This window comes from Miscanthus floridulus, chromosome 9 (assembly GCF_019320115.1).
Source record: "Miscanthus floridulus cultivar M001 chromosome 9, ASM1932011v1, whole genome shotgun sequence".
NCBI classification, from domain to species: domain Eukaryota; kingdom Viridiplantae; phylum Streptophyta; class Magnoliopsida; order Poales; family Poaceae; genus Miscanthus; species Miscanthus floridulus.
Genome location: NC_089588.1, coordinates 11,779,946 through 11,850,523, shown reverse-complemented (window position 1 = coordinate 11,850,523; position 70,578 = coordinate 11,779,946). Strand labels below are relative to the sequence as shown.

Here is a 70,578-nt window from a genome sequence, read left to right as displayed (position 1 = left end):
GAGCTGCTGCTCTCGCTCTGCTTTTCCCTGCCTCTGTTGTCCTATCGAACTACTGATGTTGCCGTGCTGCCCTCATTGGCACTGTCCTACGCACGCCTTGGCCGGCCGCCCACGTGCGTTTGCTTCCTCACTGGCCTTGCCCTTGTCCTTCCGACCATGGCCACACTTGCTGCTGCTGTCCCCGTGCGTCTTAAGCCAAAGGCCGAGCTACCATTGTCGCACCATCCCTGCTGCTCCACGGCGCCGCTCACTCCTCTGCTTGCCTTGCACAGCGCCCCTGCCACCAAGTCGTCGTGCGAGCGCACGCTGCTCGTCCCGCTGCTAACCGAGCATGCGCTGCCCCTTGGTCCCACGTAGGAGCCGCAGTCCCAGCCCCTGCATTTATCCCCACGCAGTCGCTCTTCTCCCTCTCACTTAGGCCCGCCGTGGCTCCTTCTATCTCCCCACGCGTTGGTGCCCCTCCTCTGGGCTACGCCTCCCTTCTGCAGCAGCCCTAGGGCCCCACCATCGGCACGTCTTCTTCACTGGGCCACCGTGGCCGGTCCCTTTTCCCTACTCACGTGCGCAGGTGCACCCATGGCACTGGCGCCCCTCCTCTTCCTCTTCACGCCATGTCCACGCCAGGGCCGTCCATGTCGGTGCCGGTTTTTCCCATGCGCGTGCCCTCGGCCACGCGCCTGGTCCTGTGTTGCCATGCCCTCCTCCCCATGTGCTCGTAGCACCTTGCCACCCCTCCCACGCCGTCTGCGCTAGAGCTGTTTCCACTGCCGCACCAAGGTCGTCCGCCTTTCCGGCATCGCCCAGTCGGGGGCGCGCCAGGTCTGCCTGGTATCGAAGGGGGCCTGCCCTCGCTAGTTGCCACGTAGGTCCACCTCATCGAGCAGTCCCACTGCGTCACCGTAGCCGTAGTCGCCTGCCTGGTTGGTGCCGCCGCAGCTGGCGTGCCCGCCACCATGGCTCATGTGAGCGGGCTACCGAGGGGCCCGCTCAGGTCTTGCCATTACCAGCCCGAGGCCGCGTTGGTGCCCGTGCATCTCACCGGTGGGTTCCCGTGCAACTCCCACCGCCGCCATGCCCTCCCGGCCGGGAGTGGTCGCTGGCCGGAGCTCCTCTGCTCTAGGCTCTATTTTGTGAAGGTGAGAAGGTGAGAACACACAAATAGTATTCTTTACCGGGTTCATTTCGCAAAAGCGCTAGACTCATAAGTTTACAATTAAAGGCTTAGTTGATTTAGAGGAAGTTCAAGGGTTTTCCTGCAAGTTAGCCACATGCCTGGGCCTCTAGCCACACTCGCCCGCACGCTGGGCTGCACCCACTGCACTTGGGCTGCTCGCGCCCGTGTGTGCGCCCCGCCTGGTGGGCTGTCGGCCTTCGCTGGGCCGGCCTGTCGCCGCAGGCCGCGATGGGGTTGCTGGGCTGCGGTCTGCCCGCCTCATGGGCCGTCCACGCCACTGTCAGCGCCTGGGCCGGACTGGCACCGCCGACGCTGGGCCACGTGTTCGTGCTGTGCGGGGCTGCCCGCGCCATTGCCACGGGCCGCTGGACCATTTTGGGCGGCCGCTGGCCCCTCTAGTTTCTAAGCGATTGCCAAATTAGTGTCAAAAATAAACTTGTAAAATTTATAGAAAATCATAGAAAAATCATAAAAATACCAAACTAGTTTTGTTGAGTTTCTAAAATCATGATCTACCTAGTAGTGTATGTTGTTCACATAGACTCGGTATGTTTTAGGGTTGCTCTAATTATTTTAAAAAGCTTAATATTGTTAAAAGGAGAACTTGTAGGAATTTTCGTGATAAATCGATGATAGTATTGACTTTAAAATTTTTATAGTAAATTACTGATAGTACTAGTTGCTCACTGTAATTTTTGTAGCTCTGGAATAATTAGTTTGCTAGATGGATAATGATGCTGTATTTCGAATAATGATTAAATTGATAGAATGAAATAAAGAAACAACTTGGGTTTGTATAACTAAAACATTAGTTGGGAAGTAATGCCTTATTCGACAACATAGATATGTAGACCAGCGTTGGAGCTATCTCGTTAGCTTGTGAGGCGTGATCGTGTTTCTAAGCATTTCAGTTGTCATTGATTATTTACATTCATGCATTTGCATCAATGCATATCATATAGGTACGATGATGGATCAACAGATCAATTGAAGGATGATTGGGAATCCAAAGGTGGTGTAATGGTATTCTCTCCAGGATATGATGCAATGGGCTTTTCTATCCAGTTCATGGTGGATGATCTGAAGATGCATATACTAAATTTTTAATATATATCTTACCTAGGCAAGCCCCAGAGCATAACCCCTACTTTTCTGTAGTTTAAATTATATTTGTGCATTAAGTTTTAAGGAGTTGAATGAAACCCACTTGCGCATATATATATATATATATATATATATATATATATATATATATATATATATATATATATATATATATATATATATATATATATATATACACACACACCCAAACTTATCTTTATCCTATGAGACTTACTAGTATGACAGGATCGGGTAGATTGCTATGCTACAGGAACTAGTAGAAGTCGGGTGATGGCCTGTCACTCGCGAGATAAAGGAAATATATTACTATATCATTATCACATGGAAAATATAAATGGTGGAAAGAAAAAATGGTGACCGGGCAGGGATATGGTTTGGGTATTGATGGGTGTAAGAGGTTGTGTCACCATGGACGCAGGGCATGGCTTGGTTACACTGCTTTCCCTGTCTATGTCAGTTAAGGACCGGTCATTGCATAAGCCATTGAGGCAAGTCACAGATTTATTATCCCGAGCACATACTTGTGTATGGGCGCTTGAAAGACTTGTTGCTCTCTTATCGTGGGTTTTGGTTCTTTCCGGATCGACTGTCAGGGTTTTGTTTTGGTGGAGGAGGTCCTTACACCGCATTGAGTCTAGGACTCAGGGGCGCGGGCTTGGAGTCCTAGTTTGGATGGGGACCTAGGACCCTAGGACAGGAGGATGATGGATTGGTCCTACTTGTGCCTTGGGTACAAGTGGGGCATGTGTTTTCAGGGTACCCAGCTAGGGCATTGATTCACGAATCGCTGCCGAGTCAGTACGACTTGTTTCGTGCCTAGCACCGTAGTAAGAACTGAAAGATAAAAGATGAAATGGAAAAAAGGAAATCCGATTGCTTATCACCTGCTTGAAAGTAGCACATGTGCTTACATAGAATGGTTAGTTAATGAACCAATGCGACTATTAATAAAATTCAAATATAAGGACGCACGCTTAGTAATGCTTCCTACAAATGCAATAAACCCACAAGCCAGATAGCCTTGCATATCCTTAGAGTCTTTTCTTTTCTCCTGTTGGGTAAGTCTTGCTGAGTACAATTGAGTACTCAGGGTTTTATTCCCCCGGTTGCAGGTGACAGGTGGATGCTAGAGCTGACCCTTGTGTGTGGATACCTCCTGGTGGGCTCAGTGAGAATTCCTTTACGCTACGATCATAGTTGTTATTTATAACTCTCACCAAATATTTTTTATAAATGAAAGTTTCATAATCTGTTGTCGTAGTTTATATATCAATACTTCATCATGTCATGATTAGATATTTATTTCTGCTGTAATTCTGATCACATGTTTATATTTCGTTGTTCAATTAAACTGTTTAGAACTCAGATAATATGATTACATTCCACTGTTATAATAATAAATATTATACTCTAATATTGTATTAAAAGTGATGTAAGGAATGGTTAAGAATGATGTAAGCTTTATTCTCTCATTTGTGATCATGATGGAAAAATGTGGATTTTCGGGTTCTCCCTCGGGGTGTGCCCGACGGAACCGAGTAATTTAGTGTTCTCCCCTGAGTGCTTAGTGTCTAATGGAAGACGAGCGCTCCTAGAAGGCATTAGATTAGGCGGTTCTACCACAAGCACCCACCACCACCACCTCTAGCCTCTCTCTTGCCCGTCCTCCCCTCTCTCTAGCACATTCCACTAGCCCATGTCGGCAGGGCTCAAGGTAGTTGGGCCTCGGATCGCCTAGGAGCCCGCTGCCCCCAGCGATCGCCGCCTCACTATTGGCCCACAGGATCACTGACTTAGATGAGTTTACCACTCACCAGTCTTGCCGAGCACCCGCTAGTGTTGCCGAGCACCCACCAGCTATGCCAACCATGAACAAGCATTGTCCGACCACACATGATATGGCTAGAGGTTGAAGAAGAGGGAGAATAGAGCATACACACACATAGTACAAGCACCAGCGTTGGCCGGAGCCCTGTATAGGAGATGCCAAATCTAAACTCTCTTTGTTGAGTTGCAGTGGCAAACTATATATACAACTCTATCCATCTAGTCCTAGTACAGCTGCCCTGCTGCAACAATGACTAGATAACATAGCAGGACTAACTTCTGCGCCTATCCCTGCATGTGGTTACAGTCCGACAGGTGAGCCATTCGGCGCCTGCCTCTACAACGGCTACAGTACCATAGTAGGGCGCCTTTTCGGTGTCGCCTTCCCTTGTTGTGTGTTCACACAAGGAAGCAGTGGATTATCTAACAATTCTTCCCCTAATCCTACTACTATCCCTTGTACCCCCTCCATGCCGATCATCTCCTTTAGCTCTGTGAGTCGAAGACGTCCGAGCGGCTTGGTGATAACGTTTGTGAGTTGCTGACCAGTTTTGATAAACTTGATGATGATCTGTTCTCCATTGACACAATCCCTGAGGAAGTGGAACTTCACGTTGATGTGTTTGCTCCAGTCGTGCAGAACTAGATTCTTTGCAAGGGCGATGGTGGGATGGTTTTCCACCATCAGTGCTGATGGATGAGCTTCCATGCCAGTCAGCTCGCCTAGCAGTCGGCGTAGCCACATAACTTGGCACGCTGCTGTGGCCACCGCTCATACTCTGCCTTACATGTAGATAGCGCCACCACCTTCTATTTCAGCGACAGCCATGAAATTAGAGTCGACTCGAGGAAGACGAGCACTCTAGAGGTGCTCCACCGCCCGTCGATGCCCCCGCCATGTCTACATCACTGAATACAGTGAGCTGCAGCCTACTCCCACCGGTCTTTGAGAAGATGATCCCCTAATCTACCATTCCTTTGACGTAGCGTAGTAGCCGCTTCACCGCAGCAAAGTGGTCCTCTCTAGGATCCTCCATGAAGCGACTGACATAGCCCACGGCGAACGCAATGTCCGGCCTCATTGGACTAGGAAGCGTAGACCATCGATGATGCTTTGGTAGAGTGTTGCATCCACCTTCACCGCGGTACTGGCCTTCGCCAGCTTCAACCGCTCCTCCATCAGAGTCACGCATGGCTTGCACTCATCCATGCTGCTCCGCTCCAACAGCTTTGAGGCATACACGCTCTGACCAAGCGTGAGTTCCTCCTTCCCCTGTCTCACCTTGATGCTGAGGTAGTAGGAGAGTGTGCCGAGATTGCTCATTAAAAAACGAGCCACCATCTCACGCTTGAAGCGGTTGATGTCCTCCGTGTGCGCATCGGTGATGATCAAGTCATCCACATACACGCCGACGATGAGCTCCTCCTTCCTCCATCGCTGCGTGTAGGGCGTGTGCTTGGTTGGGCACTGCTGGAACCCAAGCTCGCCCAGCGTGGCATTAAGCTAGGTGTTCCATGCTCGTGGGGCCTACCACAGCCCATAGAGTGCCTTGCGTAGTCGGAGCACCCTGTGCTCCTCTCCCTTGATGGTGAAACTTGGAGGTTGCTTGATGAAGACTGTCTCTGCTAGCTCACCATTGAGGAAGGCTAATTTAATGTCCAAGTGATGGACATGCCAGTCCTTTGCTGCTGCTAAGGCTAGTAGCAAACAGACAGACTCCATGCACGCTACTGGCACAAAGACTTCCTCGAAGTCTATGCCCTCATGCTAAACAAAGCCTTGGGCGATGAGGTGCGCCTTGTGCTTGACAATGGCGCCGAGCTCATCCCGCTTGACCTTGTACACCCACTTTAGGCTGATCAAACGATATCCTAGAGGTGGATTGACGAGCTTCCATGTCTCATTTTCTTTGATCGCCTTCATCTCCTCCAGCATCGCCCGTCGCCAATTTCCGTCGCGCTCGACCAGTGTGAACGTGGATGGTTCCTCTGCACTGATGAGCAGCAGCTCTTGATCATTGAGCAGCCAACTAGCCAGGCCTAAGGGCCCTATGCCGCCGACGATGTTGTCTAGCCAGCGGAACCACACCTCCCCACCTTCGTGGAAGACATCCACGAACTCAGTGATGTCACTTAGAGGTGAGGCAAACTCGATCAGTGTTGATGGAGTTCCTTGTTCCACCTGAGTGCTCGGCATAGCACCTAGAGTGCTCGGCACAGCACCTGGAGTGCTCGGCACCCTGGTTGCAGTGCTCGGTAGTACTTCTAGATAGCTCGTCACTACTCCTGTAGTGCTCAGCACCACTGTAGGAGTGCTTAGCCTCAGTCTAGGAGTGGTCGGTACCACTGTAAGACCTCTTGGCTCCGCTATGGGAGTGCTCAACACCCGTCCTAGAGTGGTCGCCACCACTATAGAACCTCCCAGCACTACTCCTGGAGTGCTTGGCATCCCTTCAGAAGTGCTCGACACTCCTCCCTGAGTGCTCGACATCCCTCCCAAAGTGCTCGGCACTGCCCTAGGAGTGCTCGGCTCTATTGTTGGAGTGCTTGGCACCCCTCCCAGAGTGCTCAGCACCTCTTTCCTAGCGTCTCCAACACCGTGGATGACCAGGTGCTCGACGACAAAGGTGTTGGTGAAGCCGCCAGCTCCCCCCATGCTTGAACTGGTCCAGTCCCAAGCCGCCTTCTCATCGAACATGACATCACACGAGACAAGCACCTTGTCTCCGCATGGGTCATAGAGCTGGTATGCCTTGGTACCCTCCACGTAGCCCAGGAACACCATCGGTGTGCTCCTATCTTCCAGCTTGGTGAGGATCGGCTTCATCTTCCTGACATGGCCAATGCAGCCGAATGTCCAGAGGAAGGACACGCTCGGCTTGCACCCATACCAAGCTTTGAACGGTGTCTTGCCAGTCAGGGCCTTGGTCAGAGCACAGTTGAGGATAAACACCGCCGTGTTCACCACCTCACCCTAGAACCTTGCTGACATGCCTTTGGCCTTCATCATGGATCAAGCCATGCCGACCACCGTCTGGTTCCGCCTCTCCACCACACCATTTTGTTGTGGCGAGTACGGCATGGTGTGGTGTCGTACCACACCCTGATCCACGTAGTACGCAGTGAACTCCACCGAAGTGATTTCACCGCCATGATCAGTCCTCAGCACGCGGAGCTTCTTGCCGCTCTCGGCCTCCACGCGCATCTTGAACTTCTTGATCGCCGCCACCACTTCGTCCTTGCTCGTCAGGAGTTATAGCCACATGTAGCGACTACAATCATCCATGAGCACGAGGAAGTGATGTCGACCACCGTTTGTAGCTGGCGTGATTGGTCTGCAGAGGTCGCCGTGCATGAGCTCGAGAGCGTCCTTCGCGCGATACTTGGCCTCCTTTGGGAACGGTAGCCTCCTCTACATCCTGGCTAGGCAGCTATCACACAGTTCACCTCCATGCTTGATGTGGGGTAGCCCTCGGACCATCTTCTCCAGTCGACCAAGCGTGTCGAAGCTGAGATGTCCAAACCGGGCATGGCATATCCATGGTTCCTCGGTGTGCCTTGCTGCCAGACACACCGGCTGCTCTACCTTCAGGTCGAGCAGGTACAACTGGTTTAGGGACCTCTTTACCTTGGCAAGAATTCACTGCTCCCGGTCCCTGATCCTAAGGACTCCGTCCTTGATCAGTACCTCGCTACCGCGCTCATCCAGCTGACCAATGCTGATGATGTTGGAACGCAGCTGTGGGATGTAATATACATCCGTTAGCGCGCGGTGCTCCCCGTTTTGGCACCTGAAGATGATGGTGTTGCGCCCTTGAATTGCCACCCATGAGCCATCACCAAACTTCACCGTACCAGTAACATCATCGTTGAGCTCAGAGAAGGATGCCTTGGAGCCCGTCATGTTGTTGCTGGCACCAGAGTCCAGATACCACCACTACTCCTGGTCGGTGCCCACACGTCCGAGGTGGACTTAGGCGCATGGTTCGTCGATGTTGACAGCCTTCAGGGCCTTCCAAGGTCCTTCCACCGTCGTTACCTCTTCCTTCTCCTCAGCCTTGACATCGTGCAATGCATAGAACATCGCCATTAGGATAGTGTCCTCATCATCATCATCAGCTTGCGCCAGATGAGCCTCAGCCTTCTTCTCCTGCTTGTGATTTGGGCACTCTCATGCCCAATGGCCCGTCTTCCCGTAGCGCCGATAGGCGTTGGGGTCGACCTGCTTCTTCTTCTCCGAAGAAGCCTTGCCACGGCGCTTGCCATCGCCACCGCGGCTGGAGGAGGCTATCTTCTCCGAGTTCCTCCGAGCAGCCCACTCTTGTTCTGTCAGCAGCAGTTTGCCGCTGTCCTTCGTTGCTGTCGCCTGCTCCAGGCGCTCATCTACTGTCCACAGACGGCCTATCACATCCTCAATGGTGAGGGTGGACAAGTCCATCATCGTCTCTATAGAAAGAGCAATCTGGATGTACTTTGTCGGCACGGAGTGGAGGTACATAGAGACCGCCTCCTCTTCATCGATGGTGACACCGTGGCTCTTCAGCTTGCTGATGAGCGTCTGCAGGCGGAGGGAGAAGTCCTCCACCGTTTCACCATCCTTGAACTTGAGGTTGGCGTACTCCTGCTTCAGAAGCTGGGCCGTCACCTTCTTTGCGCGGTCGGAACCGACGCGCATCGCCTCAATAGCCTCCCACGCCTCCTTAGCAGAGCTCTTCGCCCCCAACGGCTCCCTGTACTCCACCTTTACAGCAGCGAGGATAGCCTCCAACGTTGACATATCATCTTCCTCATTGTCAGTGCCCTTGTCAACAGCATTCCAGAGCCGTCGGGCTCTGAGCTTGACCTTCATGGTCACCGACCACTCTCCATAGTTGGTGTGAGTCAGCGTCGGTCAACTGGTGCCGCTGACCTCCCGCACCGTGCGAACAATGATCTCCGGTCGTGGCTGGACAGCCACAACAGTGCCACTGTTGTTGTCCATCTCCGAACAGTTGGTCATCACCAGCGGTTAGTAAGGCGACGGCGCTTGTATGGCTCTGATACCACTTGTTAGCCTACATGATCATTGGCTCAGGTGAGTTGACCACTTACCAGTCTTGCCGAGCACCCGCTAGTATTGCCGAGCACCCACTAGCTGTGCCGACCACGAACAAGCGCTGTCCGACCGCACAAACTATGGCTAGAGGTTGAAGAAGAGGGAGAACAGAGCATACACTCACAGTACAAGCACCAGCGTTGGCCAGAGCCCTGTATAGGAGATGGCAAATCTGAACTCTCTTTGTTGAGTTAAGTTGCAAGCTATATATACAACTCTATTCATCTAGTCGTAGTACAACTGTCCTGCTGCAACAGTGACTAGATAACACAGCAGGACTGACTTCTGCGCTTGTCCCTGCATGTGGCTACAATCCGGTAGGTGAGCCGTTCAGCGTCTGTCTCTACAGCGGCTACAGTACCACAACAGAGAGCCTTTTCGGCGCTGTCTTTCCTTACTGTATGTTGACACAAGGAAACAGTTGATTATGTAACACTCACCACCATATAGCTCACGCTGGTGGCTGCTCCATCACTAATGACTGCCACCATATACCTCAAGCCCCTCTTGTCCTTCCTCCCCCCACCCTAGCCCCCTTCCACAGCGGACGCCAGAGAGGACCGGTGTAACTGTCCATCTGGCCTCCTTCCTTGTTCACCCCAGGTCCGCCTCCCCCATCCCCAAATTAAATCCCCTAGACTCGCACCTTCTCTGGCTTGCTCACAACATCCTGGCCCTGACCAGTCTCCCTCTCGGCCTGATCTAGCTGCTTGGCGATGGGTTTAGGTCGTTGATTGGCATGGAGAACCCCATGGCCCGGGACCCCATGAGCTCGCTGCGGTGTGATGACGGCCACCCCAAATTAAATCCTGCCGTCCACCAGGGCCAGTAGTCAATCTAGCATCGGCGGCCACCCCGAGCAGCCCCGCTCCAGCCTTACTGCCTCCCTCTCTCCCTTCCACCCGGTTGGCAGGAGCCCGGCAACCAAATAAAGAAAAGCTAGCAAACCAAACGAGAGAAAGAAAGACTAGGAGTACTACGTGCTCGCTGCACCACTGCCCGCCCGCACTTGCGATCAAACCAAAAACTGCAATGCTATATAAGTCGGCCGCCAACTCGGCGACGCTGCGTAAAACACCTCGCTTTTTGTACTCTTCATTCAGTCTTTGCCCTCGCGCTATCGCCTCGTCTCGCTCGCCTGGCTCTGTCTTTGCCTTGCTCGGCGTACGTGTACACAGAGAGAGGGAAGAGGAGCAAGGAGAGAAAAGAAAAGAAAAGGCAAGTCATTTGCTCATTTCATGGAGAGCACTTCTCACAAGCGGGCGCAGGAGGCGGTCGACCACGCCGCCGCCGCTGCCGGAGAGGCCGCATTGCCCGAGGTGGTCGACCTCGCTGCCGCCGCCGGAGAGGACGCGTTGCTGGAGGCGGTCGACCTCGCCGCCGCCGCTGCCGCTGGAGAGGCCGTGTTGCCGGAGGACTTGCTCGACATGCTCGAGGGCTGTCTGGTATTTCATTAATCTAACTCTATAAGTATAAAACTAATACCTAATTTTCTTAAACATGACATCATCTACGGTTTATGACGCTCTTGGTAAAGAGCCTGTAACATGTACGTTACGTGTGGTACCTACTATCCTATGTGACCACAGCTAGCTAGAAGGATATTAATCTATATATCAAGATCATCCACTCATCGTCCCTCGTCCGCCAGCGTCACAGACTCGATTTGCAATTGCTCTGTGGGCGTGTAATTAAGAAGGTGAGATGGGATGATTACAACACAAGTCCATAATGGCATTTGTGTTTCATGCTGCTGCGTGGTAGCTTTGCTTGTATGGCATTGTTATCCACGATTTTAAAGGCACAAAAAAATATTAGTAGGGTACATGTATTCACTACTGCACTGCAGAAACCACAATCCTTGCCGGTTCATCACTGCCGGACAATTTGAAACGAACAATGATAGGATATCGCTGCTGATTTGTAAACAAAAATCTTAGCACTGCCGAAATTTTAAAACCAACTGGTAGTGAATCCAGATTGATACGACCATTTATACACATAAAAAACTGAGACCATAGTGTCCAATTTGTACCCACCTCTGTTTTTTACCACAATATCCCACATCTGCCACCCGTTCCTGAATCATGTCCCTTCCCCATGTTGGCGTCACATGCATTCATTACTACAAAAACGATTTGTGCCGACGCCTCCCTTTCTTTGTAGGGGCGGCTCTATATTGAGCCGCCCCTATAAATGGTTGTCAAATGAACCGCCCCTACAAATAGATTTGTAGGGGCGGCCGGTGTTATCAGCCGCCCCTATAAACGGACCGATTTGTAGGGGCGGCTCTATATCCAGTCGCTCCTACAAATCGAATTTGTAGGAGCGGCTCAATATTAAACCGCCCCTACAAATAGACGCCGAGTATTAAAAATTAAGCATTAAAATTTAAATTTTATAAACAACCTCAGATGGAGAAACAACCTAAATGAAAGTTGTAGATCTCGAAAAGTTATAAAACTTTGTAGTTGACAACTTTTTAATTTGAAATCATCTTGTCAAGGAAAACTACGTTTGAATTTCCAAAAAATTGAAATTTGAATTTTTTAAACGACCTCGGATGGACAAACAGTAAAAATGAAAGTTGTAGATCTTGAAAAGTTATGAAACTTTGTAGTTGATAACTTTCTCATTTGAAATCATCTTGTCATGGAAAACTACATTTGAATTTCTCAAATTTAAAATTTAAATTTTATAAGTGACCTCGGATGGAGAAACTGCCAAAATAAAAGTTGTAGATCTCGAAAAGTTATAAAACTTTGTAGTTGACAACTTTTTCATTTGAATTAGTTTAGAGCCTCAAACAAACAATTTATGATCAATTTTGTATAATATGTGGGGAACCGAAATGGATTGAAGACACAAGTGAATGTGAGGTGCAGTGGTAGAGGAGTTTGCGCGTGAGGAAGAGGTTGCGGGTTCGAATCCCGCCCGATGCAAAGTGTGTAGAAATCGTGGTTGACGGTGGGGACCTCCTTGGATAAAAAAAAATTTGCTATTTTTTGCCCATTTTTCGTGATTTCTGGAAATTGATTTGTAAGGACGGCTCAATATTCAGCCCGCCTTTGTAGGGACGGTCTGGGAACCGCGCCTACAAATGCATAATTTGTAGAGACCCTTACGTAGAGGCGGCTGAGCAAACCGCTCCTACAGAGCCTCTGGAGCCGCCCTTACAAATCATATTCTACGTAGTGATTGGCATTGAACATCTATTATACTAGAAGGATATCCGGTGCTTGTTATGGGACTTTCTCAGAAATAAATCCATTGGAGTTAAGCCTACATGTTCTTACATCCATTCTTATTTAAATTGGGCAAGGCAATAAAAAAACCCAATAAAAAAACTAATAGAATTGGAATGAATTATAAGATGATAGAATGGCAAAAGAAATGGCAAAATCCGGATGCCTTCTATAATTCCTGTATATTGAAAGTAGTAATTGCTCTTATAGTGGAGATGACCTGGACAACTTGCATTAAAAGGTTGCAAGATGGTGGGATGGCATGGCTATTTGTGGGGGCTGATGTCAATATTAGTGAGAGATGATGTGTATAGCTTACCATGTTGACATAGAACTTGTAGTTGAGATTAGTTTTATAAGAGATATATAGATTAATACAACATTACAGAAATGAGCTCCTACATTTATTGAGGAGTTCTAAAAATTACAAGATTAATAAAAACAAAAGAATATGCACTGTTGGATTCTATGGTGATCTAACGGCTTAGGTTTAAACAAAGAATCTATACCCAAAACGGTTAGCATATATTCAGAATTTAAACTTTAAAAAATACTAACTTGAGTTGTATATGAATTGAGAAATAAAATAAGTAAATAAGAAGTTAATGTCCGCTACAATTAATACGTAGCCAAATTTGAAACCAATTTTTTTGTTAGAAGGAAAAGAACTAGATAAAAACCATGAAAATAGCTTTTAATTAATAATGGTTGTGCCACTGGTTGTGCGGCTAAATTCTAATAGTTTAGATATGGAACCGAGATTGAACAAAACTATACATACTTCATAATCAAACTGTCGATGGTGTCATCCACGTCCCGGTCATCTTCGCATGGGCAGCACGCGACAACCATATTTCAACATTCTTCGAGAGACAGCGTCTTAACGGTTGTCAGGGCAATCGTGACTGTCTGGCAATGGAGGCTATGGCCCCGTTCGCTGGTCTGAAACTTGGCTGAAACTGGTTGAAAAACACGGTTCCGGCTGAATTATTGTGAGAGAAAAATGCTGTTCCGGCTGAAAAAAGAAGCCGAACAAGCCAAATATGGGGTAAGCCGAACATGGCCATATTGATAATTAGCCTTGTGTTCTTTGTATCCTAAAAACACCTTTCACTTAATAAGAAATATTTTATTTATGTACATTCCTTTATGTTCTCCTTAAAAATGTCAATTAGTTATTTTTCTTGGTCATGTTCTTGTTGACCGTGTACACCAGGGGACTTTGGCATTTCACCCATCATCAGAAACGAGTTTCGCAGTTTTACCATCTCTCAAAGTGGTTTTGCTAGTTTGCCATTATGAAACTGGTGTTACCCGTTGAAATACATTTTAGGGAGTTTTAATTCGTGGAAAAAAAAGAAGACGCCTCCTTCCATTCCTACCCCTGCGCTGTTATGTTCATCCAAACGGATCGAACGTCAAAACGGATCGGCCCTCTCTCCCGTTACTCCCTCTCCTCCATCCCCGGCGGCAGCTTCGGCGACCGTCGGTCGCCCTCGCCGCAGCCGTCCGTGTCAGCGCTAGGAGCTTCCTCGACTTGGGCGTCGGGGCCGGGCGAGGCAGACGACGGGAGCGGGCGCTTCTGTGTGGGCATTCCGGCCGCTGGCTCGGCTCGACGCGCGGCGTTCCTGCTAGGAGGGAACGAGGAGGAGGAGGAGGACGTCCCCGTGCGCCAACTCCAGTTCGGCCGGGTGACAGCACAGGCCGCCGGCCGGAGGTGTCCAGTCCACCCGCCAGCCTTGGCGGCGGGAGCCGGAGCGCAGCACTAAGCGCATCAGCACCGTGCATGCTTGCACCGAGCTGTGCTCGCTCCTGGGCTCCTGGCCGTGCGTGGCCTTCTTGGTTCCTATGCGTGCGTTTGTTCAACAGCAGGTTGGAGAGCAGCCCCTCCGTTGCTCTGCGTGTGATTTCCTTGCCTGTCTTTGAGTGATTTGATTTTGTTTGGTCAAAAGCTTGGTTCTTGCATCCGTGAATTAGTATAAATCTTTGGAGTATTAAATTACTTTTTTCACTTGATACGGTATTCACAACCGCCGGAGCCGCCAGCCACAGTTGAATCGGCCCTCTTGTTCATCATGGTTCAGCTGCCTACTGGAACAGTTGGCTATTTTTCTTGCTCCTAAATCGTGTACGTCTACATTCTTGTGTTTTCCGTGAACAGCGCCAGGATTCAAGAGATTTGTGATTTTATTTTCGCAGCTCTGCATTCTTGTGTTTTATGTGTGTTTTTCTCCTCTCCTGTTCGTCCTTCAATTGGTCGATTTAAGGGCGTTTTTGTTCGTTCTTTTTTAGTCGATTCGAGCAAGGATATGTGCTGATCAAATCCCCCAAGTGATTCAACTAATTTGGTACGAGCTCGTAGATCGATCCAATTTTCGGTTTAGGGTGAAAAACCCCGTTCTTGCCCCAAATCTTGCATGTCCTAGAGTTTAAGCTGAAATTGGGCGATGATCTCTTAGAGTATGCTCACCAACTCCCTTGTGATGGTCTGTGCAATGTTTGGGAGCGATTCGTTTTGATTTCGACCGGTTTCGTCGATTTTTGTGCTCGCCCCTTCTCTGTTCGTGCGCTCGTGTTCGTTCTGTTCTTGCGTTCGAGCTCCAGATGGCCGCATCGGTGTGGGCTTCGTTGGTCACCGATGCAGTCAGGCACGGTGTGGGCGGCGCTGATGCCGCTGGGGATGGAGGAGCCGATCCGTTTTGCGTTCGATCTGTTTCGAGGAAGATAACATGAGACGGGCGTAGAAGTGGAAGGAGACATCTTCTTCTTTTTCCACGAATTAAAACTACCTAAAATGTATTTCAGCAGGTGACACCAGTTTTATAATGACAAACTAGCGAAACCACTTTGAGGGATGATAAAACTGTGAAACCCGTTTCTGGTGATGGGTGAAATGCCAAAGTCCCGTACACGAGGAAGGTACACGATCATAGAAACGTGTGGCATTCCCAGTGGAGGCCGGCAAAGATTGTCCTTTTGGCAATCTTCCTTATAATATCTACAATGGCACCAGCCTATGTGATTCAACTCTACGGTAAATTCCACTACCGACCTTCCTTGTAGTAGGTTAGAAATTCATCTTAGGGTACAGTGGTTCTATGGTTGGGACCATACTTATGGGCTTGTGGTACGTGGGCTGCTGGCAAAATATCACATTCATTGTCGCCACACTGCTGCTGGTGTACCTCATGTCACTAATCTCAATGATTTCCAAGGTAATTGCATACTTACTTAGATCATCACATGATAACTAAGAATAAAAAAAAAGCAAGTGAAATACTAATTAAAATTGGGCTATGAATCTGTGACCTGTTGTCTAAATTAGGCCAAGGGGTTCTACATGGAGCCAGGGCTACTAGGGGTGTACATTGTATTCCTGTGCTGGTCAGCAATTAAAAGGAAAAAATATTTATACCAAATTATGCATGATCGATGTGGTTGTCTATTATATTGGAGTCAGTTTATAATAAATGATAAAACTAACTTTTTTATTTTCTTGGGCTCTAAAATTTGACCTCAACAGTGAACCGGGGACAAGGTGCTACAAGAAAGAAAAAGCTAGTTCAGGTGAAAATTGGAAGACTATGATTGTAAGTATTCTTTATTATTTTTTTTAGAAGACTTCACCGGAGGGGGGAGAGCCCCACCTGAATGATTTTCCATAGATTCCGGCAAGCCAGTAAATGGAGGGTGCCAGGCACCTAGAGTTTACATGTTCTTAATCGTACAGGGCATTAATTCATGACAAATAAATTACACCAGTGATCAGCAATGGAACGGTCTTGGGATCGAAGGCGGCTGCTCCATAGGCGACATGTTTCCCTGCAGCTGTACAGGAGGCGGCTCAGACAGGGTTGCTGATGGCGAAAGACGACGTCGTGGCGATGGTTCCAAATCTGCCAGCAACACAGTAGTATCATCATCGGGAAGTGCTTAGCCGGGATATGTGGTGACCGTGGCATCTCCCATAGGTGAGTTGGCTCCGGAAGGTTGACCCCAGTCCAGCCAATATGATTCCAGAAAGCCGAAGGAACCAGGCAGCGAAAGATGAGGTGAGTAAGTATTCTTTATTCTGTTATGGTTCTTATCTATAGTGATATTTCATCAAATATTTCATCGAGATATGATTTCAACATTGGCAGAGTTTTATTGTTGAACTAATCAGCATCGCTGTAGCTGCTTTCTCGACGGGCACCGACTACAAATGTTTATATATAGGTATGTTCATTCCAACTGAAAAAAACATCAAATCAATAAAAATGTGAAATTTGTTGTGCCACTTAAATAGAAAATGCCTCAAATATTGCAGTTCAGAAATGTGGTAGAGTCGGAAAATGACATACCGTATGGGTATGGTTTTTTTCCATTTTGTCTTTGCTATGGGATCCATGTACTTCGGCATGATGTTTGTCGGCTGGGTCACTCATCATACATCAGAAAAGTAAGTTCAGATAGAAACCTGATCGCAATGAAAAAATGAATAATGTGTTCATGTTCGATATTTTGTATTTTGTCTCAGGTGGAGTATGGATGCCGGCTGGACTAGTACATGGGTCCATATAGCTAACGAGGGTCTAGTAGTAATATCCTTCGGTAAGTAAGTTGTGCCTAAAACCCTCAACTTCACTAAGCACTACTGGATTCAGGTTCTTTGTCGAGTGCCTAAAGCACTCGGCAAAGATTAAATTGCACTCGACAAAGCCTTTGCCGAGTGCGGTACTCGACAAAGAACATATGGTAAAAAATTGATCGGCAAAACCCTCTTTGCCGAGTGTCTTTTATCGGACATTCGGTAAAGACTTTGCCGAGAGCCCCGGAGGCACTCGACAAAGAAAAGCGACCGTCACGGTGCCGATCCCATTGACGGTCGCTTTGCCGAGTGCCAACCCTGCAGGCACTCGGCAAAGATTTTTTATTTTTTTAAAAAAAATTCTTTGCCGAGTGCCCTCTATCCGGCCCTTGGCAAAGATGTTTTTTTTTTCTAAAAATTCTTTGCCGAGTACCCCCTGACCGGCGCTCGGCAAAGTTTGATTTTTTTTTTTAAAAAAATTCTTTGCCGAGTGCCCTCTGGCCAGCGCTCGGCAAAGTTTGATTTTTTTAAAAAAAAAATTCTTTGCCGAGTGCCCTCTGGCCAGCACTCGGCAAAGTTTGAATTTTTTTTTAAAAAAATCTTTGCCGAGTACCATGGTCAAGGCACTCGGCAAAGCTGAAAAAATGGTTTTCCGAGCGCCCATTTTTCCAGCTTTGCCGAGTGCTGTGACCATGGCACTCGGCAACGGAGTCCTTTGCGAGTGGAACACTCGGCAAAGTGAACCAAAACGACAATTTTTTTATTTTTTTACATTCCATCATGACAAATAAATTCATACAAACATATATCACATATATATCTCATCCATCACATATATATATCATTCATCACATATATATCTCATCTATCCACACATCCATCCGCACATATCACATCCATCACAATATATATCACATATATAATAATAAGTGCTCAAGTCCATCCAAATAAATTCATAAGTCCATCAAAGTCCACAAGTGCATCACAAGTATATCACAAGTCCATCACCAAGTGAACAACAAATGAAAAAATACAACGTGCACTCATCTCGGGCACTACGACTGTGGTGAAGGCCCAGCTCCATTATTCGGAGGTGCATGAGGTGGATTATTCGAACCACCGTCAGATAGAGACTGCACAAAGGAGAAAAGATTGCATGTGAGACAAGATTATTTGGATAGCTAATCTAGAAAGGTAGAGGCCATACAAGCAAAGCACAAGCAAAAGTAAAAAAACTTTCATACTCACAGGAGTAGCTGTAGCTGCAGGACGCGGAGGCAGAGGTGGAACCAACAACCCAGCTGACAGAGAGAAGCCCACACATTGCCCAAGCCCTTGTAGGAACTCAGTAATGTCCGTCAGCCTCTGTGTCTAGGCCTGCCGCTCGGCCCGCTCGGCCTCCAGCTAGGCCGCCATCCTCTGCTGCCCGGCCTCCAGCTCCTGACGTTGCCTCATTTCTTGTTCCAGCCGGGCCTGCAATATTTCACTCCAATGTTTCAGTAATATAAAGCTAATTAAGGTGTGTAAAGATCAATGTATGACGAGTAAAACAAGAATAACCTCGAGTGCGTCGACCCGGTGCTGTGCAGCGGTCGACCATGTGCGAATGGTCGGGCTCTCGCTCGTGCTCCGTGCTCGGATCTGGGAGAGAGAGGGAGTAGAGGCCGTGTCGATGACGTCGTCGCCAAGCCAGAACCGCCCATGCTTCTTGCCTTGCCCCGCCCTCATGACGGTCTCTCCATCGAAGTTCTAGGTGCTCGGATCGTGGTCTGGCCCATGGAGCGACTTCGCCACCTCAGTGTACTCACTGATGCAGGAGTGGACGCTCGGGTTCGTATATGCCTCGGGTGGGTCCTCCAGGTTGAAGGAGACGTCAGACGTCGCCTTGCCCTTATGGGCCATACACCATGCCTGGAAGTTCGAGCAAGCCTGGCTACTATGTGACGCCGACTGCGAGAAAGACAGCACGATGATTAGAAATCAGGCAGAACTGAGCGTCACAATAGATAAATGAATTCGCGTACCCATGCTTATTTGTATCCGGCGAGGCTGCGGCTGCCTTGATGGTGTGCTAGACCTTGCATCTGCAAACAACGATCCCGGGCATCCATGTGCATCTTGAGGTACTCCTCCGTGAACCACCTCTCCACCATCATCGCCCAGCACTCAGGATACGCTTGGCACCACTAGGGAATCATCTACATGTCATCAAGTATTGGACATATAAGAAGATCAAATTAAACCAATTTAATCTCAAAACGAATCAATATTGTCACGTACGATGCTTACAAACCAAGACATCTTCTGAAATTTTTATCATAGCCTCCACATACGATATCATAGCCTCCACGTTGTCACATGTAGAGATGTATTGGTTTGTAAGCATCGTACGTGACAACGTGCACGAAATCTTCTGAAATTTTTATCGTAGCCTCCACATACGATATCACGACATCTCAACAAGTTTCATGATTTTCGGACTTCGTTTGCTTTTTATAGAATTTAAAAACACTTCGCACGCAAGTTCGCGGTCATGTTTCGTGAACAAGTTGTCCGAAATTTCGGGTCCGTTCCTGGATACGGCCTCACACTACACTCAGTAACATGACTATCATTTTTCAAATCATTAAATTCCATTATTCGTACCATGTGCAGTTCAAATTTATATTTTTCGAACAAATTCAAGTAAACGAAATAAAGTAACTAAATATATAAAAAGCTACAAAAATCCCCAAATTCTAACGAGGAGTTCCTGGTACTTTAAAAGGGCCGCACAAAAAATTTGTAGGCCAAAAATAAAAAAATTTTGCCAAGCGTCGAGGCATGACATTCGGCAAAGGGGGTCTGTGCCGAGTGCCAAGAATAAGGCGCTCGGCAAAGAGGTTTTTTTATTTTTTTTAGAAATTTCCTCTTTGGCGAGTGCCTTCATAGGGGCACTCGACAAAGGTATTTCAAAAAAAATGTAATTTATTTAATTTCTCCATTTGCCGAGTGCCGAAGCTGTTAGACACTCGGCAAAGACATTCAAAAAAAAAATTGAATCTTTGCCGAGCGCCGTGTCAGGGGCACTCGGCAAAGTATTTTCCAAAAAAAAAAAATCTTTGTCGAGTGCCTAACAGCAGGCACTCGGCAAAGAAGGACGTGGCCGAACACCGTTACGCGGGGCAGCCTATGCCGAGTGCCGCGCTTTTGCCGAGAGCCTGGCACTCGGCAAAGAAGTCCTTTGCCGAGTGCCCTTTTTTGCCGAGTGCCCGGCACTCGGCAAAGAATTCTTTGCCGAGTGCAATTCTTTGCCGAGTGCTCGATTTTTGACACTCAGCAAAGCAGTTTGTACTCGGCAAAGGCCCTGTTTCCAGTAGTGAAGCATAACAAAAGTGTCAAAAAAAAATGGCCATGGCATGCACTAAGTTTTGTTTTCAAAATGTTTTTGCTGCAAAAGAAACAAACTCTATTATTAACAGATGAATGTTTGCATTTGCAGTATCAATACTCCTTGCCCGGATATATGGAATAGGTTGGCTTCGTCAGATACTTGAACGGATCATTGGAACAGGTGGTCAGCAGAGTGGTGAATCCCGGACCACAGAGCTCGAGATGAACACCGGACCACCACCTTCGCCGTTATCGCAGGCCACCGATCTCCAAATATCTGAGTCTATCAACATCAGTGACTTGAGCAGTAACGACAACACTGAGCCATCTCCTCTGCCTACGTTATCACAAACCGAGAGCGAAATAGTTGAAGAGTAGTAAAGAAGGCAGTGGCCAGTGGCATATTGTCGGGTGTTTGTATGATACGGAGGACTGATGTAAAAATTATTTTTTTTTTCACTCAAAGTTTATTTTTTATGTGTGCCTTTTTTTTATACCCTCATCCGAAAAAAATAGTGAAGACGATTCTCATGGAGCAACCATGGGTATCCTCCAGCCTACGCAGCCAGCTACGTACATAACGACCTAGCTAATGTAGGTAACATGAGCTAAGTTGTTTGGATGCCTAGCTGGAGGTAGGAGCATATATACTTTCTTGTCACTAACGGCCGTTTAGCCCGTTTGTACACCATTTAAACGCTATATGGTGGTATATTATTTTCGTTTAATCGGTTGTTTTGACTGTTAAAACAGTCGTTTTCCGATTTAAAGATCTGTTTTATACCCGAATAATAGGCTAAACGGAAGATGACCGACTGTTTACCGTTTAGCGTTTAGGATAACATTAATGGCGATGTGTCGTTCACCGGTCGGATTTTATTCGTCCTGAGTGTTGATCCTCGACGTTAGTGTGCTACGTGGCAGGTTGAGTGGCCCCGGCCACATCTGAAGGACATAGTGGACACATCATGTTCATGCCCTCCTCGTGAGCAGCGGCTAGTGAGGTGGCAGATGTGGGCGGCGCCCGGCGCTAGCTGCGGCTGGGCAATGGGTGCATGGGGTGGCCGGTGCGGGGCCACGGTTGCGCGTGCGCAGGCGGCGACAGGCCAGTGCAGAGCAGCGGTGGCCCGCGCAGCTGCACTGCACACATGCATGGACGTCGCAGGCGAGAGCACGGGCGCGGGGGCGGCACGCAGCCGGAGCCGTTTAGGCTCAGCGCGTGGGGGCGGCTGCAGTTGTAACACGGCCTCCGAGAGTAGCGGAGGCCTACGCGGTCAGCAATTCGCAGAGACGTCTCCGACCGATCACCTAAGCGAAGGCCCAGCCACCATGCCTCCAGACCCAGACCCTGGAAATATGAAAGTTTCTCAGACTGTGCTCGTAGGACGCTGCGTGCAACCTCGGCGCAGCCTCCGCCCGTTAGGCGCGCAGGCACCTCCGGGCGAAGAGGGCGGAGGCTGCCCCACTGATAGGCTAATCAAATACCAACGTCTAATATGTGTGTGCAGGTAAGCAAAGGAAGACGCTCATGGACGGCGCTGGCGCTCCGGTTCGGCCTCTGCTCATACGGACGGAGGCCCGAGCAGGAGCACGACTGAACCGGGCGTCGGAGGTCGGTGGTTTTCGGCGTACCTGAGGCGGAGACCGCAGGCGGGGGCCCGAGGGTTCATCGCCGAAAGCCTGGGGCTAGACAAGGCGGAGAACGACGGCGAAGGTCCAAAGGCCCATCAACGAATCCTGAGGTCTGCTGGGCCGGTTGGTCACGCAGGCCCAATATCTGGTGGCGGCGTGGCAAGATTACCCCCGAGACGAAGAGCAAGTAGAGGAATATTCCCAGAATGTATTGTAGCAGTTGAGGGGCACTGCTGTAAACACCGCAAAGGCGGTAGTTGAGCCCTATAAATAGGGGACACTTGTAACAGTACAAAAGGTTGGTGAATGTATTAATGAAACCACAGCATTACGCGTCACTCCCTTACACGCCACTTGCCGTGCCAGCCCTTCCAAAGCTTCCGCCCGATTACTGCACTCATCGGGCGGAGGCCCCTACCACTTCCTCACCGTCTGAGACCGTGAGTCTCAACATTGGCGCCCACCGTGGGGCCCGGCAAGGCAGACCGACGATGACAGGGAAAAGAAAAACCACCACCAGAGCAGCAACGACCATGGGTCAGAGAGGAAGGCCTAGGCGCACCACTCGTAGCACCTACGCAACCTCGCCAGCGGAGGATGACACCAGAGCAGACGCCCAGGGTCAACCACCGGAACCCCAAGATCCAGAGATTCAAGATCCGAAGGCCCAACCAAACTCAGGCACAACACTCGAGCAAGAACTGCAACAGCTGCAAGCACAGTTGCAAAGAGCGCAACAAGAGAGGGACAAAATGGCAGCAGCATTCGCAGCTAATCAGCAAGCTACTCAAGCGTCAGCACAAGCAGCAGAAATAAGGCAGCAGTTGGCAGTCCTACATGCTGAGATGCTAAGTATGCAGCATACAGTACCAGCGTCAACCTCCGCAATGCCAGCCTCCGCAGCAACACCAACTGCAACCATACCACAAGGGCCTCCGCCAGTGATCAGCCCGCCCACGATGCCATCTCAGGTGATGCGGAGGCCTATCAATCACAAGTCCCCACTCTCTGAAGGCATACAACAATCGCCATGGCCAACGGTGTACAAGCCAATCACACTACCAAAGTTCAACGAAAAGACAGACCCCCCATCAGTTCATTATGAGTTACGAGGCAGCAGTAGCCTCCGCCGGCAGAGATGACGCCGTCTTGGCAAAGTCATTTGTTATTGCAGCCGAAGGCGACGCGTTGGCTTGGTATTCTATGCTCAAACCAAGCACAGTCTATTCTTGAGAAAACCTCCGGGACAAGATATTGTCAAATTTCAAGGGGCTAAAAGCACAATCACTGACTTCCATAGATCTGTTCCAGTGCAAGCAAATGCAGGAAGAGACACTACACGACTACTTCCGAAAATTCGTGCAACTAAAGGCGAAGGCACCAGACGTCCCAGACGAGATCGCCATTGAAGCAGCGATCAAAGGCCTCCGAATCGGGCCATTCGCAGCACACCTAGCAAGAAAGAAACCAACTTCTATACAGTAGTTGTATGACAAGTTCGAGAAATACTACAGATCAGACAATGACCTCCGAAAAAGGCTGGAGAAGCAGGGTTAAAATAGACAGCAAAACAGCAGCAAAAACTCCTAGAAAAGCTATATGAACCAGAATGCATCAAATTAGAAACCAGGCCAGGGGCAAGTGCTCAGCATCGAGGGTCAACCTTACCCCAAACAAGGGCAACTGTCAGCGCCAGCAGGGCCGGAGACCCAGACCAGGAACCAAGGTCGGCAAGGTTACCAAGGCAAAAACTGGAACAAAAACCACAAGCAGAAACAACGCAGGCCATATTGCGTTTTTCATGGCGAAAGCGCAGGGCACAACACCAAAGATTGTCCGGATACAAAAGAAACACAGGAAAGGATGAAGAACAAACAGACTGCCCAACCTCCGACACAGCAGAGCGCAAGAGAGGTCAACACCACCTACACAACTGGCCACCAGCAGTACTGCCCAATGTACCCAGCGCTAAACGCAAACCAAATACATCCCTCCACACTGGCCTCTGCCTATTACCCAAACTTCCTACCAGCAAAGTGGTCAGCGCCTTCGCAGCAGCCTCCGGCGGGTAACTACAGGTCGAAGGCAAGCCTGACCTACATAAACCCAAAACCTCCCCACATAACCTACCTCGAAACAAACCCACCGCCACAAAACCAAAGCAGGTTCGAGCCTCTGCCGCAACAACAGCACATGCAGCAACTGCCTCCACCGCCACCTCACAACCAACCACCAACACCAAAAAATGAGCCAAACCCAGAAAACCAAGTCACCCCCATGGACCGCTACCAACAATAGGCATGATACTACCCATCGCCAGAGGATCATCAATGGAGTTTCAAACGAAAAAGCAGAAAAAGGATCACCTCTGCCTAGTAAACAACGTAGCAGTCCAAGGCCCAGCAAAATACACAGATTGGTCCAGAGTCCCAATCACCTTCATAGAAGAAGATCTCCAGCTAGAAAGCTACCCTCACACAGACGCAATGGTAATCAAGACCAACATAGCAGCATGGGAGATAAGCAGAGTACTGATTGACACTAGCAGTTCAGCAGATATCATCTTTGCAAATACCTTTGACCAAATGAAGCTCAGCAGAAATCAACTACAACCCTCTGAATCCCCTTTGATAGGATTCGGAGGCAAGCAGATACAAGCATTAGGAAAAATCTCACTCCCAGTGTCGTTTGGAACCCAAGCAAATGCTAGAACCGAGTACATAACCTTCGACATCGTCGATCTGTATTACCCATATAATGCCATCTTGGGCAGAGGATTCACAACCAAATTCAATGTAGCCCTGCATATGGCCTACCTGTGCATGAAAATACCAGCACTCCATGGTATTATCATAGTCCGAGGCAGCTAGAAAGAAGCAAGAAACATAGAAAAAGCAATCTACAGAGCCCAAAGAAACATCAATGCAGTCGAGTCGGCAGACAAAGAACTAGAGCCTCCGAATATGCCCAGAGGAAAAATAGATATGACAGGTCAAGAAGAGACAAAGGTGACCCCTCTAGAAAAGGAGTTACCAGACAGAAAAGTAACAATCAGCTCAGAATTGAGCAAAGCAGAGGAGGAAGAGCTCATGGAAACTCTAGTAAAAACAAAGACATCTTCGCCTAGTCAGCCTCCGACCTCCAGGGAGTCAGGGACATCATACAGCATGAATTGGATATCAATGAAAACATGAGACCAAGAAAGCAGAAACAGAGAAAAATGTCGGAGGACAGAATCCTGGCAGCAAAGGCGGAGGTGCAAAGATTGCTAGACGCAAAAGTCATCAGGGAAGTCAAGTATTCAGAATGGCTTGCAAACGTAGTACTGGTACCAAAGAAGAATGGCAAAATGAGAATGTGCATAGATTTCACAGATCTGAATAAAGCTTGCAAAAAAGACCCTTTCCCATTGCCAAGAATAGATGCCTCCATCGACAAGGCAGCCAGATGCTAGAGGTTTTCTCTCCTCGACTGTTTCTCTGGGTATCACCAAATCTGGATGAAAAAAGAAGACGAAGACAAGACAAGTTTCACCACTCCATTCGGGACATATTGCTACACCAGAATGCCGGAGGGCCTCAAAAATGCCGGAGCAACCTTTGCCAGAATGACAAAGGAAGTTTTGGGCTCACAACAAGATAGAAACATCATAGCCTACGTCGACGACATAGTGGTCATGAGCAAGAACAAGGATGATCATGTCTCCGACTTATAGGAGACCTTTGCCAACCTCAGGACAGCTGGCCTCCGCCTCAACCCAGAAAAATGTATATTTAGAGTCACAAAAGGGAAGATGCTCGGATACATCATAAGCAGCAAAGGCATCAAAGCGAACCCAGACAAAACTAGAGCAATAATGATAATGGCAGAACCCAAAAACAAGAAAGAAGTGCAAAAGCTGACAGAAAGAATAGCAGCGCTCAACAGATTCATCTCAAAATCAGCAGAACACAGCCTACCCTTCTTCCAAGCCCTGAGGGGCGGAGACAACTTTGAGTGGGGGTCCAAGTAGTCAGAGGCATTTCATAACTTGAAAGAGTATCTAGCAAACTCATTGGTGGTCTCCATCCTAGAACTGGACAGCCACCTATTGCTATATGTGGCGGCCTCCGACAATGCAGTCAGCGCAGTCTTAGTTCACGAGCTGGAAAAAGAATCAGGCAAAACTCAAAAGCCAGTTTATTTTATCTCAGAAGCACTGTCCAGAGCCAAGCTAAACTACACTAAGGTAGAAAAAGTTGCCTACGCAGTGCTGATGGCATCAAGAAAACTAAAGCATTATTTCCAAGCCAATGAAATCTCAGTTCCAACATCGCTGCCACTGCAAGACTTGCTAAAAAACAAAGAAGCCTTCGGCAGAATAGGCAAATGGGCTACAGAGCTATCACAATTTGGTATCTCGTACATCCCCAGAACAGCAATCAAATCACAAGCACTAGCTGATTTTGTAGCAGATTGGACACCTCCGACAGAGCCCAAGGTACAACCAACCACTCAAAGCTGGATAGCATTCACGGATGGAGCCTGGGGCCAAGCCGGAGCAGGAGCCTCCGCCGTCCTAACAGCAACCTCTGGCGTCAGACTAAAATATGCAGCAAGGCTAGAGTTCAAATCAACAAACAACATAGCAGAATATGAAGGCCTGATCCTAGCACTCAGTAAAGCAAAGGCCCTAGGGGCAAAAACATTGACAGTCAAAATAGATTCTCAAGTGGTTACTGGCCAAGTAGAGAAAGAATACACATCAAGAGAGCCAGAACTCATCAAATACTTATCCGTTGTCAGAAACATGGAGCGGAGATTCGAGGGCTTCACCCTGAAGCACATCCCAAGATCAGAAAATGCAGAGGCAGATGAACTAGCAAAAGCTGTGGCAAACAACCTGCCACTACCACCAAACACTTTTTACCAGATCCTGAAGTCTCTGGCAACTACGGAGACATCTAAGGCACCTAAGCCCATACTACAACTGCAAAATGAAGATTGGAGAAAGACGATAACAGAATTCTTGGAAGGCAAAACCACCGAAGAAGATGAAGCAAAAGCAGCAAGAATACAGGCCAGGGCAAGAAATTACACAATCATAGATGGTGTACTGTACAAGAAAGGAGTAGTCCAGCCTCTCCTCAAATGCATATCATAGAGCGAAGGCATAGAGTTGCTTCAAGAAATACACTCAAGAATTTGCGGGTCGCACATTGGCTCTAGAGCATTATCAGCAAAGGCAATAAGGCAAGGCTTTTACTGGCCAACACACATACAAGATGCAGAGCAGACAGTCAGAACATGCAAAGCATGCCAAACATTCTCTCCCGGGAAGTCAAAACCGTCGTCGGAGACCCAGCTTATACCTCCGACATGGCCGCTACAAAGATGGGGTATGGACCTGGTCGGCCCATTACCACCATCCTAAGGAGGAAACAGATTCACAGTAGTGGCAGTAGAATATTTTATAAGATGGATAGAAGCAAAGCCGCTGGCGAAGATAACCTCAGAAACTGTTAGAAAATTCTTCTGGCAAAACATCATTTGTAGATTCGGTGTACCGAGGATTCTGACAGTAGACAATGGAAAGCAATTCAATTCAAAGAACTTCAAAGAATTCTGCAAAAGCATTGGGACAAAACTAGCCTTCGCCTCAGTATACCACCCAAAGTCCAATGGTGCTGTGGAAAGAGCAAACAGAATAGTGTTTTCAGCAATATAAAAAACATTGCTGGGCCTACGCAAAGGAAAATGGGTAGATGAATTACCCATAGTGATTTAGTCACATAATACATCTATCTCAAGAACAACAGGATTCACACCATTCAAACTGCTTTATGGAGAAGAGGCCATGATGCCAGAAGAAATCAAGCACGAAAGCCTCCGCACAACGAGACAGCTAATGTTGCAAGATGAAGAATATGCAAAAGAAACAATAGAAGCCACAAGACTGGAAGCAGTCGAAAACATTGCAAAATATCAATCCCAAACCAAGAAGTGGAGAGACTCTCAGGTGGTAAGAAAAGACATAAAACACGGAGACCTCATACTCAGAAGAAAACCCAACGCACAACTTATTGGCAAACTACAACCGAAATGGGAAGGCCCATACACAGCAACGGCAGCAGGCCGCCTAGGCTCTTTCCACTTGATCGACAATGAAGGTTTCACGACAACCCACACCTGGAATATTGACAGCCTCCGCAGATACTACATCTAGGCAATGTACCAAAGGGCAACCTCCACAAATAATAAGCGGAAGCCCCTCTGTTCATTTACCTTTCAGCTCCTTTTTTCTTCAACCCAAAAAATGTAAAGAGCTTGTACTCTTTTCCTCACAGGGGAACTCCAAGCGGAGGTGAGGTTTTTAACGAGGCAGGCTCAATGTAAAAATCCTCTAAAAAATATAAAGAGGTAATTCCCCAGAAGAACGCTCGAAAAGTACGAAACCGAAAGCGGCCAGCTCTGGCGCCATAATATTCGGTAAGTAAAAATAATCACAGGTCCTTTCAAAGTGCCAGCCACAGGCCTTGGCAATTTGAAACGACCTATATGGCCAAACAGGCCTCCGAGCCTTGACAAAGACCTGACCATATTCAGGCATCAAGGCAAAAAACAACCTTGGCCAAACAGGCCTCCGAACCTTGACGAAGACCTGACCATATTCAAGCATCAAGGCAAAAAACAACCTTGGCCAAATAGGCCTTTGAACCTTGATGAAGACCTGACCATATTCAGGCATCAAGTCCAAAAACAACCTTGGCCAAATAGGCCTCCGAACCTTGATGAAGACCTGACCATATTCAGGCATCAAGGCAAAAACAACTTTGGCCAAACAGGCCTCCAACCCTTGACGAAGACCTGACCAAATTCAGGCATCAAGGTTAAAAACAACCACGGCCAAACAGGCCTCCGACCTTAACAAAAAACCACCCCAAGCATCAGGGGCAACACTGATATGGCGCCAGAACCAGGAAGAAGGTCTCCGTCATCGAAAACAACAAAAGATGGAAAAAGGTTGACCAAATCCTGTCACTCAGCAACTAGGCCTATTTACTCCAAAAGATCTCTAAAAGGACAAACAATTCAAATAAGATACAGGCAATTAAAGCCAAGATACGATCCAACAAACAACGTATCAAAAATTAAACACCAAAAAGCCACTACCCCACTATAAAATAGGCCCCCCAACCTAAAAACCCCAGTCAGCATAGCGCGCAAGGGGGGAAGAAGGCAGAGCACAAACACAAGCCACTTCAATGGCCATGGAGGCAGGGGTCTCTTTAGATATCTAAGTCAGCTGTAGATATTGTGCGAAAACTCGTAAAATCAGAGGCACCAGTAGACGGCGGAGATAGTGGGAAAAGAGAAAGGACCTACAGCACTGTGATGAACAGCGTAGGTCTATGGAAGAAGGGGGATATCGTACGAAATCTCATAACATCACCCTAACGCCGGAGACCTAACCTGCCATCCCCACAATCGAAACATGTCCCACGGGTGTGCAACGTCAGAGGCCTATACCACCAGACAGCTAAAACACCCAGCTAAACAAATACCAAAAGTCTCTGCCTCATGCACAAGCCGCACCAAACCTCCTATCGGATCCCACACCGACTCAGCAACCCTCGCCAGGCGAACTTCAAGTACGCCTCCGCCAGCCAAAAAAATGCCAGCACTCCTACCCCGGCCATCAAGCAAGCACAGAGAAGGAGAGAACATGGGGCGGAGGTCCTGGCCACCACCTCTGTATTGCGCACATTCGCCCAAGCAAAGGCCCACGGTGTGCAAGCTCGGGACTAGATGAGATATGTAAACTAGCACAACAGACATAAGCCCCCGCACAAACAATCAAGAAAGTGAACCTGTTTGGTATTCCATAAAACGTCAAGTAGCATTCTTACAGGACACAAACTTACAATAAAATCCAAACTATTGTGGCGGAGGTCCGTGCCAAGAAAGCACGCGAGTAAACCCAGCACGCTCGTTGTCTATGTCAAACTTAACTGACTCAAACACGTCGTGCGCAACGCTGCGGGGAAAGGTCGAACGCCAATACTCCCAAAGCTCTCCGCTCACATAAATACCATTGTTGTAGAGACTCAAAGGCGCAACATCTTGCACAGGCTCCTGATTCGAACCTACGCAAGGTCAAAATTTTCCATAAAATCATTCAGAACAAAGAAACTTTATTACAAGAGTCCAACTAGACTACAATATACAAGTCAAAATAGCTAAGTCCTAGAAAGAGCCTAGACCTCCAGCATCTCAGCCGCAGCAGAAGTCCCTGGAACGGAGCCCGCATCAACTGTGGGCGGAGACGGCGCCTGCGGCCTCCAACCATCACCACCGCTAATCGTAGCGCCCACCGGAGCACCAGCGGTGGCGGAGGCGTCGCCCGCGGTCGCCGAGCGCGGAACTGGCGGAGGCCTGCCCGCAAGACTTTTCTACGCATCCTGTAGCACAGGCTAAAATATCAGTGGCACAGGCAATGAAAGCCTTCGCAGCTTCACAAAAGCAAGGAGAGAAAAATAGCGGCTACAAAGACTAGAAATACCTTCGCCCTCTTTTCCTCCTCCACCAGTTTCCGGGCAGCAGGTCTCCCAAATGAGCCCAAAGTACCCAATGAAATTTCTCAAGGTTTTTCACAAACCAAGTAGAAGTCTCACCAGCTACTCCAGACCCAGCAGCGCTTCCTTCGGAATACTTTCGGTAATGCGTACAACCCCGCCGTGCACCAAAAAGCTTAGCGTAATTCGCTACTCCCGCCAGCGCCCCATAGTCCGTGCAGCCATTGATCAGACCGGGGAGCTTCGCAAGGTGACGCTTTAGCCAGGAGGTGAGGGCGTAGACGCCGTGTCTTCCTCCGAGGAGCGGAGGTTTCACCTCCGAACTCGGCAACTATGGCCCGGTAATGGCTAACGGTTTGCAGCAAGGACCCCCTTGACCGAGTCCAATGCCTCGTCGTCAAAGACAGCTGCTCCCCACCGCAGCTGCGAATTCCTTCTCAGAGGCCAGCTCTCGCCGGAGACCCTCGGCCCCCCTGTACGGGCCTGCTCGGCGGACAAAGCTCCTGCATCCCGGGCCTTGGCGAGATCGGCCCTCAAAGCCTCCTTTTCTTGTTCCTTCTCCACTAGAGAAAGGCGGAGAGCTGCAAGGGAGTTGGCCAAACCCCCATTTTCACCTTCCAGGCGCTTGTTCTCCACCTTGAGCGCTTCAATCGCAGTATCTCGGTCGGAGATCTCGTGAGTGCAGCGCTCTTCCATAACAACGGCCGTGTGATACCCCTGCGATTAGAAAGAAGAAGACCAAGGCGATCAGCAATAGAAACAAAAGCAAGTCTAAAGGCGAACATACAACAAAAAAGGCAAACCGCCAAAGACGCACCAAGCTCTGGTGTTCTAGATGAATACGGAGAAGTTGGAAGAAATCCATGTCCCTCAGACACTGTTTGAAGCGATCTGTTCAAAGAAGAACAAACAAACACAAAATCATAAGGTGAGAAAAGCAAATCTCACAATAAATACACCAACTGCCAGAGACAACCTCCGACGTCTCCAAGAACCCCAAGATAGCACTCTTTTGAACCTAAGATAGAAGTGTCGGAGGAGCCTGCGTAGCAAAAAAAACAACAACAACAACTCAGGTCAGAGGGCCGATCAGAAATAGGCAATAACAACAGGCCAAAAGACGAGTAAGATAAAGATACTCTATACTCACTCGGAACCGGCGCCATCGGCCCCGGCTGCCCCGGACCAAACCTGACGCTGGCAGCGGCCGCTCGCTCCTCCGGGGTGAGGAGTCCAGCCATGACATCACCTACAAAGCAACAAGTACATAGTATTAGTACTTGGTAGAATACATAAACAAATAAATCGGGCGAAGACAGTAAACACAAAAATGTGCGCCAAACAAACTTACTCATAAAAAGCCCAGGCTGGGCCACCTGCCGAGCCCCCTGGGCAGAAGTCTCCTCCCTATCATGCGGCGAAGGCCCAAAGGGCTGGCTCTCCTTAGCCCGTGGCCTGGCGGGCGGAGGGCTCAAAGAAGACTGAGCCGCCAGGGCCTGCTCAGCAAGCACGACCTCCGGCTGCCCGACGTCGGCCTCTGGCATGGGGGAAGGCGCAACAACGGTGGGAGACGAAGGAGCGTGCTGCAAGACGACCTCCGCGCCCTCTTTAGAACTTGAATACAGCCCGCCAAAAATGTCGGGCATAGGATCGGCGGCGCTAGCCTCCGGCTGTTCGGTGACACTCGCAGCACCGTGCAAGGAGCGCGCCGGAGCAGCGCTGGCCTCCGGACGCTCGGCACCCCCCACAGCGCCACGCGAGGAGCGCGACGGATGAGCACCTGCCTTCGACCGCTCCGCACTGCTCCCAGCATCGTGCAACAGGCGTGCCGGAGTAGCGCTTGCCTCCAGCTGCTCCGCACCGCTCACAGCGCCGCAAACAGGGCGCACCGGAGCTCCAGGAGAGCTGCGATCCCCGCTGCTCATGACCCGCACGTCCACTGATGGGACGGAGGAGCTCTGAATGTCTTCACTGCCGGTGGAGGCAACGCCTGCTCTACCGGCCGAAGACGTGGCTGCCGCCATCACCAGAGCAACGCTCTTCATCTTCTTTTTCACAGGCGCCCGAGCAACAGAGGCGCCCTTCCTCTTCTTGGACTCAGCCTCCGCCGTAACATTCTTCACGGAGGCCTTCTTCTTCTTGTCAATCGAAGCTAGGACCTCCGTGGGAACCTCGCGCTCTCGGTAGACGATCCTGAGTTCCTCAAAAACTCGATTGAGCCGTGGCATGGTGCCTGCCATGGCTCTCCGAGACGTGTACTCACGCTCGGAAATTTTGCCGACCAACCCGATGGCGGCTTCCTCAACCTCGGAGACGAAACTGTCCTCCGTCACCCCTCCCCCAAAGACTGGCCGAAGCGGGGGAACGGGATCCCGGCCTCTGGCCCAAAAACGGGAACCGCCACTGTTTCAAGCCGAAAGGATGAATTGTCTCTTCTCAGGGGCCAATAGTCAGAGGCCATAATCTCCTCCACCAGATCACGGCCCCCGGAGTAGCGGCATGCCAACGCAAAGGCCCGGTCACAAGCCTCCCTCGCCGGTGACACCGCCTTCGGCGGTTCCAAGCGCGTATGCGGCGCCATCACCTCCATTCTTGAGGACAACGGATACTCCGCGACCTCCTCACCATCCTCGGTGGTGCTACGGACCCCGTAGGTCTTCACGTAAAACCACTCCTCAAGCCAGCCATGGTCCCATTTGCCTTTCTGGCAAAAAGAAATCTCCAGGCAGTCTACGCCTTGGTTCCTCTTTGACATGAAGGTGCAACTACCATACTGGTAGATCACCTCCACCTCCTTGCCCTCCCGCATCTCCTTCTTCTTCTTTGGCTACTTCTGCAGCTCGTAGTAAGCGCAGAAGGTGTCCACATCTGGCTCGGCGCCATAAGAAACACACGCCCAGCAGAATTTGCTGAGCATGAGGAAGGCAGTAGGAGTCAGATGATGGAGCTAGACATTGAAGGTCTCCAACACCAGGTGGAGGAAGGGGATGTAAGGAAGGAGGAGGCCACAGGTGAAGAAGTCCCAAAACACCACCACATATCTCTCCTCCGGTTCCGGAACAGTCTGGCCAGGCAGAGGGATTTTTACCCTCGAAGAAGGAAAACAAGATTCCTTCAACATCTCCGCAACCGCCTCATCAGTAATGGACGAGGGGCTGAAATCCCATGACTTAATCGCCATATCTCCGGGATCTGCAGCGATCAGGTCCCCGACAGAGGCAGAGACACTCCCCAAATCCTCCTCCACCAGCTTCTCAAATTCCAGCGCAGAGCGGAGGCAACCATGCACTCTTCAAAATCCGCACTCCAGCTGCCTACCCTAACACCAAGAAGGTGGCGATAGGGTCCGAAGAAGGCGGGTCGACGAGTATGGGCGAAGGCGGAAAAGAAAGCCACCGCGGCAGTAACCTGGGAGGAAGGCGCAAGCGGAAAGAAGGAACGCGCGAAGGCAGCTCAAGCAAAAGCAAAGAAAGCAGAGAACGATTTCTGGCGTTGCAACGAAAACGAATGACTCGTGCGGGGGGGGGGGGGGACCCCGCCACCAACACCGCCCTTATATAGGTCGCGGGTGGGCGGTTCGGCTCTCGCCATACAACGGTCACCCCCGGATAGTGCGCCTGGCGCTGAACGGTCATCTCTGGATAGTTCGCCCACCGCCCAACGGTAACCCCTGTATAAGTTGCAAGCTGCACAACGGCTAGATTTGTAGCCCAACGGCAACCTTAACAAGACCAGCGGCCGCGCCAGAGCGGACCAGGGGGGAACCAGCGGGGATCGGTCGGAGACATGACCACGCGCAGTCTCCGCCCCCACGGACGTCCTCGCTTAAGGCGCTTTGAGCTCACGACACGCTCAGGCGGACCGTGGTCTCAAAAGGGGGGAACTGTTGTAACACAACCTCCGAGAGTAGCGGAGACCTACGTGGTCAGCAGTTCGTAGAGACGTCTCCGACCGATCACCTAAGCGAAGGCCCAGCCACCATGCCTCCAGACCCTAACCCTAGAAAGATGATAGTTTCTCAGACTGTGCTCACAGGACGCTGCGTGCAACCTCGGCGCAGCCTCCGCCCGTTAGGCGCGCAGGCACCTCCGGGCGAAGAGGGTGGAGGCCGCCCCACTGATAGGCTAATCAAATGCCAACGTCTAATATGTGTGTGCAGGTAAGCAAAGGAAGGCGCTCATGGACGGCGCTGGCGCTCCGGTTCGGCCTCTGCTCATACGGGCGGAGGCCCAAGCAGGAGCACGACTGAACCGGGCGTCGGAGGTCGGTGGCTTTCGGCGTACCTGAGGCGGAGACCGCAGGTGGGGGCCCGAGGGTTCATCGCCGAAAGCCTAGGGCTAGATAGGGCGGAGAACGACGACGAAGGTCCAAAGGCCCATCAACGAATCCTGAGGTCCGCTGGGCCGGTTGGTCACGCAGGCCCAATATCTGGTGGCGGCGTGGCAAGATTACCCCCGAGACGAAGAGCAAGTAGAGGAATGATCCTAGAATGTATTGTAGCAGTTGAGGGACACTGCTGTAAATACAGCAAAGGCGGTAGTTGAGCCCTATAAATAGGGGACACTTGTAACAATACAAAAAGGTTGGTGAATGTATTAATGAAACCACAGCATTACGCGTCACTCCCTTACACGCCCACTTGCCGTGCCATCCCTTCCAAAGCTTCCGCACGATTACTGCACTCATCGGGCGGAGGCCCCTACCACTTCCTCGCCGTCTGAGACCGCGAGTCTCAACAGCTGCCGGCTTCGATCCGCACAGGTCGGTGAATTCAGCAAGAGGTTTGTCTTGTACCCTGACTTCAATGTTAGATGGTGGCACTGTTCATCTATTAGAACAGTGGCTACATCAACCAAAATGGAGAGGATGGAAGAACTTTAATAGGATATTGTTTTTAATTTTAGATGAGATTTTTTTCATATATAATTTAGGGATGTACTGTGTAAGTTTAAATATAATTCCCCCTTCTCTGTAGGGAAAATGTCATTTCAGGTTTTAAGGCATAGAACTAGCTGTCAAATTTGTTACTTTTCCAACATTTAGAGAAGGAATCACGTCGGCACATTATTATTGCTCCCGGTCATAAGCAGCATCTAGGTTGGCTTGTGAGGACTAACTAATTCATTTCTGCCACGAGCTAGGGTACAAAGTGATATATCAAACATAAGTCGAAAAGAATGTTGTATATTAATTTGAAGGGCTACAAGATTATTAAACGATGACTTATGAAAAATATGGCATCCGTTGTACTTTCAGTCATGCCACGTACAAGATAGCTGCAGGGTAGGCACGACCGTCTATATGAGTAAGTTACACATTATAGTACAACAATATTACAGAACAATAGGCCGGCACCCGCCGGCAAAATGTCAATCTAGCTAGCACCTAGCAGGAACATAGTGTGTTTGTATCTACTTGCCTAATCATAGTTGATAGATCATGTATATGAGCTAAAACTTCTTTTCTAATTTGGCATTTGAAGTTGTTTGCAACATCATATTTGAATTCCATCTCATGTTCGATTGCACCAAGAACTAATTGCCTTTGCTCCCTTTAGTGTAACTTCATGTGTATCCTGAGCACCTCTCTCTCTGCAAAACAAGGTAATAAAACCGAAACTAATAGAATCTGTTAGTCTAAGATAAATAAAGCATACAACTGTATTTATACCAGATTTATTCTCCAAGACAAGAGGCTGGCGGCCATGGTGATTGAAGGTGTGTTTAACGGCCACAACAGCACCCAACACCTATGACCGTACGTTACATCTCTACATCAATGAGAGGACTGTGTAGATGTAGCATACGGTCATGAGGGATAGGTGCTGGATTACCGAAGAACTGAGTCCTCTCTCCGCTTGCATCGTGCCTGCGTCGTCTACAGTCCAACAACAAAACACATGTGAGGGAGGATGGAGAACATTTCTGTTTTGCTAACGCACAACCAGCAGCTTCAAGTATTGTAGATTTCTTTTTCATAATAAAATGTAATATAAACGAAAAGATGGGAGAGGAAAACATTTTTGCTATTTAACCATTAATTTCACTCCTACACTTCACCATTTTTCCATATAGAAATTTAGGGGTGAGATTTGGCAGTTGCATACAACGGCTGGAATTGGACAACAATGCAAGATTAAAATGATGTAAACTGAATCAACGGCATATATAGAGCTGTGAATGGAGGTCGGGACATGTATGTGGATCATGCTCATCAGAATTCAGAACTGCAAAGTTAAAGAGAGAGAGGGATGCATGATTACCTGTTTCTGAGAGGCCGATAGGCATGCAGCAGGGAGCATGCAAATGAGGATGCATCGTGGTTCTGGTGGCGTGGTTTGGTTACCACTGATTAGCAATGCAATGCATCAATGGAAATGGCTGCCTGATTGCCGATCATCGCGTATATATATACTCCTAGGCGCAGGTGGGACCGTGGGAGTGAGTGGGGGCAGCAAAACGGCTCTCTCCCCCCCCTCCCCCCCCCCCCCCCCCCCCCCCCCCCCGCAACGAAAGCAGCAGATGCGCATGCACGCACAAGACACGTTGCATTGGGACCGCCGGGCGTTTGGCTGACAAAGATGAGACGGAGACACGTCTGGTGCGTGCACTAGCTGCCTGCTCCCTGCCTTGGTGTAAGTGATCGCTGAATGCAGTTATGAACGGCCCCAAACACAAAAGCAGCTACCAGCAGCAGTGCTGCAGCTGTGTCAGGCTGAAACTGAATGGACTCGTGCAGTTTCAGTTAACTGAAGAAGGTGTTTCCTGAATGACAAGGCCGCAAGTTTTTAGAGCGAACGGGCATTCCGTATTCGATGTGTAGAGTTCATGGTAGATCCGACGGCTAGTTTTTGTTGTATCTCATTTACCGTGTCATCAGTTACGGCACAACTCTGTAACCGGGCGGGCCAGTCCCGGCCGGAGTAGCAGAGTATTCATATGTAAATATCTCCATTTATCCTGCATTCCACCGCATTATTCAGTAACTGTAAGTTCTAGTCGTAACTAGCTGGAACCAAAGGAGCAAAGCTGCTTTGCCAAAGCTCAACATACAGAGCCAAATCAAATGGCCATCACAGGGCTACTGGATATTCATCAATGGAGTCACGTTCTACACTAGTTCAGTACCAACTCTGTCATGCATGATGCATAGCATGCTGTGTTGCTGCGTCATCGACAGATTCGACACAGACAACACTAACAACTCAATGTTTTACAGTTCCGATATTGAAACTAAGAGGAGGAAGGCCTCCATGTCTACTGCTGTCAGTTCAGGGCGCTTCAGGCTAAGCGAGAGCCTTCTAAGTTTTACCTAATACATATATCCGTTTCCTGCTCACTTGGCCGTCAGTTCAGGCTAAGCAAGACTTCAAGAGCCGCCTCAGTTTTACCTAATATCAGTTTCCTTCTCACTCGGTTTTCAGAAGTAACACTATCTCGCCATATCAATACTTTTGTAGGCAGTTACATTCAGAGAACAATTGCTGAGCAGTAGCATCTCCTGCCAATTGACTTCAACCCCGTCGTCACCCAGCCACACCCTTCCTTGTAGCGTTCCACCTGACAAATCGCCATGACACCAATGCTTAGATGTTAGCCACGACACGTACTTGACAATTATTATGCAGAAAAAAAATGACAGCGACCAAAACAGGCTACTTGAGGAAACCAAAGAATTCATGTTCACTTGTTCAGATAAAATGCACTAGACACTGACATGATAACAAAATTGTATATGTAGTAGGGACAGGAAAGCAAAATAATAAAAACAAGTGCTTAAGGTTCTAAGAATATGTGCTCAACTTAAATGCAGTACACTTTCATGCCAAGACTCAATATATGCAGTTGATGCAGGCAGACCCTTGACACATAGCAGTTCAGTGACTGCCTCACTATCAAGCCCTGGCAGCTATATACATGATTTTGGATCTATGAATTTTGGTTCCAGCTTAGTTGAGTTATTGACAGCCAGATGGACACCATAAGAAATTTGTCATTTGGCGTTGCTACTTACCACATCCAAGATTGTATCTGCTTCACCTTTCACCCCACCAAAGGTGAATATTGAGCCACCGAGCACAGCTGAAGAATGGTATCCTCTGGTGTAGTTCATGGGTTCAACCATCACCCATGATGGCATCCTTGGCTCATACACCTCAACAGTTGCCACCATTGCTTTAGCCCCTGTGTCGTATCCACCAATCGAGAATCTGGAACAAAATACAAAGGCAAATTATATCAACAAAGGATAGTATACACCCTGATGCACCCCCCCCCCCCCCCCCCCCCCCCCCCCCCCCCCCCCCCTTTCATTTGCTGGGCACACATTATATAGCATATTTTTCAAAAGAAACATCCTACATATATTATAAAAAGAAAGAGTTACGTGACTTACATCTTCTCATTAAGCACTGTAAGTGTATGACAGCCCCTTCCTGCACTCATCTTTGGCAGCATTTTCCAGTTAGGCTCCCGAGGATCAAGTCTTTCAGCAGAGCTGCCAATACACATAAGAAAGTTAGCACAAGAGTTTTCTTGTGTTCCTCTCACTTCAAATATCACCGCCATTATAGCAATAGAGAATAGACTAATGAGCATTTATGAAATAATTCAGATTATTCAGATTTGCACTAAACCATAGGTGTCGGTGTTTCAAATCACCGACTAGTAAATTTGTGATCTGCGCGTTTGGCCCGGATGGTGTGCTCGGAGGACACAAAAATTTATACTGGTTCGGGCGGAATGTCTCTACGTCCAGTCTGCTGTTGCTCGTGTTACCGACACTAGTTTGTAGTAGGGGTTACAAACGGGCGTTGAGTCTCGTTGAGCTCGTTGAGCCCCTTTCGCCCTTCGTGGGGCGTCCTGCTTCCCCTTTTATAGATGAAGGGGAAGACGCAGGTTACACGAGAGAAAGAGAGAGGGAGAGAAAAGCGAGGAGGAAGAAGGCCTCCAGGGTCTCGGCGCCCTTCATCTCCTTTACACTGGTCCCGCCAGTCCTGTAGATGATGACGGGGACGGCTTCATGTCACAACCCTGTTCATCACTGGTGCTATACGCGAGCGTCGTCAGTCGGTCGTGGCGCTCCATTCCGTCCCGGCGGGCGGCATAGTTAGCAGATACCCCCCTCGGAAGTCGTATGGGGATTAGATAGCATAACGCCGGCACGCCCAACACTGTTGGCGACGTGAGTCCTCAGGTATGGCCCATCGTGGCCGCGGCTCACGTCAAGACGCGCCTACTCCCTTTCTGGTGTCAGAGGTTTGACCCTGGATTCGTACTCTTAGACCCGTAGTGGTTAGAGGTGGTACGGACCCCCGTCGGGCGAGGCGGAATTCCCCTGCGAGTGGTCTCACGAGGCGAAGTCCGCGCCCTCGGGGTAGGACGAGGCGGAGCCCGGGCCCTCGGGGTCGGGCGACACGGAGCCCGCACCCTCGGGGTCGGGCGAGACGGAGCCCGTACCTTCAGGGTCGGGCGAGACCAAAATACGCTCTTGACCATCCGGGCGAGTTAGCGTTCATGGCCATCAGTTTCCTTCTTCCAGGTATTCCTAGTACTGATACCCGACAATAGGCCACCACATGAGGTTTAACTAACTGTTTTGAGATGTTTGGAGGTTTTATGAGCTGTTGTATTTCCACCAGATCAAAACTAAACCAATCAGGTACTAAACACAGGCAGGAAAAGTACAGCACCTCAGATATTGAACACCATTGAAGCCACCGACAGCATAAATCACACCATTTAGTGCTACACCAGCTAGAGCAAAGCGCTGAAGAACAGTGTGACAAAGTCAGTCAAGCTGTCAGAAGCAAATATTTTCCCAAAAAGAACAGTACATCAAATTGAAATGGAACCAGGAACTGTTTTTCTTCACTGCAGAATTACACAGTTTTCCATGAGTAAATGGTTATTATTTTCCCAAGCTGTTCATGTCTTAGGCAAATTTATGCATGTTCTACTAAGTGCTTCAGTAATGTATGAGAAGAAAAGCTTTCAGATTCTAGAACAAATGAATGGTAGAAACTGATACCTTTTCAAGCATAGGTTGATTCTTTATCCACTTTCCATGTGTAGGATCAAACATCTCAACATCAGAGAAACACTCAGTTCCATCTCCACCACCGAATGCATAGATTCTCCCATTGACACTAACCCCAGCAAGGCTCCCCTTGTCACGAGTCAACGATGGGCATGTGGACCAATCATCACGGCTTCGGTCATAATAGTCAACTTCATCCAAAAGATAAATGCAGAATCAGGACAGCGATTGAAATATGAGAGCTCAAGAGGGAACTAAACTTAGAAGCCAAGTAGTAACCTGTATCAAACCAGCAAGCACCATCACCACCACCAAGAACAAATATCTTGCCCTGTAGTGCAACAGTTGAGGTATATGACTTGCCAACAGCCATTGGTTTGAGGGGTGTTAGTACGTCCAATGAAGGGGAAAAAGAGTCTAGTGATGGCAAAAATGAGAAGCCATCAAAACCACCAACTAGATAAATGACATCTTCTGAACCCAAACATTGTTCTACAAACTGGTTAAGTGAATCATCTAGGGTCAAAGGATCTATTTTAGAATTCAATGTCTTAACTGTTCCCTTTAGTTCAACAATTCTTTTCAGTAACCTCTCATTCACCCCTTGTAAATGTTTGACTTCTTTGTTGGACCAAGCCTGCATTTTGAACATAAGTTAGATTTAACCACCAAAACTTTTTTGCCAGGAAATGAGATGTTTTTCCTAGACTTTGGGATTGCATCCTTTTTCTCCACTTCCATATTGAAATAGTGGACTACAGAAGTTGAACAATCGATCATAGAAGATCCTAGCTGAAAGATTGATTAGAAACTAAGCAGATGCGAGACTGATTTAGAAGCATAATGGAAAAATCTTTTCATTTCATCCTGCCTTGCTTCTTCCATTTCTTTAGGTAGCCGTGAACCAAAAACACTACAAGCATCATATGGATTCTCCCTGTTAGTGCCACATAACAAATTTAGCCATTCTAGAGTGCAAAATTTAGCTATCCCAAAGATTTACTCAACATAATGTCGCTTGCTCTATTTTCTTGGTTCCTACATTGTCATGCTAAGTTATCAACACATCTATTCAAAGTGTAATTTCTGGGGTTTTTTTTTTGGCATATAACATTTCCATAAATTTAAGATTGCATGGCTCAGTATAACAGATGCAAGGCATTTCATGAGGTTGTAGCATAAAGAAGAGACCTGCTTCTTCTCCATCACCTCTATTCGTCCAGATAACTCTTTAACTACATCAATCAGCTGCACAAACAAAATTTTGTGAGAAATTTTGCAATAGATAGACAAGAACTAAGCATGTTCGCTAGACTGAATGAACTGAAGCACAAAACAAGGATGATAAGTTGGGATGCAGATATCAGCTGAGTTAAAAGTTATGACCTTAGCTTCTGTGCATGATTCAGAGTCCAATAACTGGACCAGCAAAGAATGCTCCAAGGACAGCTTATCAACTTCAGAATCTAAGGTTTCTGGCAAATGAGAGTTCCCATCCAGAATTGCACAAAAATCATAATCTAAGACTTCTTGGGCATACTTGCAGCTATATGCATCATTATCTTCAGTTTCAGTAGCATTGGCATAAAAATCAGAATGCCACTGCTGACCAGGAAAAGTCATGCACCCTTGAAACACCTGATCAAAGCTCAGAATTTTTCCCTGCTTATCAGGGTACTGTTGTTGTTTCACTGGAACCACCCTATATGATAGTGCATAGTCCTCCCTCTCTGGTGATGTGTATTGACAATCCAGTTCATCGAAGCAACCAGAAGATTCATTACCTGAGCTTGCATGTTCCGCATCCACATCTCGTGTCCCAACTTCCTCGAATTTGTTCTTCTTCACTATGTCTGCATATGACTTTACAAGCTTTTCTGATTTGAGGTTATCGTTCCCCTCACACTCTGGTGCCCATCCAGGTGACAGCACTAATTCTCTCCCATGATCATCAGCTGGTGCTGCGGCAGGGGGCATCCAGAAATTGTTGGGGGGAGAAGGAGAAGGAGTAAACATATCCATCAAAACACATGTTTGAGCATGATCCAATTCAAACTTGAAAAAATGGAGCTTCCGGCCAGGGACGCCGGGTGTGTTCTGATAGTAATTGGCTATAATAGCATTTCTAAACTGATTCTCTGCTAGCGGGAAACACCACACCCTTACCCGCATTGCAACCTAAACAAATAAAAGGGCATGAATATAGAAGCCATTTTACTGAGAGTGAAAAAGAAGATGACATTCAAAGTACAGACACCAGGGATTGTACCTGGGCAGGATAGCTTGTTTTGCCCTTGCTATCATGTGACCATGCATTTGATTCAGGACAGAACTTGCCATTCCCTGCAGCTTCGTAAATACCGTACAATTTGCGATCAGCATAATTGAAGAGGAAGAGAGGTAGTCCTTCCTTAATGTTTCGTACATATGAAATATGTCCTTTTGGCAATCCTGAAACATGACACACACGGTAACTAAGTCAATGGATCCCTCAACAAGTTGATATGCCCAAATGCATTAAAGGGGTAGCTCAGTTTTGTAAATACAAAGCTTAGAGAAGAGTTGTTGTGATGAAGACAAACCAAGAGCATACCAAAAAGTTGTCGTGAGTGACATTCTGCAATGGTATTGTTAGTGCAACCAAATATCACAGCTCCAAGGTCTTGCTGTTTGAGGTTTCTTGCGGGAATGGACAGGTTTGTTGGCCTGGTATTTTTTACAACCTGGCTCCACGAGGATTTGCTCGCCACCATTGTACTGATACTAGCAAGATGAGAAACCAAAGGAAAGGAATAAATATACTGCACTGTCAAGCTGATGTGTATCAAACATGCAACTGGATACACATCAGCTCAAAAAAAGCTGATGTGTATCCAGTTGCATGGTTGATGCATGAGGCAAGAAAAGGTAATGTTGTTCAGGAATCACAACTACTTATTTTCTAAACATGAAAGCAAAGATCAAATGACTGTAATGCAAATACAGATACTACAATTTTGTATTATCATATCATTCGACTCAGCTTATTGTACACTACAGTTCAAGAAAAATCTCACTTGCTGAACAGTAAGTTTTCAGAGTTGTTTTCTCTGATTCATCACAACAGAAAAGAAGGCAAAATAATTAGGTACATCTACATATCAAAGTGAGCAGATGACCTTTACTGAGACTTTCTTTTTCATATCATGGTGCACAAATATTTTGGGAGTGGCCCATTTTACACAATTTAGTGATGATAATAATAATGCAAACTGAATTTCAATGATGAGTAGTATGCAGCTACATTACAAGGTCAGAGTCGTTAAGGTTGGTAATGAGCTCCAACAAATTCGACTACCCCTGGTTCCTGACTGTTGATATGTACTAGCACATGGAGGTAAAGCAAGAGACGAAGGCCGAGTCCCTGAACTCGTACATGGAAATGAGTACCAAAATGATGCGCAGCAGTTTAATCAATGTCTCTCAGTACAATGCCCAGTTCTCCCAACACAAAAGAAATTGCAATTTTTAGTTTAAATTTATAGTTCAATTTTTCTATAAAATTGTTTCCGATTCACCAAACCTATTCTTATCTCTTTCTAAAGGAATTCAAAAAACAAAATAAGAAAAAGAAAAAATACTGGAATTCCGGATTTTTCCAATTTCTCTCATTAAAATATTCCAAAATTAAGAATGGGTTTAGTTACTTAAATTCAAAAAGTGAATCAAAGAATTTCAGTAGAAATAACAAAAAGAAAAAAGATACAAAGATATCCGTTTCGGGTTAAAATATATCCTTTACTTTCCTTTTTTTTTATTTGCAATTTGGACATTTCCGTGGGTACTTTTTTTTTTACTTTATTAGAAAGAAAAGCTTCTTTTTCGAAAGATTACCCCTGTCTTTGTTTATGCTTCGGGGGTGGAGAAAATCCCCCTGCCCACAAAACCCTGCTCTATTCACGATTTTTTCAGAATCAATGCCCTGCATCTGCAATGGCTGAAGGCTAGGAGTATGAGGGAAATCCTACCCTCGAATCATCAGCGGACGCACACGAACCAATCGAATCCTCGGGGTAACAAGCGCGGCGCATGATCGATCGAGCGAGACCGCTACTTTTCTACTAAAGAGTGAAGTAGTTCGACCCAAATACATCCAAGAAGCATAATGATTACAACCAGAGCAGAAAAGGATCCGAGAGATCATCTCGTGCGGACTAGACGAAAGGCACTAGCTTTATGGTGTTGTGCTGCTCGTCGGATCAAGCAAGCAAGAAAGCGGGGGGAAGCAAAGGGAAAGGAAATGCTGCGGTTGGGGTTTCGTGGTACGGTCCGTACCTTGGAATCCGCTTTGCTTCGCTTGGCGTGCTGAAGCCCCACTGCCGCACTGCTCCAAGAAGGAAGAGGACGGAAGGCGGCGATCGCACTCGCGCTGCAGCGAAACCCTCGCCCACGCCGATCGAAGTGGTTCTTGCTCGCACTCACAGGCCGGCGACGAAGCGAAGGCAGGGCGTGGATGAAGTGAACTGCTCTGCCTCTCTGGCCTGGCCTCTGTTGAGCCTGCGCGGTGAGAACTGAAAAGAGAAGGGAAGGGAAGGGAGCAGTGATGTGATTTGATGAGGAGGAAAGGTGAAAAGGCAGTGGTGGGTAGAAAAAGCAAATGCTGTTTTTACTGCTCCGCCTCGTCCGTCCTCCCCGCGCTACGCGTGTGTCAGTGTCTTTGTACAGCGTCGATGTATGTACACGTACAGCAAGCAAGCAACCAGTAGAGGAGGACGCATGGCCCACCCGACAGAGGCACAGACACGATGTCTCCTGTTTGTGTGAGAAGGAAGGACGGCCCACATGTCAGAGGCACAGATGAAATGTAGTTTCCGTTACAGGCAAGATTAGGAGGGAAGGAAACCGGGTCCGTTCTGCTTTTAGCTCACGGGCCACTTCTGGCTATTGGGCTATGGCCCGGCGTCGGCCCAACTAAGCCCACTCCCTCGGGCCGGGCACTCTTTTTCTTCTAGCTTCAGCTTAAACTGCTACTGCTTTGCGTTGGGTACTTGGGTTCCACTGAATGAATTCAGAGCTCCTGCTCACTTCCATGATTAAAAAACTGCATACACTGTAGCTAACAAATAAAAAAAATTCACCATCTACTTCTCCCATTCCTAGGATCAACATTCACCTACACCATTCCAGCACTAAGCATTCTCACCATTACGTCACAGTACATAGGTTTTCTAAACACTGATGCGGTCGATCACTGTCTGTCGGTAAGCAATGTTGTTTTTCATCTTGCCTGACAACTTATCACCACCGCTCAGTATGCAACCTGAACACGACACAGTGGTGCAGTTCACCTTGTCCAAAGTTCAGTTCCAGACTGGACTAATCCAAGCAATGATCTGCACTGCATGTACATAGGATTCTAAAGTGGGATTTGGAGTTGATAGTATCATAATATTGTAGTACAAATTCTATGAAAGAAATTTGGCATAGGATTAGCATTTAACTCACACTTAGGACATCATAATAAGCTCCATAAAACTTTGGCGGAAGAAAAACACTGTACCATGGCTGATAAGCCGGGCTGATAAGTTCAAGCGAAGTCATGATGTTCAAGTGTACTGTACTGACATAAATATAGTGTGCAGTCAAGTCTTGTTAATTACTATTATATTATATTCTTAAAGCTGAAATCAAAGAAAGAATGCAACCAAAATGAGAGGACAAAAAAGGTGAAGCTAAGGCGGAAACATACGCTATGTTTTTTAGCACTATTTTAGCAGTACTTTTTAGAAAACGAAGTTTTTTTCTCACAACGAATCAGCAGCAGCAGCCGCCGCCGCCAAATTTCAGCGAAACAAACGGTATAAATACCATGTTCTTCACTTGGACCCTACTAGTACAGTAATGCTACAGACACAAGTTTTGTGACAGCAAAGAACCTACGTCAGCGAGGCTGACCTCATGACCTAACCTGAAAGCTAAGTTGTGAAGATTAGAGCCGGAAACATGTATCCACCTTTGTAAGTATTGCAATTTTACCAAGGATGTTTTGGTCCCAATGAAATTATTGGTGTGGTCCCACCAGTTTCACGCAGAAAACTTGCTTAAAGTGGGTCTAGATACAAACTTAAATGATTGTGTAAGGGCGTGTTTGGTCGGAGACCAAAGCTTGTCATGCCAAAGGTTGATCATGCCACAGTTTCTTCAGCAGTTGTTTGATTTACTGTCACAGCTATGGCACGTCGAACTTTTCTAGCACCATGTCCCACATGTCATAGACTCATTTTCGTGCCAAAACTTGCCACGGCTTCGATTTTGCTCACCATACTTTCTATGACAGCCACAGTTTGCCGAAGGTTAGACATGGCAAGTTTTGGTCACCAAACAAATATGCCCTAAATGTCTATCTCTAATTGATAACGGGCAGAAAAGTTGTTTTGATGGAATAATAAGATAGTAGTATTATATTATTCATGGCACATTTAGAAGGAACACGGAACAAGAGAACATTTCATTTCAACCCAAACGGGATTTCAAAAGTGGATCTTGAAAGCTCATGTTTCGGAACTCAGACAAACCAAACAAGCCCTTATTCAATCCGACTCCGACCCAAAATGTTCGAGGGGAAGGCCCAATAGAAAAGGCACTACTGGCAGTAGCAGTTTAGCACTAAGTATATTACATACATTTTTTTTCTAACAGCAGTGCTAATGCCCGGACGTCTAGACAGACGCCCGCGTCTGGACGCTCACGCCTGCACTCCGTCTCTCCCCACGCACCTGCATCCCGCGCCCGCCTATGCAGGACCCGCGCCGCCCGACTGCACATGGAGAGTCCCCGCTCGCGCCCCTTCGCTTCTCAGGCGCATGCACGCGGCCAGCATCTACAGCAGGTGGCTATGCCAGCATCCAGAAGAGGGGGAGGTGCGGTGGATGCCTAGCCGGCACTGGGAGGAGGAGGAGACACCGAGGCGAAGGTGAGGCAATAGAAAAGCGAGGACATAGATGCAACATGCGATCTATTTTTGAAACATCCGGATGCAACACTTGCAACATACGTCTGAAGGTCGATGAAACACATGAAATATGCATCTGAAACATTAGCTGCAACACCAGATCTATTTTTAAAACATCTAGATAAAACACTTACAACATACGTACGAAATAGTTAAAACACTCGAAACATGCATATAAAATACTTGCAAAAAACACCTGAAAAACACTTCATATGTGTGAAAAGATATGCAACATCCAGATAAAACACTTGCAAACATACGTCGGGAAAACAAGATGAAACATTTGGAACATAAACTTAAAACATACGTGTATAGCCATTGCAACACGTCCAACATTTCGATCTACTTTTGCAACATCAAGATGAAACACTTGCAACATCCAGATGAAACATCTGAAACACTTGAAATATACTCTTGCAACATGGGCTTTGCTTGGACGAATGGAGGCATACGCGGCGGTGCATCGACCTTGCCGTGCTGCAGTGACACGGGCAACTCATTGGCGGGCGCTGCGTCACACAAATCTCGTCCCCCTCACCTGCTTGCTAGAGCATCCATCGTGGAGGCTCGCCGGCTCGGTGGAGGCGGCCACAGCGTGCCACCTTGGTGGAGGCGGTCGCGGCGAGTAGGCCGGCCGTGGCGAGGAGGCAGCGCGGTGGAGGTGGGCGAGGTAGTCTAGGCCCGGTGGGGAATGCGACGCAAAGGAGGTAGCACGGGGAGACAGCATGGAGGAGGCCGCAGGAGATGGGGCATGGCGTGGCGGGGGCGTGGCGCTGAGGGGGACCAGCGACGGCTAGGTAGAGTGGTGTGGGCGGATGGGCACGGAGACGCAGCGAGCATCTGGCCGCACGGACGAGACGACCAGATAGGGTCGCTAGGCGAGCGGCGCGTGCGGGAGTGAGCGGAGTGAGGCGTCCGTGCATCCGAACATCTTAATTATATCATTATCGTTTCTCTAAACATTGGAAACTTTCCACGTGTATGTATGTTGGCCCCTGATCCTGAAATAGCTCAAATGTTCTTAGTTACTGCTGCTGCTTTTTTTAGGGATGGCGGCAATATATATCTTGGAGGCGGTCTGTTCGGCTGGTATTAAAGCCGGTTGAAAAGCCGACTGAAGCTGATTTGTTGTGAGAGAATAGTACTGTAGATTCTAGCTGATAAGTTCAAGCGAACATGCCCATGCAGCTGAATTAGTGCTGCAGTGCTGCGCATAGCTTATAGTACCTTTATATCGATGTCATCGAGTGATTAAACGCTTGAAAAACAATCTCAAAAACAAAGAATAACTAATTGTGCTTCATACACCGATTTGGCAGTCTGCTAGTACACTCCGGCCATCAGCAGTCCATTTGCAAACAATATTGTCTTCTTCTCCCCGGCCAGAGTCACCTCTGGAATATATAGCGTTTATTAGCAGTAAACCAACTTCGTGTTGAAGCTCTTCAGTGTGTAAATAAAGCTGTCTCAGGAGTCAGGACTGACTGTCTCTCTCTCTTTATTAGTAATTATTGGGTACTGCTAGCTGGGCAAATTGTTGTCCTGGTCTTTAACAAAGACCAATTCCTACGGTATGTAGTGTACGGTATGTAGTGAGGACCAACCATCTTTATTCTTCACAAAAAAGAGCTATCTCGGGAGTTCATGGAATGCATGCATGAAGCTTTGGACAAGAGACAAGTAAGGATACAAAGAAGCAAAGCATAAGCACCAATGCGTTACTTGTTCAAATTTTAGGTGACAAAGAAGCAAGGAATAGAATCATGAGTGCTTTTAATTTGGAGGTGAACAAACGAAAGCCATAAATCATCCTCTTGTCTGATACCGACCATACTCTTGTCTATAAACTTATAGCCAAGCCTATAATAGTTCAACTTAAGGCAAACTTATTAAGAGACAACGAGAGGCCTCACTTGGCGTTGGTGTCGGCGCGTGCAGTGTGTTTGTGGGGGAGACGACCAGACGAGACGAGAGAGAGAGAGATGGGAGGCCTCACGAGTGCTGTGCACTGGTGGGAGGAGTCGCAGCTGCGCGTCCTCGTCCTCAGCAGCATGGCCATCCAAATCTTTCTCTTGGTCTTTTCCTCGTTGCGTAGGTTTGCTATTCCTCGATGGGCCAGATCCATAGCGTGGATGGCATACCTCGCCGGTGATGCTGTGGCCATCTACGCCCTTGCCACACTCTTCAACCATCATGAGGAGGATCAAGGTGGTGGTGGAGGAGGCGGCCGCAGCGCCGCGGCTGGCATGCTAGAGGTGATGTGGGTGCCCGTCCTCCTACTCCCCCTTGGCGGACAAGACAGCATCACTGCTTACAACATCGAAGACAATGAGCTATGGAGCAGGCACCTGCTCACTGTGGTGTCTCAGGTCACCGTGGCCATCTACGAGTCTGATCGCTGGCCTGAAACTTGGCTGAAATTGGCTGAAAACACTGTTCTGGCTAAAATGTTGTGAGAGAAAAACACTGTTCCGACTGAAAAAAGAAGTCAAGCCAAGTTTCAGACTAGCCGAACGACCCCTACGTCTTCTGCAAGTCCTGGCCACCAGGCGGTGACAAGAGGCTATTGCAAGTAGCAATCCTCTTGTTCATCCCCGGGGTTCTCAGATGCTTCATGAAACCATGGGCTCTCAAGAGTGCGAGCATTTGTAGCCTTTGTCAGCTCATCGCCTACTGCAAGACAAAAACAAGACCAAGACATGTATCCGCTCTAGGAATCACGACTACACAAAAAGTTTTACAAGGCGTTTCCAAAATGGCCTCTGAGGCGGGTGGGCCTGTTGCCTGCCTCGGTTATTCGTGGCAGGGCAACCGGCCCAGCAACTGCCTCAGTTAATGCTTAACCGAGGCGGGCAATATAACAAAACCACCTCGGTTAATGCCTGTTAACCGATACGGGCATCCTAAGACAACTGCCTCGGTAAATCATTAACCGAGGCGGGCATTCTAACTCAACCGCCTCGGTAAATCAGGCCCAGCCGGCTAGCCCACACCAGCCCACTACCATCACCAATATATAAATGAAATCAGAAACCCTAACAGTCACTCTCCCTCTCTTCTCTTTGCCGCAGGATGCGCCCTTCTCTCCGCGGCGCGCTCGGCACCGCGACCGTGACTTCCCTCTCCTTCCCTCGTGACTTCCCTCCTTCCCTCGCGACCTCCTCCATCTCTCAACGGCGCCCCTCTCCTCCACTGCGGCTCTCTTCCCCACAGCGCCCCTCTCCCCCACGGCGTGGCCTCCCTCTCCATCCCTCGGCGTGGCGGCGAGGCCTCCCTCTCCCTTCGACAGTGCGGCCTCACTCTACCTCCGGTGAGCGGAGCAGCGGCGGATCGGGTGGCTCCCTCTTCTCCCTCCCTAGCTCCGCGGATCCGGTGGTGGAATGCATGGGGAGGCCAGATCCGCCGGTGGGGAGGCCAGATTCGGCGTCGACTCCCTCTTCTCCCTCTCCGACGGGTGCGGATTAGGCGGTGGCTCACGCGTGGAGGCTGGATCTGGCTTCCCCGGCGGCGGATCGAGCGGCGGGGAGCGTGTGGAGGCTGGATCCAGCTTCCCCGGTGGCGGATCGGGCGGCAGGGAGCGCGCGGAGGCTGGATCTAGCTTCCCCGGCAGCGGATCGAGCGACGGGGAGCCTGCAGTGGCGCCGGCGGGGAGCTTGCAGGGGCGGCAGCAGGGAGCGTGCAGGGGCAGCAGTGGGGAGGCCTAGATCCAGGCCCAGTTGGGCTGCGGCTTTTTTCTTTTTTTGTTTTTTTAATTTAATTTACCGAGGCGGGCATTTTAACGGCCTCGGTAAATACCTGATTTACCGTGACCTTTTGGCCGTGGCAGTTGTGATGCCCGCCTCGAAAAATCAGTTTTGATCGCCTCGGTTAAGATTCCTGTAGTAGTGAATACGTGAAACGAGCCAAGAATTTTGTGGATCAGGAGTGCGAGGACAGTCCTCCAAGACCCAAGGAGCACGGTGAGCCCTAGCTATACACATACTAGTAGCATATATAATCCAGCTAGCTAGTATTATTATTATTATATCTAATTTGTTATCTGTACGAAATTTTTATTAAAGAAAGCATTATCTTACTGTTACAGAATTAAAGTTCATAAAAGAGCCTCTATGTTAATCTCAGTAAGACGCACTAGAAAAAAAAACGCAAATCCTACAAATTCACAAAATACTAAGAAACATCTTACCTTTAGTTTGGTATAGACTCTAACAATTATCATCACAAAAAAAACTATCCACCTGAAAAAAAAACATAAAGGAACCTCCTAAATTAAATTTACATTGAAATTATCCACATATGTCATTATAAAATATAATTAAAATAACCTCTAACATTTTTTCCTGTATCGAAAGATAATTAAAATAACCTCTAACATATCCACAACATGTCTATTTATTCTTTTCCTATCAAGCAGTACATATTGCTGGCCTACTGCTACATAGAAGGGTATAAATATCATTTTACCTATCACTTGACACCTTTAGTGCATCAAATGGACAACAGTGCCATTTAGGGAAGAAATTTTCAAGTCGGTGCTAGATAAGGAAGTTCAAGATTTTCAATGCCTTATACGAAAGAGTGATTTGTTTAAGTGCCAAATAGATAATTCTCTCTAGAGCTATTGGGCCTTAGGGGTATGGTCTATTGTGCTCATCCCGAATATGAGGAATGGGGATGAAATACGGGATGTTTCCAACCAAATACGGGATCCCGAGAAAACGGGCGAAATGAAGGTTCTCTCGTTTCTGTCCTGCTCCCGTAGAGCCTCAATCCACATATTGACCTGTTTTCGGATTTTTCCGAGAATACAAAAATGAGCGGGTCAAATGTAGAAAACAGGACGGGTCTAGTTGAGATTTAACCCATCTATTTTCAACCCTATCTATAGGTTTGCAATATGCCAATACCCATTTTTTTTAAAAAGCCATCAACTGCACACAAAGTGATCTAAATCATGGTCATATTTAGGTTGCTTTCTGACACATGATTACCCTCTGAGATGAAACAAAATGGAGAATTAGAGGAGCAAAACTTATTAGTTGGCACCAATGATTGCAATATTTAAGAAATACCAGTTTGCACAATCCATATTTTCGAAGTACCAGTACGCACATGAAACTGACAAATTAGTTTTGCCGTCTTACAGATAAGAAGAGCAATGTTAAGATCCCAACTAAAACAGAGTACCGAATTATCTGTGCAACTCAAAGTAAAAAGATCTACAACCAAGTCCAAATTGTAACCAAATACCAATAGAATTATCATCATTCAATATAGAAGATTGTAAAATGTGAATAAAACTGGCATTTGGTATTTTCGGTGTTCAAGACTACATTGAGACTTTAGTGATATCACTATAGCTTCAACATTGTTTTAAGGATGCAACATCTCACATACTAGAGCCATGACTATTAAGACAAAAGTCATATGTTATCAAACAAACCAATTTAATGACAAGATTAGTTCAATTCAGAGATGTCTAAAACATCATATAATTAAGATGTCTAAATAGGAGCTCGACGCACAGGAGTTGGGGCGGTGGAGAGAAGAAGCAAGATTGAATGGATAAGGCTATGGTTACTAGTTGTTGCTCATATACTCTGACCTGTTGCAATGGGCTCTTTTTCATTTTTTATTGATCCACAAGCGGGACTTCTCGTGCCTATTTTTTCGCTAAAAGCTCAAATGTTTTCTATAAGCATTGTTTTCTTTCAATGTTTCGTTTGGTGTAAAACAACTCATCAGCTTATAGAAGTGTAGCTTTTTAAAATTTTCTTCTTGTGTGCTGTAATGATACATTTTGGCCCCCTTCAAATTTTGGAATTTTTCAAGAATATTTGGGTATTATTACTTTATTAGTTTTTAGAAAGAATAAAGCGACTAAGAAAATATTATGTAAGGTACACATACATTTGAATTTTAGCACAAGGAGTTCAAATGCTTAGTGTTTCTAATAGATAGGCATAAATGATTTACGATATATTGGTGATAAAAAAATCATAATTATTTCTTATATGAATAAACATATGAAATTAAGGCACTTTTAAATTTACATGTAAGAAAGCTAATGTTAGCTATTCATCGATCACCTTGCATCTTCCTAATAAGGAGTAGGGAAGTCCACTAAAAGGAAGGCCATGTGAATCATATGATTACTACAATTCAATTTTTGTCGACAGAATATGCTCGGCAGTCCACCGAGGGGTATCCCGCGATGGTAGATTTGTCGGTGGGAGTGCGCGTGATCAGGAACCGGATGGTGACACAAGGCGCAGAGACAGCGATTTAGACAGGTTCGGGCCGTCTGATCGACGTAATACCCTACGTCCTGTGTCTTTGGTGTATTGTATTGATCTGCAAGTAGATCCGATCTGATAGATCACATCCACTAGAGGACCCCTATCTCTCCTTATATACTCTGGAGGAGGTAGGGTTATAAGTAAAGTAAGCCTATTTGGTACTATACAATGTCTTGCGGTGCACGCCGAGCAGCGCCGTGCACGCCTTAACCTTGTGGGCCGGGCCACCCCTAGGGGGCGCAGCCCATGTCTTGGGGGCCATACCCCCACAGCTAGTCCCTGAGCCTGACAGTAGGTGATGTAGTCACGTGGTGCCAGGGTTAGAAAGTAGAAAACCAGCCGAGCAGGTAGCCTTGAGATGAGAACAAGCACATTCACCGCAAGGTGAAGTGTGCCCACTTAGTCCCCGAGCCTGCTGGAAGATGAAGAATGAATCTTGTAGCAGGGTCAAAGAAGTCTGAAAGCTTGCCGACGTCGTCTGACATGCGCGTATCAAGACCCCAGACGTGTTGCCCAAGATCAGCACCCTGATCCGAACAGCATGGAGCAACTTGATAGTACACCGACGAGACGTAGCAAGATCCGAGCACCAAGGAGTCCCCAGCGTAGGCGGCGATGACCGAGCAGCGAGGAGTCCCCGGCGTCGGCGGCGATGACCGAGCACCGAGGAGCGAGGAGTCCCCGGCGTCGCTGGCGATGACCAAGCACCGAGGAGCGAGGAGTCCTCGGCATCGCTGGCGATGACCGAGCACCGAGAAGTGAGGAGTCCCCGACGTCGTTGGTGATGTCCGAGCACCGAGGAGCGAGGAGTCCTCGACGTCGCCGGCGATGATCGAGCACCGAGGAGTCCCCGGCGTCGCTGGCGATGTCTGAGCACCGAGGAGCGAGGAGTCCCCGGCGTCGCTGGTGATGACCGAGCACCGAGAAGTCCCTGGCGTAGGCGGCGACGTTCGAGCACCGATGAGTCCCCGGCGTAGCTGGCGACGTTTGTGCGGTGAAGTGTGCCCACTTAGTCCTCGAGCACGATGAATCCGAGCGCTGAGGAGTAACCGGCGTAGCTAGCGATGAAGCACGAGCGGCGAACAGTCCGATCAACCGGTCGACGACGGAGTCCATGAACCGAGCGGTCCGACCAGTTGATCGGTGGGGAAGCCCGAGCACTAGGTGATTCGATCACCTGGACAATGATCCTGCAATGCAAACATGTAGAACAGGTAGTACATGACGCACAAATAAATAAACTCCGGAGAAAAATCAGCAATGGTGATAAAACAGCGTATGTAGTTCAGCGATCAGTTGGCGTGAAAAATATATTTATGTTTAATATAAACCGTCCGAACAGTTAGTGTGTAGCTGAGTCTCCAGCCCTAGCTAGCCCATAGTCCATAACGTCGAGCGCGGAGCCCGTGCACGTGTAGGAGGAACAGGCGTGACCAAGGAGCCGCTGCCGACCACCCATAACGCAGAGCGCGGAGCCCGTAGCACGTGTAGGGAGGAGCTGGAGACAGGGCCGTCTCTGGAGGCGTCCGAGCATCAACATGACTGTTCGAGGGTTCGAAAAATCGTTTGGAGAGCAGATATGGAGAAAACAGCTTGGAGAAATATTATGGCGATATACGGACATTGGAGAATATTTAGAAGAATATTAAAGCGTGACTTAGCTTAATTGTCGCCATGTGGAGTAGTCGACGAGGGCCGTCTGGAATGGCGGTGAATCGGTAGTGAGCGGTCGGCGAGGGACGACGAGCACGACGGCAAGTCGGTGGCGTGTGGTCGACGAGGAACTTCTCGTAGTACTTGTCGTAGTTGCGCTTAGCGCACAGTTGATCGACCGAGGCGACGATGTTTTCTGGTCGGCGACGACGGAGTTGCCCAATCCTCGAACTTTCCTGCCGGTTGTCATAGCGGCAGTCGTAGTCGTCGTAGCGCCGTTCTTCGCGGCGATCATCGTTGCGATGCGGCAGGCTTGCTTGATGGTTCGGGCGGCTTGTCTCGACGGCTTGACATGTTCTGCATGGTGTCCGAGTACATAAACAGCTGGAACGGCCGGTGCATGCCCACGGGAGCTCCAAATTCTTGATTATTTTTGGACGGACACGTTGATTGGTGTTGGTTCAGTAACTTCCTTTATTTGCATGCGGCCAACATGCACGTACAGATGCAATACTGATCGAATCTCGCAGAGTCGCGACGGATCCCGATACAGTGGCAGCAACTCCCGGAGACCGATCAAAGGCTGAGGCAAGAGCGGACCTCGAACTCCAAGGCGCGGAAGGCGAAATCCACAGGCGGCTTTGTGTTTGGGCATGGCTGTCCTGCTCCTGCCCGCTTGATTGCCGTCGAGAGCGTCGGGTAGGCCAGGGACGCCATCGTAGCTGTCGGAGTTACTGCGAACAACATTGATTTTGAGATCCCATCTTGCTCGCCATGGGATCAAGCGCACAGCCCCTACCTGGCACGTCAACTGTCGACAGAATATGCTCGGCAGTCCACCGAGGGGTATCCCGCGATGGTAGATTTGTCGGTGGGGGTGCGCGTGATCAGGAATCGGATGGTGACACAAGACGTAGAGATAGCGATTTAGACAGGTTCGGGCCGTCTGATCGACGTAATACCCTACGTCCTATGTCTTTGGTGTATTGTATTGATCTGTAAGTAGATCCGATCTGATAGATCATATCCGCTAGGGGACCCCTACCTCTCCTTATATACTCTGGAGGAGGTAGGGTTATAAGTAAAGTAGCCTATTTAGTACTATACAATGTCTTGTGGTGCACGCCGAGTAGCGTCGTGCACGCCTTAACCTTGTGGGCCGGGCCACCCCTGGGGGCGCAGCCCATGTCTTGGGAGCCATACCCCCACAATTTTCCTAATGAAAACTTTTGGAGATATTATAATTATGCATTTGTGATGATATAAAATTTTATTACAGCACAATACCAAAGTATTTTGGATGATACAATTATGAAAGACAAGAATTGTCATAAAATCGTCATAAATGTGCCTGTGAAGTAGATTATGATGACTTTTGGCTACAATCAGTGACACATTGCATTTTCTGTCATTAAGCTGAACTAGCTTTTGAAAACACGTCATAAATAGAAAGATTTAACAACGATTTGATCCATCATCATAGATCACCACATTTCTTATAGTATATATATAGTTCCTTTTTTCCCTTGGTCAAAATTTCATATTCAAATTTCAATTAGAGACGTTAAAAATAATCAACCAACATCGACTATAACCCCTACCATAACTAAATCTTCAAAAGTTACTTCTGCTACACTTGATATTTTTCTCCTAATTTGAAAATAAAAATAGAGAAAATAGGAAAGTTGATATAAAGTTCGGGTACTATAGGTGGGATCATTACTCATTACTAGCTTCAAAACAAAAATTAGGAACTAATCTGGTAGGAGATGATGGTCTTTTCTCCTAGAGTAGAAACTGTGAATTCTTCTTCAATATTTTTTTTCTAAAATACAAAATTCATTGTAGTTATTACCGATGGAAATCTAATGTTCCTAAATTCTATGGCCTATCTTGGTCTAAACGATTCGCGATAAATAACTGGTTATTTGTCCGTGAGTTCAACTCCACCGACTATAGCATTGGGGGGAGTTCTCGTATCAATCACTTCCATTCCTGCCATCAACCCATCTTTAGCTCTCATAGCCAAAGCTCCAACTCGATTATTTTCTTAACAATTGTTGTACCCTGCAAGTCACGTTAATTTGCTTATCAACAATGTCTTGACTCTTGTTGATGGACTAGTTATAAATAATTCCCATCGACTTATTAATGTGCTTAACTATATATTTGGCCCCCGTATATAGGCAACAATGTTGTGGACGACGTGGCAACACCTGCAGCTTCTATGGAGGATGGCAATCATCATTTTCCATCAAAAGAATGCCGCTTATGTGCACAACTCTTAGAACCATTAAGGATTTTGATGAAACAACTTGATCAATGGAGACAAAGAAATAGAAAACGGCTTCAAGAGCTTGGTGAGGCCTCCTGCGATCCCACCTCTCTCTCTCTCTCTCTCTCTCTCTCTCTCTCTCTATATCTATCTATCTATCTATCTATCTATCTATCTATCTATCTAGGCAAGCTCGAGGGCGACGAGGCAACAATGACATGGCCGGCTTCATCATCACAACAAAAATTCTCCATCGCAAGAAGGAGAAGGATGCTTCTGTGCACTAGTCATTGAGCAAGTAAGACAAGTAATGAAAGAAAATGATCAAGTCAGCAAATATCTTCGACTGCTCGGTGAGGCCTCCTACAGGCTATTTGTCAACCTAACATCTCCCTATCGTCTCCGCCTCGGTATCCTTAAGTATTTCTAGGGCATTAGCGAGGAGAGAGCATATGGCCACGTGCAGAGAGGGCTCGCCGCTGCGTTCCACCTTCTCTACACCAAACTAAAGACCGCAGGCTTTACCACGCAAACTGATTTGGCAAAGGAGTTGAAAACTGTTAGTGACGGGCTCTACCATATGGTGAAGCTCAATTGTCGCGCATTCATACGGAATTCATGTTGGGTGCTGCCATTGGCTTCCATCGGTCTCTTCCACCACCGGAGTCACATCGAAGAAGCACATGATAAACATGATGATGATGGTATTGATGTCAAGATTACGTATGCCATATTCTGTTGTACTGCTATTCTAGAGATTGATTCTGGGCTTCCTGTTATGGTTGGGGACGCAACTAGTAGTATGGTTGAATCATCGGTGAGTCTTTTTGGGAAGTTGTGGCCCTAGATGGTCGCTCAATACAGCCTCATAGGGTACTTTGCCAGCAGCAACATGAAGCACAACATCAAGTGGAAGTTTGGAGGCAAGGGCATGGAGCCATGCTTCTCCTCTGCCACAATTTCAATATTCGTTCTTGGATATTTGAAAGATGGGTGGAAGAAACACTACCGCAGGTTCAACAACCATAACACACACTGGCCGGTGCTTAGCTTCTTGATCATCTGGGCTTCAGCAGCATGGGAAAGAAGAGGCCATTTGATGAGAGTGTCCACCTCTGGCACATGGCCACAGATCTCTGCTTCTTCAACGGCTCCTTTGCAGAGCATATGACGACATGTGCCTTTGCTAAGGTCCCGGCATGGAAAACAAGGCTATCAACTCCTGTCTCCATTCTACTCCTAGGAATACCAGAGTTAATCCATGGAGCAAGAAAAAGGATCAGAGAAATGGTAGGGAAATAGTGTTGGACTACTAATTCACCACCTGCCGGCAACGACCGGACTACGACATGGTGTCCTCGATGCGACCAAGAGTTGACCCACTGTAAAGCTGTCCTATGCACACACATGTCCAACTACATGGCGTACCTCTTGTTCGTCAATCCTGAGATGCTGTTGCCTGGCTCCAGGCGTAATCTCTTCACAGCAGCCCATGAAGAGCTCCAGGCCATATTCAAGGGTGACAATCAGGCACCACTGCCACTGGATAATAAGAGAGAGAGCTTACAGACAAGATTATCAGCAAGCTAAATTCATCATCAGAAGCCACCATCTCAGCAACTTTCATCCACGAGGCTTGGATGCTTGCTCAAGCGTTGCAACACCTAGGTGATGAGAAGAAGATGTGGGAGGTGATCCAAGGCGTCTGGGTTGAGATGCTCTGCTTCTCCGCCGGCAGGTGCAGAGGCTACCTACACGCCAAGGCTTTGGGCAACGGCGGCGAGTTCCTCTCCTATGTCTGGCTCCTTCTCTTTTACATGGGGATGGAGACCTTCACCGACAAGCTGTAGAGGGAGGAGGAGGCTGTGAACCACGCCGCCACCGCTCCACCATCGACTTTCGAGCGGGTCTCCTCCACCACCAGCGCAGGCGCTCCATCGACGTCTTCTTCCAAGGTCCACACCGCCGGTGCCGGCGATGGCGCCGCTCCATCGACTTCCGAGATTTGCATGGCTGAAGATGATGACATGGTTTGACACCATGTCCTGCTGGCTAATCCGATTTAATTTATTTTCGGCCCTTTTTGCGATTACTAGTGTTTGCAAGTGTGCTTGCGGACGTGCTACTCTCTACAGCTATTGCTCCTCGTCTGTTTCCCTTTTACTCGCTCCGTTCCAAATTATAATTCATTTAACTTTTTTTTGACCTTTAAGTTTAACCACTTGTCTTATTCAAAAATATTGTGCAAACATACTCAAATTTAAGTCATTCTTGAAGAACGTTTGTTAATAAAGCAAGTCACAACAAAAGAAGTGATATTTTGCACAAATTTTTAAATAAGACGAGTGGTTAAACTTGGGGTAAAAAAAAGTCAAGCAAACTATAATTTGAAACGGATTTAGTATTATTATATATAATGCCTTCCGCTCTGTGTAACGTTGTTTTCTCAAGCTGCACTGTATGCAATGTTTGAAAATTGAATGAATCATCATTTCCAACTTTGTACTAGTGATTTGCTTCATTGATACATATAATTGAAACGTCCAGATGACATCTCTGAACACGCAACCTGCAGTTGCAAAACATCCATCAGGTTTTCTGATCCTATGTTGTTGGAGCAAGTTTTTCCTTGACAGTGGTCTGCCGTTGTTCAGATGTTTTGGTTGTCTTTTTTGCTTCGGTGTTGTAACTATATTGTAATGCTTTTTTCTTCTACTAATATATTTCGGCAAAGCTCTTGCCGACCTTACAGAAAAAACATATCCATCGGGTTACATTTGTCTTGCGTCACACTAATGGTGACACAACATCGACTTTGGCCTTTTGGCTTTCTACACTAACATGGCAAAATAGTGGTGCGAACTGGAATGAGATGTTAATTGCTATCGGCCTGTTCGACTTATCTTATATCCGGTTTGTTCAGCTTCTTTTTTTTCAGTCGGAACAGTGTTTTCCTCTCACAATATTTTAGCCAGAACAGTGTTTTTCAGCCACTTTTAGTCAAGTTTCAGCAAGCCAAACGAGGCCATTGGCGCTTTACAACCCATTCTACCACCATGAACTATCGCTCTAATCTGATTTTGCTTCTCAAACGGGGGGAATTCCTTGTGTGCCATTAAAAAAGATCGTAATGCTCTTTGAGTCCCTGAAAAAGTTCAGCGGTCTTCAGCGCCACTGCTCCAACTTTTTTGTGCCCTCCATGCCACTGCCGTCAGTTTGGGCTCTAACGGTATCAAACTGCAGGTGTGAAAAGTCATAAATACCCTTAAGTCTAAATATGTCATTAATTTTTTTGAGCATCTTAACGACTTCAAATAAAAAAACTCAAAACTAGAAAGTTATAGATCTCGTCGAGATCTATAATTTTCATATAAAATTTATCTTCATTTAATTCCACAAAAAAAAGATATGATTTTTCTAAGATATATTAATCATATCAAATCATATTTTTTTGCGGAAATATAAATCATATTTTTCTAAGATATATTAATCATATCAAAACTTCTCCCGCTTCTGCATCTCTACCTACAGTGTTTACATTATTACATAGTTTCAATGATATTGCAACCAGAAATGTAAAAATTATGCATGATAGAGTATATTATTAAATTTTGGAGACGAACAACTTCAACGCAATTAGGCCCAGTAGCTAGAGGGAAGACAGCCCTCCACTAAGCCAGGCCAGATGGGTCAGCCACTAGTAGTATAGTGCTACTCAATCATAATATTCTGGAGTAATGGGGTGTTTGTTCTTTAGTAGCTCCTAAAATTTATATCACATCGAATGTTTTAGATACTAATAAAGAGCATTAAATATAGATTAATTACAAAATAAATTACATAGATGGAGGCTAATTTGCGAGACGATTTTTTAAGTCTAATTAATCTATCATTAGCACATGCTTACTGTAGCACCACGTTGTCAAATCATGGACTAATTAGGCTTAAAAGATTCGTCTCGCAAATTAGTCGCAAGTTATGTAATTAGTTTCATAATTAGTCTATATTTAATACTCCATACATATGTCTAAACATTCGATGTGACAAGAATTTTAGGAGCGCCTTTAGAAACCAAACGGAGCCTAATTCAGAGAACCCTCCCTGGCTCCTTAAGGGGGTGTTTAGTTACCCAAAATCCAAACTTTGGCACTATGCAAAAAAAAAGATTCTCCGTCACATCAAACTTGCGGTACATGTATAGAGTACTAAATGTTGACGAAATCAAAAACTAATTGCACGGTTTGGTTATACTTTGCGAGACGAACGTTTTGAGCCTAATTAGTCAATGATTGAACAATTATTATCAAATATAAATAAAATACTACAGTATACTACAGTGCGCTACAGTGATTTTACCACTGTCGATTCCGGGCAGCTAAACGAGGGGCAAGACAAGTTGCCGATTGCCGTTACAGATGCTATGTGACTGGCAGCAGTTGGAATGTGCTGTGGTGTCAGCTTTATTCAGTGCAGTGAACCACCCTTTTCCTCTATTCAAGCTGAGGCCTCGTTTAAATTAGGGTTAGGAATCAGTATTCGGCATTGTAGCACTTTCATTTGTATTTGACAATTATTATCCAATCATGGCCTAACTAGGCTCAAAAGATTCGTCTCGTAATTTACAATCAAACTGTGTAATTAATTATTTTTTATCTATATTTAATACTCCATGCATGTGTCCAAAAATTTAATGTGACGAAGAAAGAGTGAAAAAACTTATAATCTAAACAAGGCGTGAGGAAGAATCAGGACATCATTGTAACAGAGTATAGTACCAGTACTTTGTTTACAATAGTATTATATTATTGAATTAAATTGACAAGAATGTTTCTTGATGAAGACAGCTAGGCTGTGCTGTGATGATAAAAAAAATGTGAACTGGTACATGGAATGTTCCAAATAATCAGCATATCAGGTAGTTAACCTAGCACAGAATATGAATGGCCAAAACTAGAATCTGCAAGTGTTAACAATGCTTTGAGCCTGCCTTTTCAGCAGAGTGGCAGGTCAGATGGAGGCGCCTCCAGAGACTCCAGCTCCCCAACGCCGTCCTCCACCAGGAACGCCATGGCGAGGCCCCAGGTGATGTGCACGTCCAGATGGCAGTGCATCAGCCACACCCCCGGATTATCCGCCACGAACCGGATGACCGCCCACCCATTCACCGGCACGCCCACCGTGTTCCTCATCGGCGGATCATCCATGTTGAACTTGGCGGTGTCGGTTGTCGCATCAAAGTTGCCGAACCCCTCGGCGAGGATGTAGAAGTCGTAGCCGTGGAGGTGGATGGGGTGGTTCTCGGCCGCGAACACGTTGGTGCCCTGGAGCACCAGCTGCACCGCGGCGCCGTACTTGAGCCTGTACACCTTGGTGCCCGGCACGGGCTGCCACAGCGCGCGGCTCACGTTCTGCGCCGTGTAGTCGAACTGCACCGGCGGGTTGGTCGGGAAGTCGGCGGTGAACACGCCTGGCGCCGACGCCGCCCCGCCGCCGGAGTAGTGCGCCTGCAGGATGGAGGTGGTGGACGGGAGCACGAAGGAGACGTTGTTGATGCTCGCCGCGAACCGCGTGTTGTTGGGCCCGCCGCAGGTCTGCCCGCTCGAGCAGTTGAAGAGGCCGACGCCGACGGTGAAGAAGAGGCTCTCGTCGACGCGTGTCGGCAGCTCCGCCTTGCGTAGGCCGCGCAGGCTCGTCGTGAACGACGTCGCCGTCGCGGTGTCGTTGTAGGCCGGGAGGGTCGGCATCGCGGGACTGCTGGTTGGGGTGGTGGTGGTGGCGGCGCCGTAGTCGAAGATGGCCGTGGTGGTGGTGTTGTCGAAGGGGACCCCCTGGGCGCTGGCGTAGGCGCGCGCGGCGAGGTAGTAGCGGCCGGGGGCCTGGTCGAAGGTGACGAGCACGTCGGTGGTCTGCCCCGGCGCGATCATGAGGACCGACGTGGCGTACGGCTTGGTGTAGGAGGCGTCCGCGCCCACCACCGTCATGGTGTGGCCGGCGAGCGAGACGAAGAGCTCCGTGTTGAGTGCGGCGTTGATGAAGCGCAGCAGGTTCGTCTCGCCGGACTTCACCGCCAACGTCGTCGTGCCTGTCCGGATCCACCAGCGTTCAGTTTCATTTCCGATCGATCACTGCTGGGCACTGGAGCAGGAATTGGAGTAGCTAGGTGTTGCATTGTTTACCGTTGGATGAGCACTTGTAGAGGTCACCGGGCTGGCCGTTGACGGTGAGGGCGTCGGAGATGTTAGGGGCGGCGCCGGTGCGGGTGGCGGTGCGGACCACGTCGATGGGGTTCATGTTCCACCATTCCCCTGTTTCCATCCGGTTGTTCCGACAACAAATTACACACATTAAGTCACTACTAGGAAAAACACGTACACTGCAATCTGCGGAAGTATATGCAACAATGCAATCCAACCTCTGGATTTTTTTTGCAGCACCAATTTTTATTAAGGATTTACATTTAGTCTCATTATTTACCTTTTAAATATTTTTGCAGTCATGATTTTTTTTACCACAAGAGTTACTAGTAGATGCTTAGCTTTTCATTTTGGTTGTAAAGAGAACGACTTGTCCATTTGTTCAACACCTAAGAGGGTAGATGCATGTTAGGCCTATTGCGGAATGTGGGCCACAATAGCAGCCCCCCAAAAATAGTAAAGCAGCAGCTTAATGATGCCATTTTGATTAACCAACTTGAAAAGTGTCACACTATAGAAAAACATAAATCTCTCTTTATATAGATTAATTTATTTAGTATACGAGTTCTTTCTGAAGGAAACTATTCATCCAACTGAACCTGCTCTGATCAAAGCCAGTTGTTTGGCTTTCAGGATGCTTCAGATGCAAGTATAACTTTTTGTAGCAAAACCAACTGATGATCTTTTTGTAACAGGTGGTATACTAACATTAGCAACAACAACATGATCAGATGAGTTGCCCATATATATTCCTTAGACTAGCTAGTAGTGACCCACAATGCTATTCATTTTTGCTATCAAGACCTTTCGGGACAAATATGCCACAAAATAATGAAAATATACAGATTGATTCAGATTCAGTCTGAAAAATGAAACGAAACACAAGGGAGCATGGTATTGGTGTTTGAGTGGTGTTGGCCCCACAAGTCGGTGCCACATGATCGACTAATGCTAAACTGAAGAAGAATCTCACGTGGATATGTAACGTCATGAGAAAGAAGAACTTTTGTGTGCCCGTCAATGACGAATTTTCCTTTTGGTAAGAAGATGTGTCCATGACGTTTGGTGTGTAAAGGTACGTACGGTATATGCTTACTTTGTGATGAATGGATCCGACATGATGACGACGCATGTGTGTTGTTTGACTCTGGTGCTGCAGCAGCAGCCGCCGCTGCTCTGGTATAGGACTAGAGGTACGCAAACGAGAGCTAGAAAGAAAGCTGGCGCCAGCTACTAACAGACAGAATGATAACACTGATTAACATGCGGAAAAAAGCGAAAAAGAAATTAATGCTAATCATATGTATATTCCGTGTGGGCCACATCACACTATGCTCGCTAAACCTGGCCTACTTAATTATTTATTTCACCCAAATTAATTTGATACTCCAGCCGTAGCTGGCCACAACTCAGATGCGACGAGACACACTCTGGCGGAGAAGATTAAGTAGCACCACACTCTATGGCGAGAATGCTGAAAAATCTGTTGTGTCGTATTCCGTGGTTGCCTAAACAGTTATGGCGACCAAACACTAACCAAAAAAGTTATGGCGACGACTCACTGTGGCAGGTGAAGGCCGGAAACCAAACAGACCATATAGGTACGCGATTATATATTGGACAAGTCAAAATGACTATTGCTCCCTCTATTTCAAACTATAGTATGCTATTAGTAGCATGAGACCATGACTATATTACTATCCTCTCCGTTTAAAATTCTGAGTTGTTTTAGTTTTTCTGTGTGCACTGTACTTATATACACAGTAAAATATAAAAGAATCAAAATGATTTATAATTTGAAACAGAGGAATTAACTACTACCGTATGAGATGGATCGATGATTGGATCAAACGTTTTGCACGTCATGCATGCAAATGGCAGTACAAATTAGAATGTGTGTGTGGCAAGTGCAATCCACATATAGCGTACCTAGGATGATGGGGATCTCCCTGGCGGGCGGCTTGCCGCCGTTGAACGGGTAAGGGACGCCGGCGCGTGGGCGGATGAGGAGGGCGCCGTGGACGGTGGCGCGGAGCCAGGAGCTGTGCGCGTGCCACCACAGCGTGCCTTCCTGCCCGGCGACGGTGAAGCGGTAGGTGTAGGAGTTGCCGGGGCGGATGGGGCACTGCGTCACGAACTCCGGCCCGTCGGACCACCCCGTGCGCATCTGCCGCACGCCGTGCCAGTGCACCGTCACGTTGTAGCTGCCCCGGTTGAGGACGCGCACGATGAGGGCGTCGCCCTCGGCCACCTCCACCGCCGGGCCCGGGAACTGCCCGTTCACCGTCATGATCCGCTGCGTCCCGCACAGACGCGTCACCGTCGCCTCCTTCACCTGCCGCAGGCATGCATGGAGTATATATTAGTCATGGAACGAACATGCATGCAGTTCGATCAGTGCAGTAGTCAGTCAGTTGGTTTGGTTAGTTACATTACCACGAACTCATGGTGCTGCTCCTTGGCAATGGCGATCTGGGAGCAGAGGAGAAGAGCAAGGGTGGTGAAGAGCAGGGAGGAATACGACGACGAGGAGGAGCTGCTGCTTGAGCTTGACATGCCGAGTGATGCTTGCATTTCTGCTGTAACTACTGACTCTGCTACCTGGTTGCCTGCCTAGTAGCTAGCGAGCTGCCTAACTAACTCTTGCAAGGCCTTACAATTGCTTATATGCAATGCAAGAGGCCAAGGCTGAAGCAGGCTCTCTATCTTTATATAGGCAGCGGCGAATCTAGACTAAACTGCTGCCGGGGTCGCACAGATTCATGAACTCAATCTAATGGGGTCGTAGCTGGCCGGAATACGCGGGGTTCCACTGATTCGTACAAAGTTATCGGGGTCGCATGACCCCGACACATGCACTGTGGCTTCGCCGCTGTGCATGCAGGTGCTGAATGTGCAGGGCAGGGACCAGCATATAAACAGATCACGTACAAAGGAAAAAGATGGTGCATACTGCATAGTAGCTGCAAAGTCATAGGCAGCGGCGGTCCTGTGGTTGGCGTGATTAGCTCCTGAATTGATTCTCTTGGTGAACCAATGCATGCGTAGCATAGTTGCACTCACATTCTGCTTTATTTCCTCTTGAAATTTGCTTTTACAACTTCCCTTCCTTGACTAGTCACTTGACTTGATCCATGCCATGCATGCATGCCAATGACAGTAACAAGCACTCCAGTTGGTACACCCACTGCACATCTTCTCAAACAGAGTACAGAGTACAGAGATCAGAGTTCCAAACTAGTAATTTTGGCCAACTCATCCTTTTGCCTTTTGGTCAGCTAGCTAGCCATGTAACTTCTGTGATCATGCTTCCATCACGAGTTTAGTTTTCCTAATGAATGAATCTGACTACTAAAACATGCATCATCATATACCATAGGTCATAGGATATAGAGCCTTCCTTACAAGACGTCAAGATTAATGAGTGTGGCATTGGCTACGAGATCTTGTCCTAAGAGGAAGCCAAGGACATACTCAACCATTTATTGTGTGTTGCATCATGACTTGGCCTGAATGTGCTCATTGTGTACTACATGCACATTTATAATATTTTATTTACGCCCATTTCATTGTCATGATCAATGGAGAGAGCAACGCTTGTTTGTAGCCATCTGAATCAACAGAAAATCAACACGCATCAACTACACTATGTACGTACTGCATTTTGCAGATCCTTTTCTCATATCAAATCGACGCGTTATCCGCTTTCTCTGATGACTGATAGCAAATAGTAACAGCCTAGGTACTTCAGTAAATAATTTTCCCAAAACAGAGAAGGGAAGGAGTTCAATCCAAGCTAATTGGTTATACGTGTATATATAGCCATCTCATGTTCATTTCAGTTCATCAACAAGTATGTTTTAACCATTTCAGTCCACCAAAAATATATCCTAAGGCCTAACTGAAACTCAATATCGTAGATCTCTCTGCAACGTACAGCATCTTAGCATGATCATTTTGCATACATGATTCTTTATCTTATTAAATTATGCTCGGTTTGTTTCCATTAGGAGAATCATTGTGCACAAATTAAGGAATCATAGACTGTGGAGCCCAAATGCTTCCACTTTCCACAAAGGATACTTAACTTTTGTTTCATTTTGTTTAGACCCAAAGACTTCGTTCCTAATTCTGCTCCTGTGGTAGAAACCTCTTTTCACATCTAATATAGTGACCCAGGACAAACAAGGAGGAACATGGTTACCAGAATGGAGCCAGAAATGTGATTTTGTCTTCTTCTCTTTTTTTCTTTTCCTTTTTTTTTGGGGGGGGGGGGGGGGGTGGGGGGGGGGGGGGGGGCTATATAAATTTTCTTAAAATTTGGTCAAATTTGAAATTTAAAACCGTATAGATTCCCTCTGCCACTGATGGTTACTACCAACTTTCTTTCCTCCTTTTGACTATGACATCAAACGTTGCCTGAACCTCTTTACCCATGCTTTATAACTGATTCTTTGCTTTAGTTTTAGTACTTGATATCGCACTGCCAAACTTTACATGGCATTATAGCTCGCTATTTGACTGTAACAACATTTCTGACTTTCTCTGTGTCAAAGATCAAAAGCACATCAATATGGCTAGATTGTCTCCTTTTTGTTGCTTGCACCTAAACAAAGTAATAAAGATGTGATATTATGAATTATGATGTATGTGGTATAGGGATCCAATGTACATAGTAAATTTAATTAACTCCTGGCTTGTACTTGTACTTGTACTATTATATTTTACCTATAGAAGATTTTTCAGTACAGTTTTAATTTGCACCTGTGGATGATCAAAGTAATGTTGAGTTTTAACAGTTTAACGGTCATAAAAGTTTAATCGCTCTTATGTACAATGGAAACAAATTATTGGTTAGATATATATTTTTGACAGATTTTGGAAATGAAATTAAATATTATCAAATGCATGTTCCATCAAATGATTAATGTCCACGAGCTGTGGTGGTTGGCAAAAGTACAGCAACATGCGTGGTGTATGCTACATGCTAACCACCACATATGCAAAGGGAAGGACTGTTCATCGATCGATTCAGTAGGCAAGTATCCAATCTGTTTAGCTCAGATTGTTTCTTACAATTCAAGGCAACCAAAAGTCAAATGGAAAGAACAGCAAGAATCTTGACAAGAAAGAAAGATGCTATTCAGCACAAAATGGTGATGTTTGCCTGGTGGCGAAAGACTAAAAGAAATATCCTAATTAAACCAAGCCTGAGATGTAGCTTGAAGCCAATCTGGAGGCATCTAACAACTCTTGTGCTCCACTACTTGTCCTTCAAAAAACGAAATGATATATTTCATGTGTCGGCGCAACTTTTCTTCAACTTGCATCAATATATGTTAAGTAACAAAAATTCAGAACCGAGTACGATCATGAGGTGGGATGGTTACTTTTACGATAAAGAATCATAATACAATTCCGCATGTTTTAGCACTGCTTGACTGACCAATCTTAAATCTGAATTTTCTTGGCGATGTAATGAAGGTGTGACACATCAGATAAATCTCAAACGATAAAATTATATCGGTGCAGGTACTCACTGACAAAACGAAATTCCGCTCGTGATTAGTTGAAACACCTGAAATTAAACCTAGCTAGTGATGGTTAGCTGCACGGTTACCATGAAGTTGGAGCCAAGAAATTGTGCAGTTGTGCTGTGCAACCAACAATCAGACTACGACTGAATGGCCAACACCAATTGGCTTCTACCAAAATAATTAAGCTTAAAGCACCTTTACTAACCATTTTTAACCGGAAATAATTGAAGCAAAAGAATCATCAAACAACATTCAGGTAGCAAGTACAGTTTTTTTCACAAATAAGTTAGACGCAATGATATTCCCATGCTTTCTTTGGGCCTGTGACGGACTGGCATGTCTTGATGAAATGTTTCGTCCACTACTCTAGACTTGTATTTCAAAGCCAGAAATGGTTCACAGCAGTGCATATTTGTATCTGGTTGGGCATGCATGCCATCATTTGTCTTGGCTAGGCCTTTTAATTTGTGGCTCTAAAGCTTGTACTTGATGGAATTTTTCTTCTAGTTCTTTTGAAGTGATGAACAAGTTTCCATGACAGTATAGTTGCCAGAGAAACCTCATTGGTGTAATGAACCACTGATGTAAACATGGAGATATATGGAACGCAAGGTATTGCCCTTGTTGATCAGTCTAAGAATTAAGAAGTGATTTTGCATGGAAAAATAATGCGACAGAAATAATATCTACCACTTGAGGGCGGTTAGCAGGAGAAGGTGAGCCAAAAAGAACAATAATAGCTAGCTAGAGAATAGAATTAACTAACATTCGCACTTGGTTCCATTCGTCCGTATCTCACTAGAGAGAAGTGAATAGTTGTTGAAAAGGTTGTTATGTAAAGATAGTCTGGTCCGGTCATGCTTGTTTCCAGTTGCAGCAGGAAACAGCAGACTTCAGTCCTGAGTAGCCCTGGGCAAATTTTACCGAGAACCAAACCGAAAAAACCGAGAACCGAACCGAATTTACCGAGAACCGAAATCTCGGTTCCCTATTCGG

General features: G+C 47.3%; 5 protein-coding genes and 1 pseudogene across 6 annotated transcripts; 3 read left to right on the top strand and 3 right to left on the bottom strand.

The window, feature by feature from the left end:
- The first annotated feature begins 13,615 nt into the window (after positions 1–13,615).
- On the top strand, positions 13,616–20,572 carry LOC136479238 (uncharacterized; annotated as a pseudogene).
- Positions 20,573–30,943: 10,371 nt separating this feature from the next.
- On the bottom strand, positions 30,944–32,835 carry LOC136479237 (uncharacterized). The gene is made up of 4 exons (XM_066477171.1): positions 31,947–32,835; positions 31,746–31,844; positions 31,555–31,637; positions 30,944–31,312 (listed from the first exon to the last, which is right to left on the bottom strand). The coding sequence occupies exons 1-4, from the start codon at positions 32,833–32,835 to the stop codon at positions 30,944–30,946; spliced, it is 1,440 nt and encodes a 479-aa protein (XP_066333268.1).
- Positions 32,836–37,662: 4,827 nt separating this feature from the next.
- On the bottom strand, positions 37,663–45,197 carry LOC136483423 (uncharacterized). Of its 2 annotated transcripts, none has more exons than XM_066480492.1 (11): positions 44,948–45,197; positions 43,227–43,396; positions 42,903–43,084; positions 42,020–42,811; positions 41,825–41,881; positions 40,913–41,270; positions 40,625–40,824; positions 40,287–40,363; positions 38,990–39,091; positions 38,609–38,804; positions 37,663–38,154 (listed from the first exon to the last, which is right to left on the bottom strand). In XM_066480492.1, the coding sequence occupies exons 2-11, from the start codon at positions 43,384–43,386 to the stop codon at positions 38,065–38,067; spliced, it is 2,214 nt and encodes a 737-aa protein (XP_066336589.1). In that variant the 5' UTR covers positions 43,387–43,396; positions 44,948–45,197; the 3' UTR covers positions 37,663–38,064. The 2 variants fall into 2 exon arrangements, with proteins under 2 accessions (XP_066336589.1, XP_066336590.1); XM_066480493.1 differs by having other exon boundaries at positions 43,227–43,390.
- A 4,409-nt stretch (positions 45,198–49,606) lies between these two features.
- On the top strand, positions 49,607–50,460 carry LOC136479236 (uncharacterized). The gene is made up of 2 exons (XM_066477170.1): positions 49,607–50,005; positions 50,143–50,460. The coding sequence occupies exons 1-2, from the start codon at positions 49,607–49,609 to the stop codon at positions 50,458–50,460; spliced, it is 717 nt and encodes a 238-aa protein (XP_066333267.1).
- Positions 50,461–51,004: 544 nt separating this feature from the next.
- LOC136479235 (glycine-rich protein 5-like) lies at positions 51,005–51,328 on the top strand. Its single transcript, XM_066477169.1, has one exon. The coding sequence runs from the start codon at positions 51,005–51,007 to the stop codon at positions 51,326–51,328; it is 324 nt and encodes a 107-aa protein (XP_066333266.1).
- Positions 51,329–62,685: 11,357 nt separating this feature from the next.
- LOC136483426 (laccase-23-like) lies at positions 62,686–66,703 on the bottom strand. Its single transcript, XM_066480498.1, has 4 exons — positions 66,482–66,703; positions 65,975–66,380; positions 64,028–64,156; positions 62,686–63,933 (listed from the first exon to the last, which is right to left on the bottom strand). The coding sequence occupies exons 1-4, from the start codon at positions 66,617–66,619 to the stop codon at positions 62,843–62,845; spliced, it is 1,764 nt and encodes a 587-aa protein (XP_066336595.1). The 5' UTR covers positions 66,620–66,703; the 3' UTR covers positions 62,686–62,842.
- Positions 66,704–70,578: the final 3,875 nt, after the last annotated feature.

Excerpts from the sequence above, each read along its gene's own strand:
- LOC136479237 (XM_066477171.1), bottom strand. The coding sequence starts at position 32,835 with ATGGCAGGCACCATGCCACGGCTCAATCGAGTTTTTGAGGAACTCAGG. Across the intron at positions 31,638-31,745 it reads GCCGATGGCGCCGGTTCCGA|GCTCCTCCGACACTTCTATC; the intron begins GTGAGTATAGAG and ends TTTGCTACGCAG. Across the intron at positions 31,313-31,554 it reads GAGGTTGTCTCTGGCAGTTG|GGGTATCACACGGCCGTTGT; the intron begins GTGTATTTATTG and ends TTCTAATCGCAG.
- LOC136483423 (XM_066480492.1), bottom strand. The coding sequence starts at position 43,386 with ATGGTGGCGAGCAAATCCTCGTGGAGCCAGGTTGTAAAAAATACCAGG. Across the intron at positions 41,271-41,824 it reads AGGTGATGGAGAAGAAGCAG|GCTTGGTCCAACAAAGAAGT; the intron begins GTCTCTTCTTTA and ends TTCAAAATGCAG. Across the intron at positions 40,825-40,912 it reads TGCTTGCTGGTTTGATACAG|TTGACTATTATGACCGAAGC; the intron begins GTTACTACTTGG and ends TTTTGGATGAAG.
- LOC136479236 (XM_066477170.1), top strand. The coding sequence starts at position 49,607 with ATGGGAGGCCTCACGAGTGCTGTGCACTGGTGGGAGGAGTCGCAGCTG. Across the intron at positions 50,006-50,142 it reads TGTCTCAGGTCACCGTGGCC|CCCTACGTCTTCTGCAAGTC; the intron begins ATCTACGAGTCT and ends TAGCCGAACGAC.
- LOC136479235 (XM_066477169.1), top strand. The coding sequence starts at position 51,005 with ATGCATGGGGAGGCCAGATCCGCCGGTGGGGAGGCCAGATTCGGCGTC.
- LOC136483426 (XM_066480498.1), bottom strand. The coding sequence starts at position 66,619 with ATGCAAGCATCACTCGGCATGTCAAGCTCAAGCAGCAGCTCCTCCTCG. Across the intron at positions 64,157-65,974 it reads GGAGATCCCCATCATCCTAG|GGGAATGGTGGAACATGAAC; the intron begins GTACGCTATATG and ends GGATGGAAACAG. Across the intron at positions 63,934-64,027 it reads CTACAAGTGCTCATCCAACG|GCACGACGACGTTGGCGGTG; the intron begins GTAAACAATGCA and ends GGATCCGGACAG.